This window comes from Lontra canadensis, unplaced genomic scaffold (assembly GCF_010015895.1).
Source record: "Lontra canadensis isolate GAN:19392208 unplaced genomic scaffold, GSC_riverotter_1.0 scaffold2, whole genome shotgun sequence".
Lineage (NCBI taxonomy): Eukaryota > Metazoa > Chordata > Mammalia > Carnivora > Mustelidae > Lontra > Lontra canadensis.
In genome coordinates this window covers 14963254-15029097 of record NW_022630996.1, presented here as the reverse complement: position 1 = coordinate 15029097, position 65844 = coordinate 14963254, and the positions used below count along the sequence as shown (strand labels likewise).

At 44.6% G+C, this 65844-nt stretch overlaps 2 protein-coding genes across 2 annotated transcripts; both read left to right on the top strand.

Annotated features, from left to right (window-relative positions):
• Nucleotides 1-17337: 17337 nt before the first annotated feature.
• CPA2 (carboxypeptidase A2) lies at nucleotides 17338-37624 on the top strand. The gene is made up of 12 exons (XM_032865355.1): nucleotides 17338-17366; nucleotides 17447-17586; nucleotides 19458-19539; nucleotides 20198-20332; nucleotides 20923-21018; nucleotides 22970-23071; nucleotides 25194-25292; nucleotides 26612-26722; nucleotides 28026-28116; nucleotides 29696-29895; nucleotides 31911-31995; nucleotides 37396-37624. Exons 2-12 carry the CDS (start codon nucleotides 17522-17524, stop codon nucleotides 37581-37583), a joined length of 1254 nt encoding a protein of 417 aa, XP_032721246.1. The 5' UTR covers nucleotides 17338-17366; nucleotides 17447-17521; the 3' UTR covers nucleotides 37584-37624.
• A 2926-nt stretch (nucleotides 37625-40550) lies between these two features.
• On the top strand, nucleotides 40551-60434 carry CPA4 (carboxypeptidase A4). The gene is made up of 11 exons (XM_032865341.1): nucleotides 40551-40657; nucleotides 45166-45247; nucleotides 45684-45818; nucleotides 46912-47010; nucleotides 49850-49951; nucleotides 51285-51392; nucleotides 52133-52243; nucleotides 53362-53452; nucleotides 54917-55116; nucleotides 56085-56169; nucleotides 60048-60434. Exons 1-11 carry the CDS (start codon nucleotides 40590-40592, stop codon nucleotides 60233-60235), a joined length of 1269 nt encoding a protein of 422 aa, XP_032721232.1. The 5' UTR covers nucleotides 40551-40589; the 3' UTR covers nucleotides 60236-60434.
• The last annotated feature ends 5410 nt before the right edge of the window (nucleotides 60435-65844 follow it).

The following is a 65844-nucleotide window of genomic DNA, read 5'->3' as shown; positions in this document are numbered from 1 at the left end:
ATTTCAAGGTAAGTCCATCACCACCTCTCACACAGCCATTAGGCATGTCCCAAGCAGATATAATCTCATCAGGAAATGGAGGATGAGGGCTATTTTCCATATAACAGAATAAGGACCCCTGCTCCAAATGTTTTGCTTATGTATCTAGAATATAAACCAATGACCTTATTATCTGAAGAGTCATGTCACAGACAGCTACTTTTCTTGTCCATGGGGCTAGAGCAGATTGAGAGGGTAGGAGATAGTGAGGGATAGAAGAAGGAATTAGGATTAAGTTAAAGCAGGGACTATTGATATGAGATAGGGTAATTTGTGAGTACATCAAAGCAAAACAGAGGCCAAACACAGGTGGGAGGACATCCAAAGCCAGAGAAATCATGGAATCAAAGGAATAAGGCAAGGACATGGTAGGGGAGCCACAAAAGTACAGCCAGGCACAATGGAACTGGATTACTGAGCGAGGAACAATACCCATGAGGTGGCAGACAGTTCATGAAACCAGGGCAGCAAGCACTAGTCATGGCTGGGTGTTGCTTGTACACAGAGCCTGGCATGAGCTGTCAGGATGGGGTCCCTGGGCTGCTATACAGTCCCTTCATCAGTCTCCCCTTGCTGCATAGGATAAAGTAGGCCACCTCTGATTTTCATGGTAGAAGGTTATAACCTGTTAGGGTAGCTTGCTTGAGGGGAGGCATGGAATTCTTGGGCTTTCCTCCTATCTGTAGTCCCTTCACGCAGCTAAATGATCAGCACTGTCCCCTGTCCACTTACTTCAAGCATCACAATTCTTGGCAAGAACTGAGATGCAGACAAATATGAGATGAAAACGAGGGTCTAACTGAGATGGATATGGGAAAGAATAAGAGTATCACCCAGGAGGTAATTTGGAGAGGGGGTGGTAAATGGGGGACGGGAACTGTGTCCACAGGGTATGCAGTCTCAAACTCTGAACCAGTATCTGCCTTCCAGGAGTGGTGTGGTTTTGGTGGGAGAAAAAATGAACCAGTAGGTTAAATCTGAGCCAACAGTAAGAGCAACAATAGTACTGAGAATAGGCAACATTTAGAGAATGGTTGTTATGTGCCAGGCACCGAAGTAAGCATTTTATAAGGATTATTACCCTTCACAAGCCTGCAAAACAGATATGTTCCCAATTTTATAGATGATGAAACTGAGGGACAGGGAAATTAAATGACCTATGCAAGGTCACACAGCTGGTGAGTATGGGGGAGCTGGGTCTTGGGTTTTGTCTGGCCACAAAGATATTGTTTTTACTGTGATGATAATAACGTTATCCATGTTCTTAATGGAGAGCAATTAGATAAGAACTTGGGAGATCCAAATACCAAACTCAGTCCAGAGACCAGAGGACTGTTAGTGGAAAATGGAGCCAAGAATCAGAGATGGGAGTCATTAAGCTGGGGAGGGTCCCCGCTGTTGAGTGGAGAGGCTCAGCTTGTCTGCAGTGGTCAGCTTGGCCAACTTATCCATAGTTCAGGCTGAAACTCGGGGTGGTCTTTTGAAGAAAAGGGGATGGGTGGGAACTGGGGGAACTGGGAACTTGGCTGGAAGGGCTGGTGAGGGTAGAAATGAGCTCCGCAGTGTCCAGGAACAAGAGACAGTAGTGACTCAAGCAGTGAGGTGGATGGCCAAGGATGTGAGTGGAGAGCTAGAGAGGACACTGCCAAGGAAACCAGAAGCAACCACAGCTCTTCCCCATCCCCACCCCTTTCTCTCAGGACGGAGAACTGTCTCCCCACAGATCCCAGTGTTTCCAAAACAGCAACCCCATTCATGGATTGTGGAATCAATTTAGAGGGTTGTGACTAGCATTTATTAAAAAATAAATAGAAAATAACAGTGCATGGCACATAATAAGGGTAAGCATTGTTTTTGTTTCAGTGTGTGAGGACTGAGTTGCAATGCAAAATGTGTTTCTTACCATGGTAAGATACAAAATAAAAGCCACGGCTCTGGAGTAGCTTTCTTTGTAGATTTTTCTGGATCAGCCAACTATTCCACTAAGTTAGAGAATCGCATTCCCGACTGCTGTATGCAAGTACTTAGTAAATCTTCACCCATACCGTAGGATGGGCCAAGTGTCTAGATTAGTGAAAAGCTTGAATTAAATTATACTACTTTAAAAGAACTTTAGGTTTATTATTTTCAAATAGAGTTAGTGGAAGCCAGCTAACCAACTGTTGCCTGGTACGCGGGGCTAGGTTTTGCCTTGATGAATAAACAAGTGTAATTTGTAATTGACATTTCAAAGAAGGCTTCCAAACAGGCCAGCCTTTGTTTAAATCATAATTACCCTGTTTGTATGTAAAGGGATACTTCTAAAGCTTTTCAAAACAACTGGCTCTTTTAAGTAGATAATTATTCCCCTTCCAATCTTGTTTACACTATTCAGAACTTCAGTGAACTTTTTTTTTTTCCATAGATAGTACAAAGGTTAACTTCAGCCAGCCCTTCCTCAAATTATCACAAATTCCCAATTAGTAAATTCTAAACAGCGTTTCCCTGTAACAATATACCAAAGACTTGTATGATGTATTCTTTATTGCTTTGAATAACGTCTGACAAGTTTCCAAGTACCAGGCCACCTGGACATTCTCTATCTGTCAGGAACATGTGGTCACAGAGGTGCAGGGCAGGGTAAGAGAAGCACAAATTATGCGCAAACATGCAGGGGTGGTGAAGGAGACAAAAGGGAGAAATGCCTTTTATTTAATTAATTAATTTACTTAGTCTCTATCACATATCCACTGAACTGCGCATTTATAGGCATTTTTAGTGTAAAGAAGAGCCACACTTCATATCTAAATTCACAAAGGCTACAGATAAAAACAGAAGACTGAGCTTTAAAAAATATGTAGACTGGAAGTTATTAGAGAGACCTCGAGGGGTTGGCAGAGGATAGATGTATTATGAAAAAAATTATACTTGTCCTGTTTTGAATAACTTATTCCTCATTGCAGATTCCAACTCAGTGCACCAAAGGACATGCATGACATTTTTTTTTAGAAAACAAAACTGTTAATAATCCCAGGCCATGCTCCTTTCTAGTTCTTACCTTTTATCTTGGGAGTTTGGCCTCTGCCATAGATGGTCCCTCAGGCTGCCTTATTACAGGGGCCTGTTGTCTATTATTGTGTTCGTTTATTAGGGCTTTCTGTCACCATGAAGTTTCGTGTGTTCGAAATCTTGATTTAGCAGTGAGAGTATCAGGTGGGGAGCCAACTCTGCTACTAATTAGTATAAATCAAGAGAGGGAGGCAGGGAGATAAAAACCAGGTCCCTCGGGGAGGAGTCTGCAGCCAGAGTTGGGAAGACTGACTAACAAACAAGTCAGAGAGTTGAGAGCCGGACGAAGAAACTGGAGAAATGCCACCTGGGGCCAGGGGCTTCTTGTCTCTTCTCTGATTGCCCCCCTTCAGGCCCAGAAAGCATCTGTGGGAGCCTTTATTCTTGCCCTTGTCCACAGGTGGTTCACTCAGGGGCACGGGAGCTAACCCTGGAAAGGGAAGTTTGCTGGTAGAAGCAATGGAAGAAAAGCTTCTTTGTCTTATAAAGACCTGCACAGGAAAGAAATGGTCCCTTTTCGTTTGGTGAACGATGTCTAGTCCACACATGATGGCTGCAATGGTGACAGCCCCCTGTGTCCCTAAGTGTATGGGTCTGAACCCATCTGAGCAAGAATATGGAATAGACGGAGGAGACTAGGTCGTGAGCTGCTGAATTAACAAATTCTGGAAACATCCTTCTTTTGGACTTCTTTTTGGGCAAGAAAATTACCCTATTAACCATTTGAAGTTGGTTTTTCTGTGACTCGCAGCTAATATGGTGTCTTAGCCATCTTCTTGTCCTTTATGGTTCTTAGAGCAGCTCTTTTTCTTTTTCTTTTTCTTTTTGAGAGAGAGAAAGTGCGTCTGGGAGGGGGAACAGAGGGAGAGGGAGAGGGAGAGAGAGGATCTCAAGCAGGCTCCATGCCCCAATGAGGAGGCTGACCTGGGGCTCCATCCCACAATCCTGAGATAATGATGTGAGCCAAAATCAGGAGTCAGATGCTTAACCGACTGAGCCACCCAGTGCCCCTTAAAGCAGCTCCTTTTACCCAGAAGAGAAATAACTGCAAATAAAGTGCATGTGCTCCTTTGATGGGGCCTGGGCTTGGCCTTTGACAATGGTGGTGAAAGCTATTAATTGCTGAGAAATTCTGGGAGTTTCTATTCCCCCTGATTCTCATGAGCGCTGTATGGAGTGATCGTGCCTGTTCCCATCTCACTTTCACCCCATCCAGGCACGGGTTCAGTAGGATGTCCTTCCTATCAGAGTCCCTTCCTGCGAATTTGGAACTGGGGCCAGGAAAGAGATCTCTAGGAACTGGACTTAAAGCAGATTTTTAGGGCTAACATTGCCCCTCATGTACCTAGGGACCCAGAAAAAGCAGGTTTTCACTGAAGGATAAGAATCAAACCAACAGGGGTACGTGGGTGGCTCAGTCGTTTAAGCCTCTGCCTTCAGCTCAGGTCATGATCCCAGGATTGTGGGATCAAGACCCGTGTAGGGCTCCTTGCTCTGCAGGGAGCCGGCTTCTCCCTCTCCCTCTACTTGCCTCTTCCCCTGCTTGTTCTCTCTCTCTGTCACATAAATAAATAAAATCTTAAAAAAAAAAAAAAAAAGAATCAAACCAACAGAGAAGGGCAGACAGATGTGACGGATGGTTTTCAAGTCTCTGGTTCCGGTTAATTCCTAAGGCCCATTTGTTTACACACTCAGGCATCATATACTTCACTAGCAGATTCTTATAATATTTTTCCTTTTTTGCTTAGTCTAGCTCAAGTGGGTTTCTATTACTGGAAACCAAAAGAATCATTTAAACAGTGGTGTGCTGGTAAATGCTTAACAATCGGCTCTGATTGTTAAAAGCCCTGATTTTGTAGCACTTGCTGATTTGCATGATATAAATACTCCCACTCTTGCTTATTTCAGCTACCAAAGTGGCATGAGTGAACGTGGAGTTGGAAAGAGATGAGTGCATTGACTGGGGAACCGGTCTGAGACACTCTGGCGCATCGCAGCCTAAAGGATAACACACATCACACACTTTGCAGAAAATCCCTGTTATACAGAAGGTTCAGGAGTATATACTGATGACTGCTAAATTGGGAATACTGGAATTAAGAGTTTTTAATCAATTTCCAATGTGCAGAGTCTTGGGGCTCAGGGAGTAGAGCAAGTAGGATTAAGTTTTTAAATAACATTGAAAAAAAATTTTTTTCAGTATAATCATGGTTTGGGTGCTTTGGGACTCTGGGAGGTAGGGGACTTGAACCAAGGAAGGGAAAAAGGCTGGGAGTGCATGTGGAAAGACGTGGAAGAAGGTGACCTTCATGAGGGCAGGATCCAGGCCTTGACAAAAAGGAGAAGGTCACTTTCTGCAGGTGAGCAGTGGCATTCTTGGCGTGAGAAGGCAAGGCCACCTGGTGTTCCAGGTCCCCACACCAACAAAAGACTCAATTAGGTCGTTCGGCTTCCTCCTCTAGAATCTCCTGATCTGCTTTGTTTTTGACTGAAAGCCTTTTATTACACAATTAAAGATAAGAAGGTATAAAACGTACTATGCTGGGGTGGAACAGTCCTTTTATTATGAGGGAGGTCAAATAATCAATCAGTAAGAGTAAGTCTGACATTAGATCCTTCCCTTCCTTGGTGAGGGGAGGTTGCGGGGTGTGGAGAAAGATGACCCCCAGCCTTTAAGAGGCCCCAACCTAACTACCTTCCCACACTTGCCTCCTCTCTCTGAAACGCCAGTCACCAAATCTTCATATGTTGGACTCTTCAAATATTGAACCCCTCCTCAATGTTAAGGCCCATCTTCTGTGGCTCTTCCGGGCAGGCTGGTTCCCACAGTTGAGACCCCTGTTGTAGCCCTGATCCTAGCCGACTATAATGAACCCCCAACCTCCTTTTTATGTTTTATGATCAAATAACTGGAGTTTTTGGACATTATGCACGGAGACTCCTAAACTCCCAGAGCTTGAATCTTTGTACTTGAGGTCATGAATGAACATTTCAAACAACTGCATTTGTTTACTTTCAAGGGTACCGATATCTCTGTGCATCGATGTTTATACATGTATTCAAATATTTAGTCCTTTACATTTATACATGGTAAAGTGAATGTGTTGATGTTAGTGATAAGAAGGGCAGATTTTGTAAGGTTAGTTCAGTTGAGACAAAGCTGGAAATCATTAGACATCCTGGAAGTGGTGGATTTTCATATCAATTACATATTTGGATGTAAGTCTGTTGACTCTGTTCATTTGTGGGAAAAAGAGAGATAAAAATTAAAGAACATGTATAAAATGCTGAAAAACATTCCTGGAGAATATATCTGAAAGGTGATGTGAACTAATTCCTTACATAAAAATTAATTCCAGATGGAACAAAATTAAAAGATAAAACAAGGAAACCACAAAAGTACTAGAAAAAAACACTAGTAAAAAATTTCCTAATCTCAAAGTTGGGAAGACTTTTCAAGCATAATATAAACAAAACCCAGAAGCCTTAAAAGAAAAGACTTTACTTGGACTGCACACAAGTATTTAAACTTCTGGAGAGAGAGAGGGAGAATGAGAGAGAGAGAAAAAAAAAAAAGTCAGTAAATAAAGTGAAAAGGCAAAGGCAAACAGGGAAAATTTTTGGAACACAAAATTAGGGCTAGCCCTAATATCCCCAAATTATAATGAGTTTTTAGAATAAGATAAAGCCGAAGGCGTTAGTACCAAAATGGTCAGCAGAATTGAATAGAAAGTTTACCAAAGAGGAACTCTAAATGATTCTAAGTGGTACATAAAAGGATGATCAACTTCACAAATAATTAAATACAAAGGAAAACAAAGTATTTTTCTTACTTTAGACTGACATAGGTCCAGTGCTTGATGATACCAGCATTGGAAAGAAGACCCTTTTGAAGCAATGTTGGTGGGAATGATAATTGGTATAATTTCTTTGGAAGGCAACCTGGGAATATAAAAAATGTTTGTGCTCTGAAACCTAGCACTCTACTGCTAAGAATTGGTCTGACACATGTGTGTGTGTAAACCCACACAAAATAGGTACATACTGATGGATAGTCATTGAAATATTGTATCTGCTTAGATTGCCAAGTTCCCAGAATCTGCTTTTTAGTTATTTATATTTTATTTTTATTTTTTTAAGTAAGCTCCATGCCCAGCATAGGGCTTGAACTCATAATCCTGAGATCAAGCGTTGCATGGTCTACTGACTAAGCCAGCCAGGCGTCATCCGGAATCTTCTTCTTAAAAATGACATCTTTATCATGTTGTTTTCTGATTAGAAGTACTTGGGTGCATTGTAAGAAACTCACAGAACACAGTTATGTTAAAAAAGAAAGTAAATCCCACTCCAAAGATGATAACTGCTAATAGGTCCGTGCACATTATTTCCAGACCATTTTTGTGCATAAACATGTATAATGAGCTTGAATCTTGCTTTTCAAACCTAACAACTGAATAGATTCAGACAAATATTTGAGATCTATTTCTCCTCATCCCAACTCTTACTATTTGCTACCTGAAACTCAGGAGCTGAATACATTCAGAAAACTTGGTATCCTTCACCATCTGAATTCACTACACATATTTGAACTCTCGCTCTCTGAATTTAGAAATAAATAAATTTGGATAGCCAGGGATCATCGTACAAATATTTTTTCTCTTACAAAAGAAGAATCGTAATATATGTTATTCAACAACTTGCACTTTTTTGTTTATACATATATTTTTTACACCATTCCATGTTAGTTCATAAAGATCGATCTTATTTTTTTAATGCTCACATAGTACTCCACTGTAGAGTTATATCATAATTTATTGAGTGAGTTTCTTTTTGATGAGCATTTACTAGTAACCTAAGTATATACAGTAACATAGAAAGGTGTCCCAATAATACATATATATTTTTTCTCTTCCCTTCCCGCTCTGAGAGTGTCTGACTATGGATCCACTTTTAATTTAGAACTACATGGTTTGGATCTTAATTATAAACTAGATTATAATTATACTTTTAATGTATGTGTGTTTATCTCATCTCCCCACATACTGTAAATTGTGAGCTCTTCGGAACAAGAATTTATCTTCACTTCTGTGTCTTCCAAAATGCTCATAAAAATATTGGGCACAGACTTTGGCAGGTTTTCAAAAAGTTATACATAGTTTTACCCTCTGACCCCGCAATCCATTCTTTTTAAACACAGTTTTTGAATCTGATTTAAAATTTGTTTTATATCAACTGCATTTTTTACTTTCTATCTTTTGACCTCCTTCGCCCAAATAAAATTTTTACCTTAAAAAGTAAGTTGGACAGTCTAAAATTCTGTGAAAGAAAGAAATAAGCTGGTTAATAGAGATAGAGAAAAAAATTTTGACTGGTAACAGTCATCAGAGGTAGAGATTGGGATAAGGGAGTGTGGGCAACAAGAGAGCTAGTACCTTTTTTGTTACGGTTTTTAATAATGTTTAAATGTTTTTACTATGCAAATATTATTTGAGAAGCAGAGAAAGTAAATATAACAAGTATACAAAGATACCATAAGCATGTTCCTTGTAATATGCTTTGAATAGTAAAAAATTGGATATCGTAAATAAGAATTGGTTGAATAAGTTCTAGTCCATCCATATAGTGGAATATAATTCAGCTCTCCCCAGAATACCGTTATCAAGTCACACTCACAAAAATAAGGGAATCTGGGTGGCTCAGTCAATTAAGCGTCTGCCTTCAGCTCAGGTCATGATCCCAGGATCCTGGGATGGAGTGCCACGTTGGAATCCTTGCTCAGTGGGGAGCCTCTTTCTCCCTCTTCTCTGCTCTCCCCCAACTTGCACATGAGTGTGCTCTCTCAAAAAAATAAATAATTTAAATCTTTAAAAAATAACCAATAATAATATGTTCTTATATAGCTAAAACTGTTAATTATTTCTAGGAGTAATTTAGCTTTCAGAGTTACTTCAATAATGTTTCAATTCTTAATAAGCAGCATGAATTACTTTTTCAATTCAGATAAAAGGCTCTTACTTAGTCCATGTTGAAATTAAGGATTTTATTATTTTTTTTTACCTCTTTATTCTATCCTGTTAAATCAGGTAAGTCTACTTTTAACTTTTATGCATTATACCTTTTTGTAAGTCTCAGGAAACTATAGTGTATTTTAGTAGGAGACTGTTTAGATGCCTTTCTTTTTTTTTTTTTTTTTGGTCTAGACAGTGTCACCCAGTAGAAATTTAAATCTAAGCTACATATGTTATCTAAAATTTTCTAGTAATTGGGGGTGCCTGACTGGGGGTTCAGTCAATGGAGTATGCGACTCTTGATCTTGGGGTTGTGAGTTCAAGCCCCATGTTGGATGTAGAGATTACTTAAATAAAACTTCAAAAAAAAAATGATAGAAGGAAACACGTGCAATTAATTCTAATAATGTTTTATTAACCCAATATAGCTATACTATCTAATCTATGCTAGCTCTACTATCTAAAAAATGCTATCATTTGACATGTAATGAATATAAAAATTATTAATGAGATATCTTATATTCTAACTTTCATACTAAGTCTTTGAAATCTCATGTGTGTTTTACCATCACAGCATATCTCAATTTGGGTGCTCAATTTTCAGCAGTTAAAATATCTTACCAAGAGGCGCCTGGGTGGCTCAGTAGGTTAAAGCCTCTGCCTTCGGCTCAGGTCGTGATCCCGGGGTCCTGGGATGGAGCCCCACATTGGGCTCTCTGCTCAGCAGGGAGTCTGCTTCCCCCTCTCTCTCTGCCTGCCTCTCTGCCTACTTGTGATCTCTGTCAAATAAATAAATAAAATATTAAAAAAAAAGGCTTACCAAAACATTGTAGTGTGTTTAAAGGAAACATATTTTACACTGCTTTAGGTCTTAAAATTAAGTTAAAATTAATTAAAATAAAATTTAAACATTCAGTTCCTCAGTCATACTAGTCACATCTCAAGTGGCCATAAGCTACACGTAGCTGGTGGCTGCATTATTGGACAGTGCAGATAAAGAACATTTCCATCATTATAGAAGGTCTATTGAACTGTGCTGCTCTAGACATTGAGCTCTTGGCTGATAAAATCTTATTCATCTTTGGAGCCCTATTACATAATGGTGCTGGTCATTCAGGAGATAGTCCATAAATAAGAGATTTATTCATGGGTCCTGAACTGAGGTGACCATAAATGGGAACCTAACGCAGAAAGAGAAGAGTGAGAAGACAAATCTTCAGAGCTTGGCCTTGGGTGGCTCTGTTGACTTCCGGCTGAGGAAGGACAAATAGTTATTATACTGGAGGTCTTTTGAGCTTGGTGTTGCAAACAGTTAATGACGTATAGTCTGTTTGTTCTCCCCAACTGACTTAATATAAAAAAGAATTTATGGGGGCACCTGGGTGGTTCAGTGGGTTAAGCCTCTACCTTTGGCTCAGGTCATTATCCCAGGGTCTTGGGATCGAGCCCCATGTCGGGCTCTCTGCTCAGCGGGGAGCCTGCTCCCCACCCCCGCCCGCCTGTCTCTCTGCCTTGTGACCTTTCTCTCTCTGTCAAATAAATAAATAAAATCTTAAAAAAAAAAAAGAATTTATGTAATGGACTTGCAGACCTAAGCAATAGTAAAGACTGTCTTTGGAAGATGGTGGGGCGCCCAGTGTAAACTGGATCCCACTGGATCCACATAATGGTCGTTTGCTGGTGGCAGGAGGGGGCAGCAGAGAGCTTCTAGGTCCGTGTGCTCTGGGGAGCCCTGAAGTACTCATAGGAGGGGAAATGGAGTATTAGGGTGAACTCAAATCAGGAACTCAAGACCAAAAGGAAAGCCAGCCTAGTAAGCTCTGTATCAAGAGGGACACCAAACCAAGTTGAGACCAAGGTCTAAGAAAAGAGGCTAGGGTCTGTAGTTTCCTACCCCACCTCAGAGGGAGATTTGGTCTTTTCTTTCTTTCTTCCTTTCATTTAAATTTTAAGCCAAATGAGGGAAATTAAAATTACTGTTAGCCACAGAGCACATTTGGGAATTTCTGCAACCAAATCACTAGGTTAACTTTTGGGGGTATTTCTTTCCTATATCATCCTTTTTCTTTTCCCTGCTATATAATTTGAACATGTGTTTTGTTTTGTAAGTGGTATGTAGGTATTTATTTATTTGTAAGTGGCTTTTATTTTTTTTAAATTTTTTAAAACTAAAAAAAAAAAGATTTTATTTATTTTTTTTGTGTGTGTATGAGAGAGAGAGATCATGAGCATGAGAGATGGGGAGGGGCAGAGGAAGAAGCAGACTCCCAGCTGAGCAGGGAGCCAGGTGCGGGACTTGATCCTAGGGCCCTGAGATCATGACCCGAGCCGAAGGCAGACGCTTAAACGACTGAGTCACCCAGGCACCCTGTAAATGTTTTTTTAAAAAAACTTAATATTCTCTGAATCTCTTTCTTTGTCTTTACATATTCTTAGTATTCTTGTACAACATCATTTTAAAATTATATTAAAATTTATTTTTAAATTTTTATTATTGAAGTATAGTTGATGTACGATGTTATATTAGGTTCAAGTGTACAACATAGTGCTTCGACAATTCTATACATTACTCTATGCTAACCATGATAAGTGTGGTCACCATCTATCACCAATACAATGTTACTAAAATATTATTGATCATATTCTCGGGGCCCCTGGCTGTCTCAGTCAGACTCTTGATCTCAGGGTCATAAGTTTGAGCCCCATATTTGGTGCAGAGATTACCTAAAATAAATACAATTTAAAGAAAACAGTATTATTAACTATAGTCTTTATGCTGTACTTTTCATCTCAGTAACGTATTTACTTTATAACTGGAAGTTTGTATCTCTTAATCTCCTTCACTTACAACATGATTTTTAATGGTCCCCTCATCTTTGTTTGGTGTAGATTTGCTCTGCCTGATTTAACCAATTGCCAGATAGAAGACATTAGGATTTTTCCAATTTTTTACTGTTCGAAATAATATAAATACTAGGTAAATCTTTGTGCTTCTCCATAATGCTTTTCTTAGAATAAATGTCTAAAAGTAGAATTGTTAGGAGTTAGTTGGATAGTTAGGGCAGGGCCAGAGTCCCCAGCAAGAAAATATGGAGTCAGGACAGCTAAAATAAAACAGCACAGACATCCTGTTTGCAGCTTAGACAGGACCTCACTACCATGCTGCTCTGCAGCCTTTGCAGAAATGACTTCTGCAAAACGTCCTAAAATAAGACAGTGTACCACAAAGCATTTGTCAATATCACTGGCAAGGGCAGTTAAGACATAAGTCCCCGGATGTCAGCAAAAAAAGACCGGCAGCACGTGGACACGAACCTAAGAGGTAGACAGATAACTGACCAAAGCCCTAACTGGCACGACTCAGCACACTCTGATTGCTTAAGATAGTTCTGCAAAAGAGCTCGTAAAACCCCCTAAACTTAGAAACTCGGGGGAGACCCTTTCGGGTCCCTTTCCCTCTCAGTGAGCTTTATACTTTTGCTCAATAAACTTTTCTTTGCTGCCTACCCCTTTTCATCTGGTCTACCTCTTCGCTCTTCTTTGAAGCAGCGTGACCAAGAACGGCGGGCACTAAAGGCAGAGAAATTCTGAAACAGAATGCTAGGTGCAGAGGCACATATCTGTATGTTTTTGGCTTTCAGTTGCCAAATCCCTTGGAAATCTCTTGGAAGTCTCTAACAGTGTACACTCTTCTACCAGTACCCATTTTCCCAAACCTTCTACCAATTTCGGGTAGTATTAAAAATAAGCGAGGAGACAACCATCTCCCACAACCAAAAAACCCAACAACTTTGCCAACCTGACAGGTGAAAAACCAAAAGAAAGCAAAAAAAAAAAAAAAAAAATGTCATGTCATTTTCAAAAATAGCATTTCTTTGGTTACTAGATATTGAATATTTTTTAAAAAATGGTCATATACTGTGTGTGTGTGCCTATTTTTGCTACTGTCCGTTTCTTTTCTTCTTTTTTTTAAAGATTTTATTTTATTATTTTATTTTTAAAGATTTTATTTATTTATTTATTTGACAGACAGAGATCACAAGTAGGCAGAGGGGCAGGCAGGCAGAGAGAGAGAGAGAGAGGTGGAAACAGGCTCCCTTTTGAGCTGAGAGCCTATGTGGGGCTCAATCCCAGGACCCTGGGATCATGACATGAGCTGAAGGCAGAGGCTTTAACCCACTGAGCCACCCAGGCGCCTCAAGATTTTATTTTTAAGTAACCTCCACACCCAACATGGGGCTCAAACTCACATCCCCGAGATCAAGAGTCACACCCTTGCCTGAGTGAGCTGGCCAGGTGCCCGGGTGTTACTGTCAATTTTCTACAAGATACTTTCCTGTAGAGTTTTCTAACTGACCTCTACCCAGTTAGGATATTAATCCTTGAAAATACATGCTGCAACAAACAAAGAAATACTTGCATATATTTCCCACTGTATATTGCCTTTCCATTATTTTTACACATGGCTTCCCAGAAGTTTTTTTGTTTTCCTTTTTAAATGAACTTATTTTTTTTTCTTTCTTTTTTTCTTTTTTATTTATTTATTTGACAGAGATCACAAGTAGGCAGAGAGGCAGGCAGAGAGAGAGGAAGGGAAGCAGGCTCCCCGCTGAGCAGAGAGCCCGATGCGGGGCTCGATCCCAGGACCCCGGGATCATGACCTGAGCTGAAGGCAGAGGCTTTAACCCACTGAGCCACCCAGGGGCCCCTAAATGAACTTATTTTTTAGTACAATTTTATGTTTACAGGAAAGTGGCTGAGACAGTATGGAGAGTTCCTACCTACCTTTCATCCCATCTGCCCTAGTGCTCCCTTCTATATAACTGTAGTGATTTGCCCAAACAAAACAATACCAAGCAGGGTTGAAAGTTGTCTGTTTATGGGTGCCAGAGAACCAAGCCAACTCACACCATCTTCATCTTCCTCTGATGGAAAATCTAGTTGAAAGTTTGGTTGATGGACATTTGGAGCACGTTCTTTTCAGACGCCGTGATTTTGTGGATTTTCCGGGCAGAGCACAGAAATCCCTGCCATTCAGAATGTTCTGAAATTTATCATTCACCGTTGACTAACAGAGCTGTGGGACTCTTTTTACTATGAACAATAACGTTTCTACATGCCAAGGGCATTCAGAGTTTTGATTTTGAAGGGCTCTGGAGCCTGGAAACTCCTTTGGAGGATTTAATCTCCTGTGGTTCCATTTAATCCCTCACTCTCCCCTCGATCAGGCTGCTCACTTCCTGGGGTTAAAGGGCAAACGTGGGAAGTGTGCCTAACATCATCCTTAATAGGAAGTAACATGCCATTAGAAGAGAGCTATCATCTTTCTCTTTCTAAATTACAGCTTCCCCACTGATAGCCTGATAAAGAAGCATTTGGTCTAAAATGGTCTTTTCCTAGAGCAGAGTGGAATTACCTGGGATGACAGGACAGGACAGTGTCAGAGCAGTGACCCATGGTCTGAGCATGGAGCTCCTCGTGCCTGCTCCACTTCTGATCAGCCCTGACCAGGGACTTTGTGTAAGTCCCCTCCTGTCTGGCGCCTCATTTCCTCATCTGCAAAGCAAGGGCACTCCAATGATCTCTTTCCGGTAGGAGATTTTTCTCAGTGATTTTCAAAAACCGGTTTTCTTGGAGTTGATGGATATGTTTATGATGTGGATTGTAGTCATGGTTTCCTGGGTGTATATATATGTCAAAACTTATCAAAGGGCATATTTTAAATACAGGCAGTTTATTGTTTGTCATGTATATCTCAACACAGCTATCTAAAAAGAGATTTTATCCAGCTTCTAGAATGATGAAACAAGAGAAAGGACAGTGGTCTGTTCTGATAAAAATCTGTTTCCATTGTCAGTAATAGAGAGAAATGAACAGTGCTTTCTGGAGTTTCCTTACAGCCTCCTACTAAGGTTTGTGCTTTCTCTTTCTCCGGTTTCTATTTGTTATTTAAAAGGACTATTTGCATCCATTCTAGGGAATGTTCATTCTGCTCATCCCAGGCATCATCCTTGAAGTAGACTGCCCAAGACTCAAGAGTGTGGTGTCCAAGCTTCTCTTGGATGCCCACTGCGGTTCTACATTCATTTCCAATATCCTTTTCAGGAAGAGAAGAGAATTGTCATGCCTCTAACAAAATGAATGCAATTCATTGGGTAGTTTGTTTGAAATCATGTTGTATAAGGGCGATAAAACAAATTCTCCCAGTGGAACTTCACAGCGTGACGTGTGGGAGAGGAGAGGAGCTGTGGGAGGCTGCGTGGAGGTGGTGGTCTGCCCTTCCTGTAACGCGCCCTGGAAAGCATCCTTTCCCTGACTTCTTCCACTCTCAGCTAGGCACTGGCCACAGCACAGACTCGAGATTCTCCCATGGAAATACTTTTGAGCCCCGCTCACGCATTCCCTCTGCTACCACCTGGTCCGGACGCACCACTTTAAATCAATCTGGATTTCTCCTGGAAGCTCTTTACCTGGCTCTTTGCTTCCAGGGTCCCTGCCCTGCAGCCCACCCTGCCAGATTGATCATTCTCAACACTGCCTTCCTCAATCACTTGCAAGCTCAGCAGCCTCCTGAGGCTATTTCCCCCTTTCATCAGGGGTAAACTCTACTTGGACCACGAGGACTTCATTAGCAGCCCTTCTCGTATCTTTTCCTGTTTCACCTTTCTCGCCATGCCCAGTGGCCAGAAAGGTGTTTCGCCATGTCTGCCCAAGTGGGGCAAGTTTCTGCCTGGACCCAATCACATGCCCCATGTTTCTCAGTTCCGGACCTTTCTCATCTCTTGCTACCACCAGCTTGTCCTGAGCAAATCCTACCTGCTTTAAGACTCACTCTGCTCAGACCCCATCTTTCCCCAGAAGCTTTTACTGATTCTTCAAGTACATTCCAATTTCTATGAGTACTGTTTACTTGCCGGGAGCAGGACACATGAGGATGAATTCCGGCCTCTGTCTCTTGGTTTCTGTCTTCTCCCTGACACCCAAGAGAATGAAAAGCCGAGTTGATCCAGGAGTTTCTTAAACCGGAAACACCATGCTGGATACCTTCCCCCTTCAAGTATGTACTTAAGAACTCTAACCCCTGGATTCAAAGTGTGTGTAGAGGAAGAATTTGACACACAGAGGACAGAAGAAAATTTCCTTGTGTCTGTTTGTGGTTGATTCTTGCTGAGCTGGACATAATGTGTGTGAATGATTAAGTGCAATAAGGTATGATTTCTAAAAATAGGTAGTTCGATCTTTCTCTTCTGCAATGGAGAACAAAGTCAGATTAATGTAGACTTATGTTTATAGACAAGGAAAGATCACCTTTGTTTAAAAAAACCCTTTGCTTAAAAATCAGAAGCTATGGTATCATCTTGTCTTCAAGAAAAAGCTCTAGGGGCGCCTGGGTGGCTCAGTGGTTTAAAGCCTCTGCCTTTGGCTCAGGTCATGATCCCAGGGTCCTGGAATTGAGCCCTGCATTGGGCTCTCTGCTCAGTGGGGAGCCTGCTTCTTCCTCCCTCTCTGCCTGCCCATCTGCCTGCTTGTGGTCTGTCTGTCAAATAAATAAATAAAATCTTTAAAAAAAGAAAAAGAAAAAGAAAAAGCTCTAAAACACGAAAGAAATTTGGAAAGATATATACCAAATGATTTTCTTTGGGTGGAGGAACTACTGGTGATAAAATGAAATACTTCCTTTTTATCCAAACTTTCTATAACAAGTAACTTCATTGTCGTAATCAGAAAGACATTTTCATTTTTGGGAAAAAGCACAGAAACAAGGACATCAATTTGGTACAAATGCAGATGGATCACTTTAGAAACAGTCCAAAATTGAATATTAAAAGGCCTTCTGTTTTGTTTTAATATAGAGTGAGGACAGGAATGGGCCACCTCTACAGGGAGATTCAGCAGATGTGGACTGAGTGATTGTAGTGTTTCAGGGTAAACATTATAAAAATAAACAAATGAGCAAACTAATGGAATGTGATAGGACGCTGGCGTAATTACTATAAATGCTGTGCCCTTTTTTATTTGTTTTTTTGTTTTGCTTTGTTTTGTTTTGTTTGTTTGTTTTTGGTTTTTTTTTTGGTCAGACACCCAAAAAAGACTTTAACCTTGGAAATATTAATTTGGCTTCTATCACCAGTCAGTTAGTGGCACTTTATGTTCTAAATCATAAACACATGATTTGCCCTTGGTATGCTCTAACAATTTTGTTTTCCTTCCATCAAAGTTTGTTATCTCATTGCAGGAATGGAAAATGTGCGGATTGGACATATCACACAGGTGGGTGTCTACAGCCTTGAGAATTGGACATGCAGGTGGGAATTTTACCATGTGGGCATTGAACTTGAGTTCTTACACAGATCAGCCTCAGCCATGGGCCCTATAAATAAAATTCGGGAGTCACTGAATTCTGGACTCTGGGAAGACCCTTCACCATGAAGTTGATCCTGGTTTTTTGTGCCCTTCTGGGGCATATCTACTGTCGAGAAACATTTGAGGGGTAAGTTATGCTTTCTGGTGCCTGTTTGAACTTTTTTTTCACCTGATTCAGAGGGTCTCATCGGATAGTTGTGGAATAATGGGTGTAAGTGTATGGCATTTTCAGATTTAGAGAGGGAATAGTGGGAATAAAAGAATGAGTGACCCAAGGAAGAGATGAATGACACCTAAAGGAAAAAACAGAGTGAAATCTGAACACATACACCTTTCTCTCTCCCCCGGTGATCATAATGAGGGATGATAGGCGTCAGTGAAAAAAAGCAGTCTGGCTGATTGTCTCAGTGCATCTCAGTAAGTGATGGTTTCTCTTCCACCACCTCCTCCTGGCCATTCTGGTCTTTGCCCTCCACGTCAGCCCTTGTCCTCCCCACCTGCAGATCTAGTGCCCAGGCCATGTAACCTCATGAGCTGGGAGGACCGGGGGTGTAGATTTCAGCCCAAACTCAACTCTCGTGGCGTCACAGGATTCACCTTTGCTCTAAAGTACTTTGATTTCAAGATTCTGTGAAAGGCTTTGGGCAGCATTTCTTAAAGAGTGTTCCATGGAATTAAGGAAGTGATCAAGTAAGTCTGGCCCAAAGAAGTTGGTGTCAAATAAACTTGCGAATCAGAGGGTTTAACAAACTGTAGGATTTCTAGTGACTTTTACTGAAATTGTGTGTATTATAAATCTATAAGAAGGGATATAGGTTGTTACATTTACCCATTTTTTTGGATCATCAAACTCCTTTCACTTTTTTTTTTTTTTAAACGTGCTGAATGACTCAAAGGGCTACTGTTCCTTAGAGCACACACCAGGAAATTTAGCCCAAAGCAGTACTTTTCTCAGTGCCTTCCCATTACAAAAGGGGGGGGGTGTCTCCTGGGTGTCTGCACTAACCAAAAGGAATGAGACTCAAATGGAAGAATTTTCAGATCACAGGGCTGGTGTCTCCTTGTAGGCAGAAGAGCCTTGAAGATCTCATACTCTATTACTTAGGTATTTTACTAGCATTCATTGGAAATGCATGGCACTTGGTTTCAGAAGACCTGGGTTCTGGTCCTCGTATATGGCTCTTTGTACCAATCCTTTCCCTGATGCACAAATGCTCAAGGCAGTGACTCAGGAAGTCAGCCTAGTTGGAGAAAGGACAGAGGAGAAGAAATCCCCAAGGAAGGGTTATACGAATCCAGATCTACTCCCCCACTTATTTCTAAGGATATGTGTTTGCTTGTTTTGCAACTTCTTTTTCTCGCCAAGGAGTCCTTGATATCCTTTATTCCTCATTATACATGTGTACGGGTGTGTGTGGAGAGCACAGCATGATTTTTCAGGGTCCCCGTTGTCTCTGGCATACCTCAAGCTTATGCCACATGAATGGGGTTTGGAGATGGAACTCTAATACATTTCAGTTAACAACAATAAAACATCGTAGGTCTATCCAGATGTGAATTCAATTTCTTCTTACAAGCACCAACTTAATGATTCCACTTTAAAAAAAAAAAAAGAAAAGCAAAAAAACCTCATTTCTGAAAAGCAGGAACAGACAAGTTTTAAAAGGTATTGCTTTATGACCAGCAGGTGTTATTTTATAAATAATCATTAGCTAAAGGAAAGGTAACTTTAATGGCAAGCTTCCTGCTAGGAGTAGGTACACCTCTCAATTATTATCTAGATCCCATTTCCTGGGGGGGGGGGGAGTAAAGCCATTCTACCAAGTCCTCATTGTGGGGATGTGGGTCAGTATACGATTTATTAGTTTCTCAATTGTCAAAGAGATTATTAACTGCTCCATTAACCTCATACATGTAGGGAGTAACGGGAGCAGAAAGCAGCAGGAAACAGTGTCCAGCTTTTGCTTTTAAGGTCATGTCTGTGGTTAATATTCTTAGGGACCAGGTTCTCGAGATCTCACCAAGGAATGAAGAACAAGTTAAACATCTGGTGGAATTGGAGGCTGAAGAACATCTTCAGGTATCCATTCTAAAGGGAGCTTCTGTTTCCCAAAGTGACTACTCCACAGTTAGACATGATGATTGGGATCTCTGACTTTGTACTGTATCTCATCTTTCCTGACATAGTGTGGAACACTAACTCATGGAGCTGAGATGCAGAAAGCTTGGGCTGTAGTTCCGACTCTGTGGCACTGGGGAAGTCACCTACCTTCCCTGTGTCTCTTTATCCCATTCAGTATAATGAGCATAAACATACCATTCTTCTATCTCACAGGTTTATTGTAAGAGTGAAAAGAGACCGAAAGTGAAAGTTACTTTGAAAAATTGTTGAACAGCTTTAATGCATTATTTCCATCCTACGATAATATACAGTATTAATGTTCTATTATGAAATGAATTAGATTGCTTGAATGTCAACTGTTTAAAAAAAACTGCCATAGTTTTAAATAATCTTTGCCTTCTGCCAGTTTTAATATCTAAACATGGTGGGGGGGGCAAACGATAGGACACAAAGGCCCCGGCTTGGATATTTAAAAACCCTTTTGCAATATCAGAGTGATTCTGCAGTGATTCTAGTCTTATGGGCTGGAGGTAAAATAGATAAAAACTGATTCCTGGAAACCTGTCCATTTCCCTGGAATAACCCTCTTATTGCCTCGGCCTTTTACCCCTTCCAGCTTGATTTTTGGAAATCACCCACAACCCCAGGGGAGACAGCCCATGTCCGAGTTCCTTTTGTGAATGTCCAGGCAGTCAAAGTTTTCTTGGAGTCCCAGGGAATTCCTTATTCCATCATGATTGAAGATGTTCAGGTAATTATCCCACCAACCATCCTTCCAGAGTCTCGCTGGTTTACATGAACTGAAGATCCATCCTTTTTTGTCCTTGGATACCCTCTGCCAGGGAAAAGGACCTGTGGGCATTGCTAGGGCCTTCTTGGAGTCTTGACTACCCCTGACACTGGCCCTCTCCCTTTTGCATTTGGCATAAGTGCGATATGGTAACTAAAATCTTAAGGGAGAGGGCAGAACAGAACCTTTGGCATGAAATGTAAAGTACAAACTGAAGAGTGTTCATTTAAGTGAAAGCAAAATGTTATTCGTTTAGTTTTTAATTGGGGGTTAACTTGGGTGCTGGTTTCCCAGAAGGGTAGGAGAGCCATAACACAACCACGGGACCAACTGTCTTCCTATATTTGCAGCATCTGGCTGGCCAGAAGTCCCGTTAGTGCCTAATCCCCTTTCAAGATGTTTCCAGAATAAGGGAAAGGCATGACCCCAGAGCCTGTATAACAGGAAGAGGATGCTTGGGACTGGGGACCTGAGTGTTAGCATTTCCCTCACAACTGTAGATGCAAATGGATTGCTGTAAACTAATCACAAGTGTGACTGGTTTACCTTAGGTTCTGTTGGACAAAGAGAATGAAGAAATGTTACTTAATCAGAGAAGACAACGGGATGGTAACTTCAACTTTGAGGCTTATCATACTTTGGAAGAGGTAGGTGTTTTAAAATGAACGCCAGAGAAATGGGCCGTTTTCTCCTCTGATGACAAGGCTTTTACTTCGACCTGGTGATTTAATGGGAAGTATTCTCATATGGTTTCCTAACTTCTTCAGTTTTCTCTAGGATTTCACAGCCAGTAGCAGTGTCACTGCTTCAAGGCAGCTCCCTGAGGCCCACTTGCCCATCCCAAGAGCCATTCCATTATTTGGATTGTCTGGGAGTGTCTTAAGTGGGCACACAACAGCCTCTTCTGCTGTTGAGCCTCTCCTGTCAAGGCCCCTCTGCTGATTTCTGACCCATGCTGCCCACAAAGCCATTTGAGAGCAGTGCTTCCTGGCTGCCATTGATGATTGAATCAGGGGCTTCCCCAACACCTCTGACTTTCAGCGGAGGGTTGGGTCTCCCAACCTGACCAGTGCTTTGAGACCTAATAGCAGCAAAGTCTTGTGAGGTCTCTGCTGTCTTTCCTTAGTTGTTGGTGTGAAGAATGCTTCCTTCCTCCAGCTGGGTGACACACTGCCACCTGGCCATCTGCTTGCCTCTTCTTGACATAGAGCTTTTCTTGGGTTCACGGGGGTCCACTTGCCTAAATGATTTGGAGTGGGGGAATGGAGGGGAGGAGAGAAGAGATGGGGGTTGGAGGATAACAGAGGGAGGTGAAGGAGTAGCACAGAGCCAGAAAGGAGGAATCTGGTGGGTACTCATCCCCTAAACCAGCAATTTTAAATGCAGAGAAGTCTGAAACTACCTCCCCCCACCCCGCCAATTTATTTGGTGGCAAAAGCTAACCTGACCTAAACTCATCTGGGGGCAAACTCTGACCTAAATGGACTTGCTATTCATTTGTTTTACTGCCAGAAATATTAATATCTCTGAATATGGAGCAATGCCACATGCATAATACGCAATATAGGCTTCCTCCGACTTTTTTTTTTTAAAGATTTTATTTATTTATTTGACGTAGAGAGAGAGAGAGAAAACAAGCAGGGGGAGCAGCAGAGGGAGAGGGAGAAGCAGGCTCCCCACTTGAACAGAGAGCCCAACGGGAGGCTCCATCCCACGGCCCCGAGATCATGACCTGAGCTGAAGGAGGATGCTTAACCCACTGAGTCACCCAGGCGCCCCCTTCCTCCGACCTTTCTTTAAAAATCAATCAATCAATTAATCAATCAATCTTAATTTGAAGTATGTATGGCTCCTAAGGGTTTCAGATAAGGGGTTGCGAACCAGTACAGAGAATGAGGGGTACAGGGCGTGAAGAAAGCAAGGGGCTTGCCCGCTCTCCTTGCCTGGCCTCGCAAATTGGCGTCTGTGTCCCGCAGGGAACAAGCGCTGGCAGCGCGGCTGGAGGGGTCCTTTCCATGCCAGCCACTCTCCAGACACGCCCAGGCACGTCCCAGCCTCAGCCAGGGCCACAGCTTGGGTGCCCCAGGCGCGCAGCATTTCAATCAGCCTCCCAAGTAGGAGCCCAAGGAGCTGGGGACAGAAGTGCCTCAGAGGCCACCTCCCCGTCGCCCCGGGCCTCAGTCAGCCCCGATGTCCGGCCTCCAAATCCACCTTTGGGGGTGCGGGGGGGGGGGCGCTGCCATTCGTGTCCCTCTGCTAATGAGGCGAGCAGCTCTATGGCTGGGGAAGCTGCCCGTCCGTGCTGGGCTGAGGAGAGTCACAGGCAAGCCAGAGAAGTGCCATTTTGTTGGAAGCACAAAACTGGAACGAGCCGGCTCCGCTGCCACAAAATGGCTTCCCCCTCCCCAGCCCCTGCGGACGCCCGGTGACTCATCATGTCTTCGCTTGGGGGTCCATCGTCCCCAATCCGGCAGCATCCGCCGCGCTGCCCTCTCCGTTCCCGGAGGGAATGAAAAGGGAGGCGAGGGGAAAAGTCACTGATGGTTGCATCACATCATCCATTTCCAAATGTCTACTTATTCGTCTTACACATTTCAGATTTCCCAAGAAATGGATAACATCGTGGCTCAGCACCCGGGTCTAGTGAGCAAAGTGAATATTGGCCATTCTTTTGAAAAGCGGCCCATGAACGTGCTCAAGGTACACAGGTGCAGCTGTGGGTTTTCCTCTCGAGGTTTCTAGAATCTCGCCGCTCCCAGGCGGGCCGTCAGTCCTGGCTCTGCCTGCAGAGCGGCTCCTCCTCCCACCCCCCTTTCCCTTTTCTCCTCCTAACCGGTCCTTGCTGGTTTTGAGTATCCACCTCCCCACTACCCCCACCCCCTCTTTCTTTTTCCTTTTCTCTATCCTGCGCAAGCTGACGCAGGTCTGCAGGAGTGAATTAATGCTCTCATCTTGATAGATTCGCTCGCAGGGAACCAGAGGCGAGCGCGCCAATAGGAACAGAGGAAGGGGGCGGCAGTGTGGGCCCCAGGGCGAGGGGGGCGGATGGAGGAGGTGACGGGGGTCCCAGGGCGAAGCGGGGCGGGGGTGGGGGGCAGATGGAGGAAATGACGAGGGCCCCAGGGCGGGGGGATGTATGGGGGCGGCGTTAGGGGCCTGGTCCTGAGGTGGAGGCTTTGGCTGGGGGTGGTGTGCGCCCCAGGGGTGAGGGGGGTGTTGGATGTAGGGGTGCTGGCCTTTGGGTGAGCAGGGGATGGGAGAGGTGTTCTGTAATTAATTAAGGTAGGAGTTCTGTACCTTGTTTTCTTTTTCTTTTTTCTCTCTTTTTTAAATCGAGAGATTAAGAAAAGGGGAAAAAAAAAAAAAAGCGCCAAATAACTTGCCTGAGCTGCATTTCCAAACAGAAGCACTCCTGCGGTGTGCGGGAGGAGGACAGGGCATCTAAATTGCACAGGCAAGTGCCCAGAAAACAAAGGCATTTGTTCGCTGGTTTGAAAAAGGTTAGGGTTTTACTCCAACCTGTAACCTTTGACAGTCTTACTGCTGGTAGTTTCAAGCTTTTTAACTTTGCCCAGAAAAAGAGTGAAATTTATTTACTGGGTTTCCTAGAAAGAGTTTGTGAAAGAGGGGGAAAAAAAAAAAAAGAAGAAGAGAGAGTGAGATAATGTCACAACTCCCTACTAATTTTGGAAATGTTATGGCTGAGAACCAACGGACTTTTTGGGACAGATGGATTTCTCCATAGTGTTTCTCCCAAAGCAGGCTTGAGAAAAGTGGTTTGCCTACTTCATGACACAGTGGTACATTTGCTAATACTTACTACCTTATTTAAAAAAAAATTTTTTTTTTCCCTACCGTTGGGCCAAGAATTCCCAGATTCTCCTCCCCCTTGGATTGTCTTGGCCTTCTCTTCTACAGGGTAATTCGTGGGTGAGAATGTTATGTGTTTTTGAAAGTTCCCTGCTTTCTACAATTGAGCTCTTTGGAGGAAAAGACACGAAACACTTATAACTAAAACTCTCGAAGCCCATGAAATGTAATTTTTAGCAAGGATTTGCATTTCTCATTTACCTTATCTCCTATGTTTAGAATGCAGCACAGAGATAGAAGTTGATGGTGCAAAAATAATCTTTTCCTCCCCATTTACTGATCCAATTGGCAAAGCCACTCTTCCAAATAAAACCGAGACACTTAGATCATAAAATTTAAACTCTGGAAAGCACCTCCAGAGCCTACCATCCTGTTTTTATGAAGGACTTGAAAGGTTATCACAAGCATTTTTATTACAAAAATAACACAATCATTGCAAAAATTGGAAAATAGAGAAACAAAAGAGGAAAAACATTCCCATATCCCTAATTCCACGACTATAGGGTGATAGCTGTTAATATTTTGTTGTATGTCTTGCTATTTCTTTCTTCCTCCCCCTCTTCCTTTTTCTCATGTATTTGTGTGCGTACATATGTATGTATACATGAATTAGCCTTTCAAGAGAATCAAAAAGGCGTCATACTATTTTGTAATCTATTTTGTAAAAATTACAATTGATTTCATGTCACTACATTATCTGTACCTAGTTTTTACAAACATCACAGGAGGAAAAGTCTATTGCCTCTTGTAAGCCTGCATTTAAACTTATATTAAAAGCGGGGGACCAGAAAAAGCACGTGAAATAAGAGTTAATCCATAGCATCTGTGTCTACACGCCCTTCTCTTGATCACATCAAGTACGGAAAGAGGGACAGACAAGGCCCTAGGGGAAAAAAGTGGGGACAGGAGCCCCTAGCCGTGGAGCTGTTCACATTTCCACACTGTTTTACAGTTCAGCACCGGAGGAGACAAGCCAGCCATCTGGCTAGATGCCGGGATCCATGCTCGAGAGTGGGTTACACAAGCTACTGCACTGTGGACAGCAAATAAGGTCATTTTCCCTAAAATTCCTCCATTTATTTTGGCTTTCTGGGGTTAGGCCTCACGTAACCACACGATGGTCCTAATGGCTGATGTTCTCGGCAAGCCTTTCTTTGCATAGGCCTATTTGACCTTTTTTTGGGATTGCCCTATTGCCCCAGCCAGCACGCTGGGACTGTCCCCGGGCCTGCCGGCCACCGTGTGCTCTGTTAACAGAGAGAGCCAGGAGAGATTGGGAGGATGGTAAGTACGGACCCCGGGAGTCAGATTTCAGCCTAAGAACAGACTAGAGAAAAATTGTTTTGCTGCCTCCGGCCCCGAAGGCTGAGAGACAATGTTCTAGGAAAGCTATACAATCGCCCACGGGGCTCAGAGGGAAAGTATAAACAGGTGCTGGGAGAGTTTACTTTGCCCTACAGATGCAACGTAAAATTAGTTAAGGGTTTCTGGGTTTTTCTGAAAATGTTCCAAATCTGATTTTGAAGTCGGGAGTGTCGCAATACCTTTCTTCCACATGTGCATTGGAATTTAGAGTCAGGACAGTGGGCTGGGTGTGACCTAGTCTGGTATTGCTTAAGTAATTCAAAAATGACACGCTCTAAATCAGAATGTTAATTCATGAGCAAAGGAAATCAATCTACATCAGATCATTCAAGCATGTGCAACCACGTGCACACCGACTGATACATTTTTCCCTTCAATTAAAATGCAGTTACCTTTAGGGTATTATGAAATGGATATTTAACAGTTGAATAATAATGCCTTAGGATGGCTGAGCACAGGAAATGAATAAATTTTAATCCAGCAGAAACTTCAGCTCCACTGCAATTGATCGCAAGGAGAAATTTAATTCCCCAAATGGAATTTAACCGGCCCTCTGTATCTTCAGAAAAAGTCTCTACACATTTAAGTAATCTGTTGTTCGTCGTGAGTACTTTTGGAAGGCTAGCCTCTGTGATGATGAAGGAAAGTTGAAAAAATGTCTTTGGTTCACAGATCCCTATAAGCCACATCCACCATTGCAAAATGCTTCCCCGGAATGAATAGAAAGAATTCTGCTTTTGAGAGAGAATGGATAAGTGATATCTGAGTTTTACTTAAGATAAGTGAGTTATTCTGACTGGAAATAAAAGTACAGACGCTGGCGTATTAAACACATGAGCACTGCAGGAGACTGGGTTGTAGTCCTGCCAAGTTCTCATTGACCAGCAGTGGTATCTAGTTCATACCTGGAAAAAAAACAAAACAAAACACATTGCCTTAATACTCCATCCCGTGTTCCCGGTGAAAGGGGAGTGTGAAATTGACATCTGTGTTGTCTCTACACAGATTGCCTCTGATTATGGAAATGATCCGTCCATCACTTCCATTTTGGACACGATGGATATCTTCCTGCTGCCCGTCACAAACCCCGATGGATATGTGTTCTCTCAAACCAAAGTAAGCCTAGGACCTTTTTCTTCTTCAACAAGAATACATGGAAGTGTTGGAACTTAAAAGACAAAAGTAACCTTTCTGGTCTTGATTTACCATAAGTGGAATGCGTAATTTCTCAGTAGTGGCCCGGAATTGAGGCATATAGTGGACTTTATAATCACCTGTTATTCTGACACACGAGGTCTTTACATATTGCCTCCGTCAGAGCCCATTTTAGCTGTTAGGCTGGGCTATTAGAGCTCAGTGTTCACTGTGAGTCACCTAGGAGATTTGTTCCAATTCTCTCTGTGTTTTTTTGTGGTGGGATTGATGGAAAAGAGGAGGCGTATGTTACCTGCTGACAATTAGATTGCAGTAGGATTTGGGTAGGCAGTACAATGCATTTAGCATTTTACTTACAATCTGTAGAAGAAATCCTCTGTAATATCACTAAAAGGAGTTACGTAGTTTTTTTTTCCCCTTTAAAATCTTATTACAGAACCCCATTGTGGTAACTGTGACCCCACATATATTCGAAGTGAATCAGAGCTTCAAGTTTATTTTTGGAGAGAGCGGAGTACGATAGTGTTTTTCAATGTGTTCAAAAAGAACTCATACAAATACTAGTACTCATCTCATGAGATATCCTATGAATAGAGGGTTCCACAGTCAAGTTTGGGAAGTACCACCCACCGTATCCCTTTCCTGGAGTGGCATGAAAAAAACACGAAAGCATTAAGAAACTCTTAGAAGTGCTGAAGTACGTTAGCGAATTTAGCTCTATGTTTTCCTGAAATATTCTCTCTCCCGACTTGTTGTTGTTTTCTTTTTAAAGATTTTATTTACTTATTTGACAGAGACAGTGAGAGAGGGAACACAAGCAGGGGGAGTGGTAGAGGGAGAAGCAGACATCCCGTTGAGCAGGGACCCCGATGTGGGGCTTGATCCAAGGCCCCTGGGATCATGACCTGAGCCAGAGGCGGACGCTTAACAACTGAGCCACTCAGGCGCCCCTATTTTTTCGTATTGTTAATACTGAATAGAATGGGTGTCCTATGGAAAATAGTTTGCCAGGTATTGATTTGAGAAGATGGGGGATTATTTACTTCTCATTTCTGTGAGACAACAAAGAAACTCCTCAAAGAACATGCAGAACCCCGTAGGACTGTTTGACACCTCTGTGGGCAAGGAAATTAGTGTCATTCCAAAGGGCCCTTCCCAGGAGGGAGCAGGGGAAACAAACAGGATTTTAAAGGGACCATCTCATCAAGGCCGAATGACCGTCTTTCTTTTTTTTTCCGTTTTCTCTTGCGGTTGGATTTAAAAGAATCGTATGTGGCGGAAGACCAGGTCCAAGGTATCAGGAAGCCCCTGTGTTGGTGTTGATCCTAACCGGAACTGGGATGCAGGTTTCGGAGGTGAGCGAAGGGACCTCGCCCCCAGGGATGGCCCGAAGCTGTCTGGCCAACTAGCTGTTTTGCAAGGGCTCTGCAGGGCTGTCAGCCTGCTAGGCCCATTCAGGATTGAAGCCATTTAAAAACCTATTGGAAAAACACTGAAGTAAATTCCCTTCCCAGGCACGCGGCGCTGTCACACATCTCTGAGCAGCATTTAATATATTTTGTCTCACATCTTAGTTTTCCCACAAGCTGTAGCCCAGCTCGGCTTCGCTTCTGAGTCTTCAGTACAAGACTTGGCGCCATGGCGGGAGGCCTCAGGAAGTCCTGAACCAACCACTAGAGGGGGTTAGGATCTATTCAGAGGAGAAGCATTACATCATCTCTGGATGTTTCGAGAAAGAAAACTAAAAAGAAGGACAAATAGGATTAAGACATTGATTTTCAAAACAGATTCAAAGAGAAAATACTGGCTTGCTGCTCGGGTTTTGTTGACTTGTGGCTCTAATTTTTGGGGTTTCATTGGCAGCCTGGTTGGGAGGCTCCTTTATGCTTTTCGGGACCAGTTAAAACTCCTGTGTTTCCCTAATCACAGAATTGAAATTCGCTTTTTCCTCACTAGGTCTGGTTGCAGTGAGGTTAGAAACTGTCTTTTTCACTGCACTGTCGCTAACACCTAATATGGTGTCTGGAACATAGAAGGCAATCACTAAATCTTTGTAAGACAAATGAATTAGTGAGAGTTATTCAACCAAGAAAAGACCCACTCGGGAATTGTGGCAGGATATGGATGAGTGGCAAGTTCATTCATCGCTTTTATAATAGTTTTTTTTTAAGCGTAGAAAAAAAAAATCGAAGCATCAGATCCAAAATACTGAACAATGCCCAGGAATTCAATGTCAGGCATTTTTTTTTTTCCTGAAATACTATGGTTCTTACTAAATAATCTTGCAACGAAGTCACAGGTTGTATTTGTACTTTGTCTGTATCATTTAGAGACCATGGGGAGTCCCAGCCCCTCCTGATCTCCTCGAAGTTTCTCTAGCATTCAGAGCCCTGGCCAGGCCACAGTGGACCACTTTGGTGGTCACGAGTAACTCCAGTTGCTGAGAAAATCAAGGCCAAAGGTGGCCTTGTTGTCAAATGCAGTTGTGATTTCCTCACTGCAGAAAGGGTATCAAAGGTTCCTTGCATTTGTGGCTTTGTGATTTAGAAGTACAGATGCATAGAATTTTCTGCTCTTGGATGCGAAAAATTGGAAGAAATCCCAGAAAAAGAGCTTGCTCAACTCCCACCCAATGCAGGAATTCCATCTATAATGTTAAATCTAGCTTTTCTTCCAACAACTCCCACAGAGAGGAGATGATCTAATTTGATAGCTCTTTCTGCCATATAGAGGGACCATCTTTCTAAAGAAGAGAGATGCCTCTAGAATCACTTCAGTTTGGCCTCCTGTGCCCTTAGAGAACACCTCCATCTAATGCAGGGACAGTCTTGCTGACTTCCAGAGGAGGAACTCCATGACGCATGGTACATATATCCATACAGCATCTCCCTGAAGCTTACTGTTCCTACTGGGCTTCTTCTGTTGTCCCATCAGGACCTGGAGCCAGCAGCAACCCTTGCTCTGATTCCTATCGTGGACCCCATGCCAACTCTGAAGTTGAAGTGAAATCCATAGTGGACTTCATCAAAGGTCACGGGAAAATCAAGGCCTTCATTACCCTCCACAGCTATTCCCAGCTGCTCATGTTCCCCTATGGGTATACATGTACCAAGTCAGATAACTTTGATGAACTGGTAAGTTTCCAAAATGTCATTTCCGCTCAGCCTTGAAGGTCCACTGTGTGGACAAGTAAGTTTCAGTCATAGAGCCTGGTCCCGTGATGGGGGCGGATTAGTGACAGGTTACAAAGATGAATAGGTCCAACCACCGAGAAGAGTGGGACACAGGCAGAGGTTTCAGAGACTGGTTATGGATTTTCCCAAATTAAGTTTCCTTGGGAAATAGAATTCACGAAATCACTGTTGTCTTGATCTAGATGAGCGAGAGCCTCAAAGGGACCGTAAATTCCCAGGACGTGCTTTCTGTTGCTTCGGTAATAACTACTTGAATTTGAATGTGAGTCTCACAGATCTGTAGTTAGATGCTGTCAGATGCTCAAAGCGAAAGAGTACTGTCTTCCAGCCTTACATCTTCCTGGTGCTTTCTGCTCTGTGACCTTCTGTCCTGCTGCACGAACGAACACTCCCTTCCCTCACTTGCTACCTTCCATCATCTTTCCTGTCTCAGGAATGACAGGGACCTCTCAGAGGGCTCCTTACAGGCTTGTATGAGCTATTCCCAGTTGAGGAGAATGTGCAGTACTCCCAATTTGGCTTTTAGGCTTGGTTTTTGAGACCCATATGTTAGAGATAAACCCTGAGATGGGACCTTTTGGTCAGTTTACTTTCAAATACGTTAACGATCAGCAGCTCCTGGCAGAAATGGAATAAATTATTGCCATTCAGGTGTATCTTTCATCTCATCCATTGGATGTTAGCCCTGTAGGGCAGTGCTCAGAGTTTTGATGGTGAGTAGTACCACTCAAGGCCAAATCAAGGGAAAAAGAACCTTAAGATTGAAAAGAACCTAGAAGGTGCTTTTAGTAGACCTAGATGACCTTAAATTCTCCAAGCCTGGTGCTCACATCTCTGCCACATAGTCATTCAGCCTGTGTTTGGACAGTTTCCTGCCTCCCAAGGGCTTCTGTTCTGTGTTGGGGGCAGGTGTGATTGAGTTCTTCCTTACAGAGAGCCCAAACCTGCTCCTTAATGGTTTTTACCTGCCAGCCCTGGTTATCATCTTGCTCCCTTTGAAAAGAAGCAAGTCCATTAATCATTTGAAGACCAGTAACCTGCTTCTTCTAGGTTTTTCTGTATCCCTACAGCTCCTTCAAACACTCATAATGTAGCGCCGAGTTCCCTCACCATGCTGTTTGCTGTTTTCCAAACATGCTTTGGTCAGTCTCTGTTCTTCAAGGGTAGCTCCCAGAAGTGAGCATAAAACCTGTGGGTCAGCCAGCCCAGAGGGGAACATGGCCATGGCTGCCCTCCTCCAGACCGTGTACTTCTGCTTAAACAGTTGAGGGTCACATTAGTTTTTTGGCAGTAGCCTCGTGCCGTTGACTCATGTTGGGCTCATTGACAACTGAAACCCCCAGGCTCTCTGAGGATTCTGCTGAGCCAGGTTTCCCCCATCTGGTAATTGTGCAGTTGTTTTCCTGGACCCAAGTTCAAGACCTTACATTTATCCCTAGCAAGGACAGTAAAGCCTCAATCAGTCAAAATTGGAACCCTCAAATAATGGAAAATATTTTGCTGAGCTCTACTTCTTGGAAAAAGAGACAATCATAGGGAGGTAAGCCAATGTAGGGATCTAGCAAAAAAAAAAAAAAAAAAAAAAAAAAATCAACTTCCCCAGTACATCCTGGGGTCAGTACGTATTCTCTTTGGCCCCTTACTTCCACCCTATTTCCCTCCACACCTTCAACAAGGAAGGATGGTAGCAAAATCATGACCCTGGTTTATTTATTGCAAACACCTGGATGATCAGACAAACAATGAAGGTCTTCGTGTTGTATTTTCGAAGCCAACAGAAGTGAACTAGTGTTGACTTCTCAGTGAAAATGACTGAAATGAAAGGGCATTGTGCTTAAGTCTACATTAGCCCGAGGGTCTAGGTAATCAGAGGGCCCCGTTCTACATTCTGCACTTGGGCATTCGATCTTCAAGAGGCAAGTGTTATCCATCTACCTTTCCTTGGTTCTTTCTAGAATGAAGTGGCCAAAAAGGCTGCCCAGGCTCTGACCAGCCTGCACGGCACCAAGTACAAAGTGGGACCTATCTGCTCAGTCATCTGTAAGTATCTAATGGGTTTTCACAAATGACCCACTAAGCAGGCACCATGGGATTTTTGGGCCAGAGCCTGTCAGTGCCCCGATATGAAATGTCTAGGTCTCTGGGCAGGCGCTCAGCCCTGCCCGGTTTTCTGCCACCAGGTACTATGTGGTATCTGGAGCAAAGAACTTCCTAAATACTTGAGCTGTGTGCGTTCCTCTCTGCTTCTCCTGATCCTTCCAGCTCTTTGTCATTACATGGAAACTTTTTGCCTAAAAACAAGCTTTTGTCAAGACTTAGTCCTGAGCCATCACTTTTATTAATTATTCCTTTCTGGGCTGAGGGGCTTCCACCCTGAATAACGCCATGGACTTATTGTGGGGGCAGAATGGGGGTGACTCTTTAAAAGGACCCAGATATTTTGGTGGGCAGGCTCTATTGCAACCATTTGTGCATGTAGAATTTGGGGAGACAAAGGGGAGGATCAGTCAGGAGTACTGCCAATGTCAGGAACAAAGCTGGGGAGCCTGCTGTCAGACTTTCTGAGACTCTCCTCTCCCATGGTGGATTGGGAGAACAACTACAGAAACAACTACAGTGCCGTGGGAAATCCTAATGCACCCATGCAGATTCTGAGTCCTCCAAAGGAGTCTCCCCACTTCCTTAGGGGCAAACCCAGAAACTCAAGAGCCCATGGTTGAATGCCCAGGAGTCTCCCTGTGCTCCCACGCCCATGCACCCTTTGGAAACAAATGCCTCTTACAGGCACACGCTCTATTCAGCACCCTTTTATTAAGCCTCTACTACGGGCTAATCATTATGCCAAGTACTACAGACATAGAGAATCCACAGAAAACTCACTGTTTAATGTGGGAGATGAACAGGAAGATGAATGTCGGTGTGCTGTGTGCTGTAGTAGGCTATACGTGGTACAAAAGTGTTAGAAAGTTGGGAGGATTTGACATTGGCAGAATCAGGAAAAGCTGCATACGGAAGCGGGCAGGATTTTGATGGCTGCTCACCAAACAGCGAGAGGAGGGGAAAAGAATGGGCCATTCCCACTCTTTAACAGTGCAGGCAAAGGCACAGAAGTAAGAAACTGCATGATGGACTCTGCAAACCACAAGAAGGTTTGGGAACTCTGGAAGAAAGTAGGAACAAGGGGAGTGAGGGTTCAGGTTTTTGGGTGCCATGTTAAGGAGTTTAAGTCTTGACCCACAGGACCCCGGAAGCCACTGGAGAGTTTTCAGCAGGGAGTGAGTGTGTTAAGGCTCCTAGCAAGAGTGTGGAGGCTGGATTGTGATGGGCTGGGAGTATGAAATTCCTGCAGGAAGAGGAGGACTTGTTCAGGGGAAAGTGGTGGTCCACACTAGAGCAGTGCTGTGGAGGATCTAGGGAGACATGAAGCAGGGAAAACCAAAAGGCTTTGGTTATTCATTGGGTGTGGTAGAGTTTCTCACCGAAGGTCATTGAACAGGGCCGTTAACAGAGGGAGACCTCCAGGAAGGTGAAAGGTGGTGGGTGGAGAGAGAGTTCAGCTCTGGGGAGGGTGAGGCTGAGAGGACTGTAGTGTTTTCAAGTGGGGACTGTGCACCACATGGCCCTGGGTTTCTGTGGAGAGAGAGAGACTTAAGAGTAATTGACATTAAAAAAAAAAAAAGTGGTTGACATAGAAAGGATGGTTGGAACGGGAGAACAAGGACACCACTTGGAGTAGGAAGGGCCCTGAATGGAGGAGGGGAGCAACCTTTCAGACAGCAGAGGGGGGTTGTGAGGGAGGGCCACCCAGTGGGGCTGGGCAGAGGGGCCAAGAAGCTTATGTTTCAGAAGCCAGGGGAGGAGCAGTTTTTGGAAAGGAAGCAGCGGTTAATGATGACGAAAGGCTATGAGAAGGTCAACTATGACAAGGACAGAGTATTTACCACTGGATTTTTATCACTGGCTTATTGGTGACTTTAAGTAGACCATTTCATAAGCATGGTGAGGGTCACGGGAGGAGCACATGGGATGGGGGAGAGCGGAGGTCTGGAGCCCACGTGGACCCCCTTTGGAGGAGCCCAGATGAGAAGGGAAGGAGAGAGAAATGGAGGGTTTCTTTTCTGAGATGAGAGACTTCTTTATTGACTGTGGGAAAAGGACCAATAGAGAGGGAGAGGTGGAAGACACAGGAGAGACAAGAAATGAGCAAGGCAGTGCTACTGTGGAGTGGGGGAGAAAGGGGACAAGAAGGAGTCAAGTAGGGGTGGGTAGATCAGGCTTGAATAGGAGGAGTGAGTCTGCAGATGGGCTAGAGGCACTGGGCGCAGCTACATGGGGGTGGAGCGTGGTGGGAATCCAAGGGAAGGCACACTTGTTAGTCATGGTTTTCTTAATGGTAGTCTTGGAGAGCGGAGGAGCAAGAGTTCACCTAGCACATCTAGGACAATCAATGGAAATCCCAGAACTACTGATCGTGATTATGGTTTTTCTTTTCTTTCATTTTCTTTTCTATTTTTTTTTTTTTTTGCCATTACGAGGCATTTAAAAGACTTTATAGAAAAAAGAAATCTAATGATCATCACATTTTATGTTTCAATTTCTTTAGTAATTTTGCTGATGAACTCAAATATATTTATCTAGTTGTTATCAATGTGTGTGTTCCATTTTGTGTCCAGCCTTTTTTAGTTGATATTATTTCCTGCACATGTCTATGCATTTCCACTCTAGGTATTTGTTATTCCAGTAGATTGCTATATCCTGGTTATTGTGCCTTTATATTGTTTGCTAAATGGTGCTACTACATGTTGGTGCAAACATGTTGGTATGGACTTCTTTTTCTTTTAGATAATCCTTTTGGTGTATATTCCAAAGGCAAGATTACCAGGTCAAATGGGATGAATAGGTTTGGAGCTCTTGTTACGTATTTTTTAACCTATTCTCTGGGAGGGCTGATATGCTTACAGTTGCCCTGACGTTTTAAACCACGTTCCACGTGGGATTGTCCTCCCTTTTGGCAGAGGAACCCCCAGGGAGGAGGGTGCTCTGACTAGTGGCACTGGGGAGGAAGGCCATGATGGCCACTTGAGGTCAAGAAATGCATGGTTTCTGAGTTGGGCAGCCTCTGAGTGGAGGCTGGTATTGAGAATGTCAGCAGAATGTCATCCTGTGCTCTCCACGAGGGGTCTCAATGATTTTATTACAAGGATTCTGGTTTTTCACCATTCTTATCTAAGGCATGTCCAAGTGAGGTATACCTTGGAAGGCTGAGGTTTAGTGTGCTTTACTTGGTAGGATTCCAGATATTCCTAATAAGCATGTATCAGACATGTGTAAGGTTTGCCATCTGATCTGTTGGGACCTGACCATTAATGGTCAAGCAAGTTCGGGCTCCATTTTTCCCAGAGCTGACTCTGTTATCCTTGATTCTGGCCTCACGCCAGCTTGGACAAGCACTGCCTCTAAGAACAGGTCCCAATTAAGTACTTTTTGCCTCCTGCCCTAGATTGGTATGTAGCTCTGGGCTGAACACCTGCTTTACTCCACCCAAGAGGTGGCTGGACTGTTGTGGTGGGTGAGACATTTCCTGGGTAGTTTCTCATCTGGAAAGGGCTCTGAGGAGCTGTGCTATGATGGATGAAGTTGTCACTTGAGTTCTTTCTCAGAGAGGTGGAGGGTGAAAAAGACCCAGACGTTGGGGATGGATGCCTGGTTTTGAGTTATAGTTCTGCCACTTTGGAACCAAGCGATTTCAGGCAGGTCACTCATCCTTCCTTGATTTTTTCATCTGTGAAATGGGTTGTCGAGGGTCTCAAAAGATAGGATGTAGAATAAAAGTGTTTTCAAACTGTAAGGCGCTGTATAAATGTTTCTCCTTAGTTTCCTGCTGGATTACTCCCCTTCAGGTACCTCTTACCTTCCACATGGTCTGACTTTTTTGATAGGATCCTAGTCATTTATTCATACTGGTGCTTATAGTCACAACTGAAATTTATTGAATGCGTATCCTACATACTTTATCCCAGCTCCTTCCCTTAATTTTTCGGAACCTCAGTTTCCTTATCTGTAAAATGGGAATAATACTAGCACCCACCTTACTATCCATGTGGGGATTAAATCAACTGATTTAACATGTATCTAACATATTTAGTAAGTGCTCAAACAAGTGTTGGAATCATACACACAGTGTTCTCCCACTTAACTTTCCCTATGAAATAAGTACTGTAGTATTATCCCTATTTGACAGATGAAGCCTTTGGGGTTGAGAGAGGTAAGTGCCTTAGGTGACCCAGCTAATGATTTGCAGAACCAGGATTCAATCTGAAGCCAGCGTTCTGTCTACCATGGACCTGTTAGTGGGATAGGCTGTAGGCAGGTAGCATAAATTAGGAAATTTGGTACCCAGGAAGATTCAGTTCAAGTCAGCAAACATTCAGGTGAAGGCAAAGACACAAATCACAGAACTTTATAGTGTTAATTTATAATATTAACCACTAATCCTACTTCTTCCTGGTACAACACCCTTGTCTCCCCCAGGTCTCCCGCTGGTCTCTCCCACTCTTCCATCTGACCTCTCCCTGCCTTCCCTGGGAGGGACCTAAGTGCCCGTCCATTGCTCAGCTCTTCTGAGTCATGATTGCCATAGGTCTTTGTACGTTAATGCCACCTTCCTTCATCATCTGTCATGTCAGTGGCCACACGTTACACAGGTGCACATTACTTTGTTGGTGTCACCCATCGTGTATAGGTGCCGGGCATATTATTTGATAGCAGAATAAAACCTACTCCACCCTTATGCTGAAAGTTCCCTGAGGGCGGAGGTCAAATCTCTTACTCTTGGTGGTTTTTTTTTTTTTTTTTTTTTTAAGATTTTATTTGTTGATTTGACAGAGAGAGACACAACGAGAGAGTAAGCACAAGCAGGGGGAGAGGGAGAGGGAGAAGCAGACTCCCCAGTGAGCAGGGAGCCTGATGCAGGGCTCGATCCTAGGACTCTGGGATCATGACCTGAGCCAAAGGCACACTTAACGACTGAACCACCCAGGCGCCCCTCTTACTCTGTTTGTAATCCCTCCTCTCCCACGAGAGAAAACGACGTCTGCATCTAGCACTCCTCTAAAGAAGGAAGTGGTGTGGCCTTCAGGTGTAGTAGATGCCAATTAGGAGAGCAGGCAGGATTCCAAATGGGTGGGTGAAGCCAGAGGCTCCTAAGAGTGCCAGAGGAAGGCTAAGTATAGCGTCCGTTTGAATAACACATTTTGCTTTTCAAATTAATCTTGTACTTTTTCATGAGCATGACCCCCTATGAAGCTATCCCTGCTCTCAAGGTCCACACAGAGGGGCCTGACTTATCTCTGGTAATGGTGAAACCTAACACAGAGGTTATGTGTCTGGAGATGCCAGCGGGAACAGCATAACCAGACTTTGTTCTCATTTGCCCTTCAGACCAAGCCAGTGGAGGAAGCATTGACTGGTCATATGACTATGGCATCAAATACTCATTTGCTTTTGAACTGAGAGACACCGGTCGATATGGCTTCCTCCTGCCGGCCAGTCAGATCTTGCCCACAGCCGAAGAGACCTGGCTTGGCTTGAAGACGATCATGGAGCATGTGCGGGACCATCCCTATTAGGGCTCTGGGGAGTAAACACCATTAAAAGCTCTTTGGTTTGAAGCAGAGTTGGGTTGTGATTATTCCATTTTCTAACCCTGATCTTGGAGGACTATTTCTCTGATTTATGTTGCCCTAAAACATAACAAGCCACTGAGCTGTACCCCTTCATCTTTAAAAACCACGAACAAAACCCATCCTGAGCAAAAAGGCTCCCAACATCATTTAAAAATTAAAAAAAAAATTGTGGTAAAATATGCATATCATAAGATTGAGCATTTTCACCATTTTTAAGTGCACAATTCAGTGGCATTTGTACATTCATAAGGTTGTGCAATGATGACCATCATCCATCTCTGGAAATTTCTCATTATCCCAAACTGAAACTCTGTACCCATTCAGCAGTAACTCCCCATTCTCCCTCCCCACAACCCCCAGAAACCCCCGTTCTACTTTGGGTCTCTGTGAATTTGTCTATTCCAGGTACCTTATATAGATGGAATCAGATAGTATCTTGTCCTTTTGTGACTGGCTTATTTTACTTAACAGAATGTCCTCAAGTTTCATCCATGTTGTGGCATGTGTTGGCCCCTTCACCTTTTTTTTTTTTTTTAAGATTTTATTTATTGGGGCACCTGGGTGGCTCAGTGGGTTAAAGCCTCTGCCTTCCACTCAGGTCATGATCTCAGGGTCCTGGGATTGAGCCCTGCATGGGGCTCTCTGCTCTGCGGGGAGCCTGCTTCTCCCTCTCTCTGCCTACTTCTCTGCCTACTTGTGATCTCTCTCTGTCAAATAAATATATAAATGAAATCTTAAAAAAAAAAAGATTTTATTTATTTATTTGACACAGAGAGATAGAGAGAGAGAGTACAAGCAAGGTGAGTGGCAGGGAGCGGGAGAAGCAGGCTCCCACAAAGTAGGAAGCCTGACGTGGGGCTCTATTCCAGGAACCTGGGATCATGACCTGAGCTGAAGGCATGTGCTTAACTGACTGAGCCATCCAGGCACCCCGCCCCTTCACCTTAACAGAGTAACATTTTAGAGCTAGCAAGTGACTTTCAAGTTTCTTTTTTCTTTTTTTTTTATGATTTTATTTATTCATTTGAGAGAGAGCATGAGAGAGAAAATGAGACCTGAGAAAGTCAGAGGGAGAAGCAGACTCCCCATGGAGCTGAGAGCCCGATGCGGGACTTGATCCCTGGACTCCAGCATCATGACCTGACCTGAAGGCAGTCGCCCAACCAACTGAGCCACCCAGGCACCCTCGAGTTTCTTTATTCAATAAATACTAATTAAACAACTACATCGTGCCATACATTATCCTAGGTACTTACGTATTCTCTGGTCCCATTGTTGCCTTTGGCTTTTTCCCATTTCCAGTATGCTGCGTTATAAAAACTAGTTGGGACCCAAACCAATGACACTCGTTCCTCTTGGTTGCCCCATCAAACCTGGGTCTCAGATTCTACATAACTTCTTTTTAGACATTTACTTCCATTAGGGATTGACATTTTCTTCCTCTTGATGGTTTTCTATGGGAAAAGAAGGTGGGAAGTGAATGCCAGCTTGCCTAGAATTCTGGGTACTTGATTCTTTAGTTCGCATTTCTTGCAGATTCGGCTCCCATCTTTTCTTGTTACTAATTTCAAAGCTGAAATCGATCTTGGATATCCATTGTTAGGGACCAGGGCGTGCGTAGGAGTTCAGTTTCAGTGCTGCAAGGATGAAAAAGTCCTGATAAAGCCCCCAGCTCTATGATTCCTTACAAAGACTCTCCTTGACTCAAACTTACTTGGACTTCTCTGAGCCCTTTTTTGGACTAGGCCTTGTCCTTGGGCCCTGTCTAAGTCAGTCTTAGCAAAGAATCCTAAGTCATCCCCCAGTCCTTGATATCAAATTGAATTCCTCATCTTCCACCTTTGATGACTAAGTTCTTGGTCTGCCTTTGGTAAGAACCCTGTGAGTCCAGTTAAACAAGAAGCCCCCTACCCTTGATGTTTTCCCTTAGCAGTATTCCATCCACTGACCCCTCACTCTGCTGTCTTCACTAAACTTGGAATTGAACACAATTACTCTCCTGTTGCATGAACCCTATTGTAATAATAAATGAATAAAGTCTTCCTTACAGTTTTAATAAGTATCAGAAAAATTTTTCTTTAGCACCGCTGACAATGACCTTTGGTTGTATCCACTCTGCCTTGAGCAAGAGCAGAAAGAATGATGTAGACCATGGGGACAATGGGATGGGGGAGGCTTTCATTTTGGGGCTCTGAATTTGAGGATTTGGAGCTCTCAGAACAGATTCGAAGGGCTTAGAATCCCTGAAGAAGTTGTGGAGATTATGAGTACCTTTCATTTATTCTCATGTGATTTGGTGGAAAGGATACCAGATTCAGAGTCTAGCAAATGTAAGAAAGTCTCATTATTAATAATACCATTAAGCCTTACCTTTACTCAGACTGCAAGGAAAACTGATATTTTATCCAGACTAAGCTTCTTCCTATCCCACTGACCTCATGTATTTCTACTTTTTTAGTGGGGTCTTAAGAGTTAGATGTCAGATTCCTAACAGAGGTCACAAACCCTCATCATCATGGTGAAATTCTCTGACAGGTCTTATCAAGTCTTCACTTTATTTATTTTTTTAACTCTAGAGGTAACCTCATTTAGGGTTTAGAATTTGGCCTCTCCTATCAGTATAAATTCTTTCCAGCACTGTTGGGACTTCCCTATTTACTGAAAAAACACTATTTAAATACCAAATGATGAGCAATATGGTGCCCTTGACACAGACTTTTCCAGCCTGAGGATCAAGTTCCTGGCCTTGTAAATCAAGAGGCCTTTATCACTCAAAAGGAATGGAAGAGGCATTGGTAGGGGCCCGCCTGATGTACCATCACGGTTGCAAGGGTGCTTGGGAATCACATTAGCATTTTTGGGGACATGAGTCTGCCTCAGACTTCTTATAAATACAGCTTGACTCAGCCACTCTATGACTGACAGCCTTGGGACTGACACCCTTGGGACATGAAGTGGATATTGTTCTTTGGGGCCCTTATTGGGCTCAGCGTCTGTGGCCGAGAAAAGTTTTCTGGGTAAGTTCCTTTTGGATTTATTATTAGTTGGTTGGTTCAGTGCTATGGGAACCAAATGGATTTGAAAATGATGGGCTGGTTATATCTCCAGTGGAGTTGCCATTGGAAAAGAAGACATGAGCTCGTGGCCCAGTTCTGCCCTGTGTCATCCCGGGCAAGTTCCTTCTTTGTCAGGTTCAGTCATGCCTATGAAATCGGGACCAGGTGGCCTCCGCAGTCCCTCCCTGGCTCCCCTAATCTCCTGCCAATTCTTTTCCTTCCCAGTTCTTATTTCTAAGGTCAGTTCCAGGCCTCTTTTACTTTTTCACTTCTCTATTATGAAGTACCAAGAACTACCAGCAATTGTTCAATTTCTGCCGTGCTTAGGGGAAAACCTGGGTCTTTGACTTTTTGGTGTCACCTCTCCGTTAGCGGGTAAGGCTTTGTAGACCTGGGGCTTTCTCGTCAGCATCTGGGACACGGAGATTTGCTAGCTCTCGCCTAGCCACAGTGGTGAGAATTGGGATGAAAGGTTACAGCCGGATTGTGTGTGCGTGCATGTGCGTGTGTGTGCGTGCGTGTGTGTGGGTGTGCGTGCATATGTACATACATGCTCAACACGGTCCGTGCGGAATGCTTTGTGGTCTGCAGAGGAGAGGACATTTGGGCGGTAGGATAGATGAAAGGATGCTGTGGTCCCCTGCTGGAAGACTGAATTCGAATAACTCATTACTGCCTAATGCTTTGCCATTTGCAAAGAGCTTTCATGTGCATTATCTTTTGGGTCTCGCAACAACTCCGCCAGGCGGGGGTGTTATTTTCCTCAATTTAAACATGAAGAAAACTCAGCCTCAGAAAGGTTAAGGAACCTGCTCAAGCCCACTTAACTGGTAAGCAGGGGAGAATCGTCTATCTCACAGAGATATCTCTATCTGTTCGTCTACTCTTTCATATGCTAGCTGGCTAAAGGGACTTGGGGTTTGTTTATTGAGGTAATTACTTATATGAGATTGAGTAATTTTTATGGTGATGACTTCTTTTCACACCTGGTGTCTACTGTCGAATAGCTCAGAGGGCTTAGGCATAGCAGGTGGCCAGAGAAGCTTTTTCCACCGTGTAATGACTATGCTCGCTGCCGTGTGGGCTGAAGCATGGAGCTGTCAGGCTCTCGCTGCAGCTATTCACATGGCCGGAAAAATCTTTATTTCTCAGGATACAGACTTTACTTACCATGTGGTGGACGCCCCAGTTGAGACAGCAGGGCCTGGTGCTGGAGTGCCCACCGTGGGAGTGGAGCTTACACAGAAAGGGCTGTGTGCACGAGCTAATTGCAGACAGTGTCGTCCTCATCCCAAAATCTGTTCTCACCTTGTCGTGGGGACCCAGGAAGGGTGGTGGGATCCTTCCAAGCGCTCAGAGACATGGCCCTCACACCCAGCTCAGTGACCGTTTTCTAGCAAGGGGAAGCTGGCCTCTATGAGAATTCAAGTGGTGGGAAGCCAGAACACTGGTTGGCTAGGAGGAGGGACAGTACCGGTGGTGATGAAGATGATGGGGTTTCTCCCCTACCCTCACCACCCCCCTCCCCAGCTTTTGTTCCTTCCGTTTAATGCCCCACTGCCCCCAGTGTCTCATTCTGCTGGTATCTTCTGTCCTGCCCTTTGGTCATCTTGAGGATGGGACGGCGGCCAGGATGCCTAGAGGTGCAGGACAGACAGCGTACAGGAATGTAGTTGCCGAACCAGTTGGAGCATTGGCAGTAGCTGGCAGGCAGCTACGGGTTCCGTGAAATCAACTTTTGTGGTGGCTGGGGGTATGGGTGAGAAAGGCACAAAGGACAGGCGCTTGGCTTGTGTGCGTGGAACTGACGCAGGCATAGAAGCTCGGCACCAGCGGGGCTGTTGGCTGTCAGAATGTGGGATGAGTGGGAGGGTGAGCGAGAGGAAAGCATCCGTCACTCCGCTGGTAGCAGCTGGATGGCGGCAGGTGTGGGAGAGGCTGGAATGAACACATCATAAGAGCACCTGTGTGGAGTCACAGGGGTCAACACGGCAACTTGCGAATTCCAACATATCCCCTCTCCCAGACCCATCTTCCATTTTCAGGGAGTTTGAGCTCTTTGAATGGATTTCCAGACCACAGAGATAGGTTGTGTTCAGCTATCGGAACTCTCAGGACCGGGAAAGAGCATTTTTCAGATAGAGACAAGGACGATTAGAAAATAGCTGGCCTTCACTGGACACCTCCTTACGTTCTTTCTACTTCTAGGTTTGGATGGACTTAGGCTCACGAGAACGGTGTTAGATCCACCCCATCCTCCCCGCTTTTTTAGCACCATCTGAAGACTCTCCTTCTAGGTTAGGGAGAACCTCATGGGTGCTGACAGTTGGTTCTAGAGCCTGGGTGTGAGATTGCCAGGCAGATAAGGAAAAGGGCTTGGCATCCGGGCAGAGGGAACAGCATGTGCAAAGGCATGGAAGGGCAAAGGACATGGGGAATTTGGGATTTCAATGAGGCTGGAGCTGAGAGGATGGAGGAGGGAGAGGCGGAGGAGAGACAGTTGGGGAAAGGCTCCACTCTGCACCCATCCTTCCACTCGGCCTCTCTGCACTCGGGTTGCATCTTTGTCCTCTGTAGCTTGGCTGATAGGGCCTGATGGAGTGTGCTGTGGATTTTTTCACGCTCAGGGCCAGTTAGATCCACCGTGTTCTACTGTCGTGGACTGTGCCCAGGAGTGTGGAAGCTCTGTTGTGAGGTCTCCAATCCGGGAAAAGTAAAATGTGTGCTCTGGATGCTTGTGTAATGTGATCTTCGTGTTCTGGAGAGCCCCTTTTTCTTACGTTCCTCTCTTTTTTTCTTGCTCCTTCTCCTTCCCCTCCTTCCTTGTCATTGTTCTGGTTAATGCTGTATTTTACGATGCCTCATTTTGCCGATAGAGATGTCAGTGCACAGGTGCTTTCTAGAACACTCATTTTAAAGACTCCTCTTTTTCTGGAGTGTTGGGGGTGGGTTGTGACAGAGCATAAGTTCGGCAGATGGGCCCTGGTACTTAGCCAGGAGTAAGGATTTCCCTTCTGTTTTAAACCTGTTCCTTTTTTTGGGAGGCTGTTTGCCTGTGTCGGGGAAATGGTGGTTTGACTCCCCACCTTTTCAGGGCTGCAGTTCAACCCCTAGCAGGCCTGTTGGGCTCTGACTGAGACCTGCCCGGCCAGTGGCTTCTCCTCCGTGGCCTCAGTAGCTCCCAGGGCTTGTGCTTGGCAGCCCACTTCCAAGGCCTGGGTGGGCTGGGGAGAAAGCTGGCATTTCCTCCAGACCCACCGCCTGCAGGGGAAGCCACTCTGTGGTGGACCTGGCGTCTCTAGGGCTGAACGAGACCCCCTGGAGAGTCTCCAGAACCTCCCAGAACAAAGCGAGACCCTGAGAGTCCCATCTGGATCGAGCCGGTTTTCTGACGAGAAGATGCGGTTCTGCCACGTGAGGCTGCACATTTAGCTCCCTGTGACAGAACCATTTTCCCTGTCAACAGGTCCTTCAGCTCACAGCCCTCTCCAGCAGCTTTTCCCGCATTCATTCGGGTAAAGGGATGACGCATGTGACAGCGTCGAGTGCGGATTCATTCGGGCGGTCACCTAGCAACGGCCTAATGGCTCCCCCTGGCTCCCTGAGCCGGCTGAGAGCACAAAGGCAGCTTTTCAGGCTCGGCCTTCTCCCGCCCACACACAGGACTTCGGGGGCCTCGGCCCCTGCCGCTGCTGCGGAAGCTAAATGGTGTAGATGAAGCAAGTTCGGGACAAACAACAAAGGGGGGCTCGGGACTGGCCGGCTCCCTTCTGGGCCTTCTCAGGGCCCCCCTGGGGAGGACTGAATCCCAAGTCAGCCCCAGCACCCAGCCCATGTTGTACTTCACATCTGTATAGCGTTCTGGAGCCGGACGGGATTGGGAGACCACCCAGCAAATAGCTAACCCTCCAAGGATGGAAGGTCTGCTCCCTTTTCCAGCTCTTTCCAGCGTGGACCTTCAGCCAGAGTCTCAGTCCTGGCCCCTGACAGTGAAGAAGTGCTTCTTTATGTCTTGAGTTAGCTTTGCGTGTAACTCAGGAACATTCCTCTCTGCAAAATATATATGTTTTTCATTATAAAGTAATATGACCACATTACAGAAAACAGATACAAGGGGAAAAAAAGTCAGTCATCCATAATCCCACGACCCGGACATAAGCACTGTCAGCATTTGCTATATTTCCGTTGTCTGTTTTTCTTCCAATGCATCTGCTTTTTCCATACTTGTAATCATGGCATACATACAATTTTGTGTCCTGCTCTTTCACTTAATATTTCCCTTCAAGTTATACTATAAGCACTTTTTCATATTTGCCACGTAGTCTTATTTTTAATGGCTATACATTATAACCAAAGACTAGACCATTTCCTCTCATTTGGCCCAGTTATGTCTGGGACATAGGCTTGGGGTTTATTTGCCAGCTGAAAGCTCACCATTATCTTTTGCTTTTTTTTTTTTTCCCCTCCAGGGACCAAGTTTTTAGGATTAACGTCAGAAATGGAGACGAGATCAGCAAACTAAGTCAGCTAGTGAATTCAGACAACCTGAAGGTACGTGGCTCTTCTGAGTCCTCTTGAGTATCTCTGACTTCAGTGACAGAAGACTCTTGCACCACCGGCATTGTTACTCCTGGAGAGTTTTTGTGTATAGTCCTGTATTAGTCAGTGGGCCCTCACACGATTGTGAGGGCCGGTGGGGAGAAGTGCTATAGATCACGGCACTGCTGTCCTGGAAACTGGGCACCCTCAACGGTGGGCTCCCTCTTTCTGTCTATCATTGACTTACTACTTCTTGGAGTTGGCCAGGTCTTGCCTTCTGGGTAGGCCTGACCAGACACAGCTGTGAAATGGGCAGAGTTTTCCCTTGGTCAGAACCCAGCTCCTCAGGGATCATCCTGGCTTTTGGCAGTTGTTTGAGAAGAATGAGCTCATTGTGCCTTTTACCTGAACTGTCCTTTAACCTGGTTTTATTTTCCGTTCTCTTCAGCTCAACGTCTGGAAATCTCCCTCCACCTTCAGTCGTCCTGTGGATGTCTTGGTCCCATCTGTCAGTCTGCAGCCAGTCAAATCCTTCTTGAAGTCCCAGGGCTTAGAGTACTCAGTGACAATTAAAGACCTGCAGGTGGGTAGGCCATGGTCCTTAACTGGTTTTGTATAGGACAAAGCACCCAGAGTGGACCTGAGACATGTGCAAGTCTTCATCTTATCCTTCTCCATTTTATAAATGAACTCATTGAGGTCCATGGAAGTAAAGTGCAGTGACTTCTTAGTGGGAACATGTTGTTGTAGGAAGGGCATACCCAGGTTAGGGAACTGGACAGACCTGGATCCGAATCCTGATTTTGCTATCAGCTGTGTGGCTCTGGACAAGCTATTAACATCTTGAGCCTCTATTTCTTCATCCGTAAAATGGTAGTAGCAGCGATGCCAACTTCATACAACTGATCGAGAAAATAAAATATATTAAGTGTATGTGAAATGCCCAACAGTACTTGGTCTGTCAAAGATGCCCCACAAATACAAACCCTCTCTCCCTTGTTGTATTTGAAGTCAAGAGGGAAGAAAAGTGTGTGTGCGGGGGTGGGGGAGTATGTTGGAGACTCGTCATGAAAAGCATCTTTTGACAACGAGGGAATGTCACCTGTAGTTCTCAGCAGCAGGAACATCACCACCCAAGCCAGACACCAGCCTCACGACCTGTATCAGAACAGCAGGACAGTGTCTGGCTCATGTTCTCTCCTTCACCGAGGTGGGTTATGGACTAATTGGCAATTTGGCCCGGGAGTTTCCTGATGGCGTGAGCAGCTGTGAGCTTATTAATCATCCTCACATGTCACAGACATCTGCCAGGAGCCTTCAAAGTATGAGTGGTTATAAGAATTTCTTTGTTTCTGAATGGTTTCCCAAGCTGTGTATTTCAGAGGCACTGGATACCAGATGCGGGCCGATGTCTAGAGAATTCATAGTGCAGAATAACCAAATAGCACATATGCTGCTTTTGGGGAGTAAGTGGGTTTTGAATGGGGTGATGTACTTTGGATGCCAAGAAATAAGCTTTTGTAGATATGTGGAAGAAATCTGACCCCCTTTTACACCTTGACGTTTGTGTGCCGAGGGTGCCGCCATCTTGGCCAGCTCATGCCAAAATGTGGCAGAAACAACTTGAACCTCCATCTCCAGTGAGTCACTTCACAGCATTGCCGTGTCTGTTTTAGGCCCTTTTAGATAACGAAGATGAAGAAATGCAACACAATGAAGGGCAAGAGCGGAGCAGTAAAAAATTCAACTATGGGGCCTACCATTCCCTGGAAGCTGTAAGTGTCTCGGAGCAGGTTAAGATCAAGGTCATTGGCATCTTGGGTTTTGTAACCCCTTTTCTTACTTGGAGGAAGCCCTGGTCCATAGCGCAATACCCCTTTACTAAGGGGCTAAAATGTGAACACTTCAATTTTTGTTTTGTTTTGTTTTTTGGTAATTCTTGGGTTGTTTATCTCCCACCAGCACCTAAGAGCATAGTGAAACACAACTGAACATTTTCTCCCACATGCATCCTTCCTTCCTGAGGCAACCCCTGAAAGAAAACCATGAAATAATTACAATCATTTCCATCCTTGTAATTCAACCTTCTTATACCCCACCATAATCCCTGTATTTTACTCACCCAGATTAAAATGTTACTTATTCCAGGCAAGTAGACAAGTGGTTATTTCCAAGGTTAACCAAATATTTCCACTCATTTATCATGATTACTTATAATGTATATTTGTACTCTAATGTGTTTTGGTGCTGTGTTTAGTTAAAAACCACTTTATATAGATGACTGACTTTCAAGGTAATCCAGCAAACACTTCCAATAAAAAATTTGGAGCAGAACCACTTAATATGATATTAGAACTTGAGGAATCAAGAGGGGCTATAGAATGGGGCTGCATCAGATAGCCTACAGTTTCCTTACGACCCTCAATGTCTTCTACATTAGTCTAGAAACTCTCTACTAGCTCAGAACAACATCTCAAAAGGAAATTGTTATTCTCCTTCCCATACCTGCATACGCATTATTCTTTATAACCAAAGATGGGGTTCCTGGCATGCTTTTTGTGAGACATAGGCTTTGAGCTGTTTTTCTTCTAGATGAGGGATTATTTTCAAGGTTGACCAACTGTTTTCACTTCTTTCCCATGATTGTCAGTAGCTTTGTTTATTGTATACACTTCCAACTGCACTGCCCCTTGATCCCTTTTGTGACCAATGACATACATCTGCAAAGCAGCTGGATAAAGTTAGGAGTTCAGTCCAGGGCCACGGACAAAAGCAGAGCTCAGGGCTCACACAGGCATCAGACCCGTGACGTGAGCCTCGTTAGCGTGGCACACTCCCTAGCTGAGCTAAGTGGTTGCAAATGTCACCCAAGACCCCGGGAATGCCATCCCCTCACCTGCCCGCTATGGGAGCTGCACTTTCTCATGGGCTTGGTTTTGCTCTACGGCTTTAGGGGTCACTGCCGTCTGATTGCAGCTTCCCCCACATCCCCCGTCCCCTGTGAGGCCTTCTGCTGTGCCTCGGTGTACGGTCTCCCTCTTGGCTTGATCACATGCAGTTCTCTCTAAAAACAGCTTTGAAGAGCTCTCGTCCTGTAACTGCTTAGGCCTGCTTAGGGTCTCTGGTGGGAGTCTCATGTCTGTCTCAGCCAGGGTTTCCAGTTTCCGTTTTCCTGTGTGTTTGTTGCTGTTGCGTTGTTTCTGTTGTTTGCCAGCTGAGTTTCCTCCTCATGCTGGCAGTGTGAATTTGGACCCTTCCCTCCCAATATAGCTTGGTGTTTTAACTTCTCCTGGGGGACTCTCTTGCCTCTCACGGTTCAGGGTGGGTATCCGGCTTTTGCTTCACTCTCTAGGGTCAGTAGGTAGAGTTTCCAAGCCCTTTTCATGGCTGGAGTGGCCGGTTCTCAGCTCTCAAGTTCCAGCTCCTTGGCCCACCCCGGTTCCTGTGCCCTCGATCACTACTCCTGACTTGCTGTAAACCCTCAGTGCCTACAGCGGATAACTGGTCCCGAGGCTCCATTTTCTGCCTTCCACTCAGCTGGTTAGGTCCCTTTTCATTTCTCGCCCCTGCAATGTCTCCTTTCTTGATTTTTAAGCTTGGCTGGGAATTATTTTCATTGTAGTTTCTCTGTCTTGAGTATGTATTTGGGGAGCGGTTTCTTGCTTCTGCTCAGTCTGCCATACTGACTGCTGCTCTGGCAGACCACTGAAGCTGGAATTTTAGTCAATATCAATCGTGTATTTTTCTTCTCTGTACGGCTCCCTCTTCCACTTTTAAGGTCTAAACATACATTTCTTTATTTCCTTCTTTTGCCCTCAGTAGTTTTGAGCAACTAAGATGGATGAACCCTATTTAAATCAAGTTTTTTTAGAAATTGAAACCAAATGGAAGCATTTGCCGCCGTGATTTACAGCTCTTCACTCATTCTCTTAAGGCCGTTAGAGGAATCTCCAAAGAGGGGCTCAGACTACAGGGTATAAGCAAGACGCTTCACTGGGTTGGAGGAAGAAACTATTACAACTTCTATTTACGTTCTACATATGTTTATACTTATTATTAATGCTACCATTTTGTTTCTTTTTTAATAATGCACTTATTGGTACATTATTCTGGTGGTATACATAATGTATTGTATATATGTTATATACATAACAAATATTTATTATAAAACAAATACATAAATGTATATATATAGTGTATGCTAATTAAAAAAACTGGTAGAGAAAGTGATCAAAAGGTTTGAAGAGGACCGTTTTCAAGAACCTTGGCCGAATGGGGCAATTGCTGATTCTCCCTTCTGGTGTGGCATGAAGGACCACACCGCTAGAGGAGTCTGTGTGCAAGTCTCTCTAGTTTAGTGGCCTATAATTTTATGGACAGATAAAATGTGTTATTCTCTAGAATGTTGTAGAAAAGGGCTCTTAAGGCAGTTCTTCAAGAATAAGTATTCCATGGTGATAATATTGTCAACCCTGAGATCACAGGGCTGGATCTAATCATTGATCAAATCAATGAAGAAGTCATTGGGGTAAGTAAGATGAAGTTCACAGATACCTACCCAGAGCTGAAAACAAAATTTTCAAATGCCCCTGAGTCCACCTTTCCATGCTTTAGATTTACCATGAGATGGACAGCATTGCCGGAGATTTTCCCAAGTTGGCGACCAGGGTGAAGATTGGGCATTCGTTTGAAAACCGGCCCATGTATGTACTGAAGGTGAGGCCCGAGGCTCTTCAAGAGGCCTGGCTGGACTCAGGCTCCTGGTCCCTTGTGTCCAGGACCCAGCCCTCAGACCTCTGAAGGAGGGAGGTTTTTAGGCTCTTCTTGACTTCAGAGGCATGGGTAGACATCTTCTGGGGCTCAATTTTGGTGTGACTGAGAGTTCCCTGTTTTTGCCTAATGTGGAAGGAGTTAGAACATAGAAGGAGACCATCCCGTTGCAAGTTTTGACTGAAAGACAGGATCAGCTGGGGGGAAGGGTCATGGGTGGGAGAGGATGGAGTGGGTGAGGGGGATGGGGATGGGGGTGGGGTGGGTCTGTTAGCATTCCAGAAAGTGCTCAGATGGGCCACAATCTTTTGCCTTCATTCGTACCTCCAAAAAGCAAGTCAAATTGGGATTGCTCTACAAATTCTATTCTACTTTTAGGGGTACTTATTGGAAAAGCAATCTAGGAAGCTAATTTTAGGGTTGATGTAATTTTAAGCCCAGCCTATGATCCTTGGCTGCACAAAGCCTAACTTCTAGATATTTCTAACAGATTCAGGTCTATATTGGCAAAAGAGGTAGAGAATTTATGGCAGGGACATAAATTACATAAATAACCCAGCCAAATGAATAAAAAGGAATTTGGAGATATGAAGCATGGAACAAGTGAGGGTGCTAAGAATTTGTCAGATCCTTAGTGTCCTATAAGCCCCGAAGAACCCAGGCTCCTGGCTTGAATTACCAGCCAGAGGAGATTTGCCACCGAGCCGGTCGCTCTGAAATAATCCACATAAATTTAGACGATTTGCCAACCTGTTGGAGACTCTGGCTTCATTAGCACCATGCTTTGACCCAAGGTGGCCGGACCCCACACTAAAAGGTAGGAGCCAGAACTCATTTAATGCCATTTGCAAAGAGCTGTAGTGAACCTCTGTCTTCCTCCTTGTAAAATCAAATTCATTTATTGCATCAGCTGGAACAGGCCGGTTCATGCACTCTCGGGCCTCTCTCTGTTGGGGTACCATTTGAGGTCTTTCAAGAGACATAATATTATCTCTAATCACACTGGCATTATCATTCACAATAGCAATTGTTTCCCCTTGCCATTTGCTTCCCACCCTGGAGCGGCTCAAGTGGCCCGGAGCCACGGCCGTGCCTCGCCAGCCAACCAATTAAGCTCCCTGGTCACAGATAAACCTGATAAATAGATGGTACCCTCAGGAACAGTTGGTCTCTGAATTATCTTAAATTGATTAAATGAATAGGGGTGAGCTGGGGAGAGGAGAAGTGAGTGGAGACACGGGCAGGAGGGTCATTTTCAGGCCTCTTTGTCCTTCCACAGTTCAGCACCGCAGAAGGCAGGCGGCGGCGGCCAGCCGTTTGGCTGAACGCAGGCATCCATTCCCGGGAGTGGATCTCGCAGGCCACGGCGATCTGGACTGCGAGGAAGGTCATGTCGTGTGGTATTAGCTGACAATTCTGGGGGGCCAGGGTGCCCCTGCAGGGTCCCAGGAGGCTGGGCCTGGGGGGATGAGGTGGGAAGGTACTCAGCCCAGAAACAGTTGGAGGGAGGGCTTTTTGGGTTGGAAAAGCAAAAGGTCAGAGTCCTTTGGTCAAGCCACTGTGGCTAAATGACAAAGTCCATTCATGGCAGCGAGCAAGCTAATGAGCTGTAGAAATAGACCCGAAATCCTGAGCCCATAGTCAGTCCTACAGAAAGGGAGCAGAGCCTTCTCTGCAGCGAAACTCAGACCAACTTTGCTATCAGCCCATCCTAGCCCTCTAGACCCTCAAGGATCTCAGGCTGTCTGCATGTGCCCCCCCCCCCCAGAGTCTGCTTTGAGGCAGCACTAGCCAGAGGAGGGGTGTTGCGTGTGGAGGATGTACTTTCCCTACCGGTTAGCGTGGGGGCCCAGGTTCCCCAAAACTATGATGATGTGTGGCTCTTCCCTCCCTTATTCCCACCCCCTGGAAGGAAGGAATCAACCAGGCAGCCCCAGACTCTGCAGTTGATGTCATCAGGAGGCCATGCTCCCCGAGGGTTTGAAGTGCCCCAAGAGCTTTGCAGAGAGCTCTGTCTATGAGGGGGACAGAGAGGCTGCAGGGGGCACCTGGGGAAGATACACGGGCTTCGACCGGGCACCCCAGCTGGTCACCCAAGAAGCTGACAAGCTTCTTGTCTCTGCTTAGATCGCATCTGATTACGGGAAGGACCCAGCCATCACCACCATCTTGGAGAAAATGGATATTTTCTTGTTGCCTGTGGCCAATCCTGATGGATATGTGTACACACAAACTCGAGTGAGTAACACCGAGTGAGCTGGGCTTGAAGGTGAGAAGAGTCTGGTGAATTCCTTGCTGTGCCACCCGAACAGTTGTAGGAACGGGGAGAGAACTCCCACCCACGTGCACGTTACAAGCTTCCTCGGGCTCCATTTCTCACTCATCCCCTGAGCTGAGAGTCACCAGGGAATATTTTTTCTTGGAGAGAATCGTCTAATGAACTCCCTCTCATGGATCTTGAACAATTATCAACACTTAACCAATCTTCTTTTCATTTTTTTCCCTCCCACACATTTTTTTTTCCTTTTGTTTAAAAGCACATCCCTGACATCAGGTTATTGGACCCCAAATTTTTTAATATGCATCTCTGGTTGATGGTTATTAAAACAAAACAAGAAAAAAACCCAAACAATACACCACTGTCACTTAAAAAAATTAATGGAATTTCTTTAACATCATCTAATTCCCCCAATTATCTTTTAGATGTCTTTTGAGTCAGTTTGTTGAAATCAGTCCCCAATAAGGTTTTGCACCTGTATTTGGTTGTTGCCGCTCTGTAGGCTTTTTAAATCTACGGCGGTTACCCACTCCCACACACATCTCTTTTAAAAATGTCATTCATTTGTTGGAGAAACCAGGTAAATTGTGCTGTAGAATGTCTCACGTTCTGAATTTGGCTGATGACTTCTTTGTTGTGTGTCATTCGTTCCCGTAAGCTCTTCACTTGTAGTCAGAGCTTGAAGTTCGATTGGGTTCAGTTGAGTTTTTCAGGCAAGTTAATAAAATAGTTGCCGTGCACTTCCTGTCAGACCAGTGGTGGTTCGGGCAGACGATGTCTGCCGAAGCCAAAAATCAATTTGGAGGGTTCAGGCGACATCAGGCTTGTTCTTGCGTTACAAAGTTCTCATCATGGCATTTTGGGGGAGTCCTTCTCTCTGAGCCCGAAGGGCCGAGCCTCCTTTCTCTGGGAGATGAGAGGAGAATGCTCAGTCTGTGAGCACCGGGGCCCCAGTGATCCTCCAGGCAGAGCTAAGAACCTTGCTCCATCATGGACCCCCACCCCAGAGAACACCTTCGCTTTTCCTGTACCCTGACCCACCCCTGAATGCTTATCCCCTCCTTGGTGGTCTTTCCAGAACCGACTATGGAGGAAGACACGGTCCATCAATCCTAGAAGCCCTTGCATTGGTGCTGATCCAAACAGAAATTGGAATGCTAGTTTTGCAGGTAGGCTGGGAGTGGGGGGTGGTGGCTTTCCCTCCCTGCTGCCCCGGGGAGCCTGGTCCACGGGGTGCTGAGTGGGCAGTGAGGGAACCAGTTTCCAGGCTGGCTCCATTCCTGCTTCACAGAGAGACGTGGGCCAATTCCTTACACTCTGTCTAGGGTTTTTGTTTTTTGTTTTCTGGTTTTTCTGTTTTTGTTTTTAACATTTTTGGGGGGTAGTTTTGAAAGGGACTGACTCAGCAATTCTTGTTCTCCTGAAAGTACACTAATATTTTAAAAATGGTTCTAGTCTTAGACGTTCAGATCCACGCTCTGTGCCCTGGGCGTCCCTGCTTCTCCCGGGCGAGCGACTGGGTAGGTGGAAGGGCTCCTGGTGGTAACTGGGAAGAGAGCAGTTAGCACAGTCACCCTGCCAGACCAGATCGTGGGACGTGGGACGTCAATCCCAGCAGTTGACCCTTAGATGTGTCAGTGTGACATGCAGCCCTTTGGTGTCACAGAAAGGGCACGAGGATTAGGAGACCCGCGTTCTGAGTTCCAGCTGTTTAAAAACCATCCGTACAGTCATGTCCACTGGCTGCCAGGTAAAGTGTTCCTGTGTGTTCCCTTACTTATTCGTCTGACCGAGTGAGTGAGTTTTATTATCTGAAGTGAGACAATTGGACTCGGAGACAGTCTCAGGAGCAGGTGGCCAAGAGTTAGGGTCGGAGCTCACCTTGCAGCTCCAGAAGTCTGTAGTGCTCTCTCGCGCCCTTCCACAGCTGGGCTGTTGTCCTGTCTTCAACCTACTTCTTGTACCTGCACACTCGCCTGCCCCACACCCTGTGGCAGGGAGAATCATGCATCTGTGGGAAAGGAGCTGAGAGAAATGGGGGAACTGAGGGCGTGGAAGTTAAGTCAGCTCTTCCCACAAGCAGGGTGGTTTTACGCACAGGCCACGTACCTCAGGGAGCTGTGTTGTGAACCAGTACAGAAGGCAGTATCTAAATACCGGCCAACTGGGAGGCTTTAGCCACAACAATAGATTATTTTTGGCAGCCCTTGGCCATTAAGATCTGAACCAAGAGAATGAGTTGACACCAGAATAAATGGAGTCATTTTCATTATTAATTGGTATTTGTATTAATTATCCAAAATACTTATTAATTACAACTCATTGTCGGGTATGATATTAATTATTTATGGCAGCTGTTAGTGATGCCATACAAGGTCGACTCTATCCATTTAAAGGAATCCTTCCAGTTTTCCCTCCTCAGCTGTGGCAGATTCGGTGCCCTCCCTCTTCTGCGCCACCCCCCACACCACCCACCATGTACACATATTGTGGACTAGGCTCCTGGGGTAGGGGGGCTCCTTCCATCGACCTGTCCATGGCCAGCCCCTCCTGCTCTTCCTCTGGGTTCAGTGTCCTACATTTCTGTTTTCTTGCCGATGGGTTCATGTTTCTGTTTGGGCCACTCCCCACAGGACAGGGGGCCAGTGACAACCCTTGCTCTGAGATATACCATGGACCCCATGCCAACTCGGAAGTGGAGGTGAAGTCGGTGGTAGATTTCATCCAAGAACACGGGAATTTCAAATGCTTCATCGACTTGCACAGCTACTCACAGCTGCTGATGTATCCATATGGGTACACCGTCAAGAAGGCCCCGGATGCTGATGAGCTGGTGAGTGACGGGCCGCCTTCCCTAGGGCCCACCTAGCCCTGGGCCTGCTTGACCCCAGGGTGCTGCCACAGTTGTCCTTCCACAACTTATAGAGACAGTCCAGGAGCCTGGACTTATTTCATTAAGGGCCTGGTCTTCTCTCCTTTTGTCCTTTGGATTGTGCCATCAGACCCCCTGGGGACAAGAAGACAGTTCTCCTTATTTCTGTGTTTGCTGTGACTTTCAAGAACCATGCCTGACCCCTGCCTTTCCTTCTCAGTTGTTTTTCTGACCAAAATGTGTGACAGACCCATTGCTTGCCAAAAACTGTGGGTGGCATTGTGGTGAGTGAGGGAGAGGTGCTCCTCATTCCAGTCAAGGTAGAGTTGAAGTAGGGTGCCAGCTATAGCCTAGGGGTGCTCCGCGTCACATGTAATGACTCGCCCTAGGATGTGAAGAGACACTTAGGGTGGACTGACTGGAGTAGGGCTGGCATCTGTAGGGTGAAGGCAGGCTTCTCCCTCTGTACTGGTAGATTCCAGAGCGCCCCCCTGCCCGGGGCCACAGCTAGTCTCTAAACCTCCCAGTAGATGCAGGGCTCATGCTAAGTGTGAGCCACATTCTGGTCTCAAACAGGTGTTGGCATATGCATATAGGACGGCCCTGTCTCCACCTCCACTCTGGGAACACCCAGCTCTTAGAAAGTTTTCTCTGGAACGTATTTGGCCTTCCCGCACATTCATGAACATGACACTCCCATCCCTCAAGGGAGGTGAAGATGGTGGTGTATTCACTAGGTTGGGTTGGTGAGCAGCCCTCCATGTCTCTGTGTATCAGGCTTTGGCTCTGGTTGGATGGAAAAGGAGGAGACCAGAAGGGAAACTTGAAGGAAGTGCCAAGAACCTTTCACACCATCGCAATGCAGAGCAGCTGAGGGATGTCAGGTTGTGGGATCCATTCTTTCTCACTCTGCTGGTTCCCCCTCCTAGGACAAGGTGGCAAGGCGTGCGGCCAAAGCTCTGGCTTCCCTTTCGGGCACGACGTACCAAGTGGGTCCTACCTGCACCACTGTCTGTAAGTACTTGCTCTATTAGTTATTTAGAAAATGCTTGGAGAGGAAACTTGAAGTGGAAGGAGAGCCTCAAATTAGGCTTACTATGTTGCAGTCTGATGGTTTTGGCTGTTAGCGATAGACCGAATGTGTCAGGCCTGTGGAATGATAGCTGCTGTAGGCGGTTGTCTCCATCAGTACCGTCACTACAGTCATGCTACGTGTCACCTGCCCGTGGTGAGTTTAGTCCTGCTAGTATGCTGGAGTCTGTGTCCCTTCTATTCCATGAAAGATCCCGACATCGTTTATCAAAAGTTCCTCAAGCCCAGCGTTTCATTTTCAAAGGAAACCCACCTTTGGAGATGCAGATCGAGGTGGCTGTAGTGGGCATAGAGGAGACTCCGTCCTCTTCCCATAGGAGACGAGCCCAAGTTGGAGCAGAGCATGCTGGGAGCGGGGGTCCTCTTGGCAATGGTTAGCATCAAGCCAAAAGAAACACCCTAAACAAACCCTACCAAGGCTCCAAACCTGAAGAGCGTCTTCAGGCTCATTACTTACAGCTTCAACCTCATTTTGAGGAAATAGCTTTGTTTTGGTTTCTCACTGAAGTGTTTCATGTGAGTATTTCACTCTGTTCCTGCTGAGATCCTTCCAGTTCCCTCATTCCATGAGTCTGAGCTTTAAACTTAAAGATCAAATTGAAGAATACTATCGTTCTCCAGGACTCTAGCTATCAAGGGGAAATAAAAGCACGAGCACGAGGAGCATGGTTCTGACACCTTTGAAGCCAGTGCCCATCTTTTCCCCTCTAGTGTCTCTCCTCTGTAAGTAATTTTCCAACAGTGGGTCCCCCCTCAGACCCCCTGTAGGCTTGCCGTATTTCTGTCCTATTCCACACCGTAACTCTCCATCCAAGCGCTCCACCTCAGCTAGCTGTTCCCTTCAGCCTTCCTGTTCTGGGAAGTTTCTCCATCCCCCTCCTGGGTCCTCCTCTGTATCTGACCTCAGCACTCTTGTGTGTGTTTCATATGCTGCCTTGCTGCATAAAGCAATTAGTGTGATGTAGGTGTTTGTGTGGCTAATTGCGGGAACCATCCATTAATTATTCAAGATTGATTATTATTAGTGTTGTTAAATGGGAACTCCTAGGAGAAGAAACACCTCAGGAGAGTTTCTCCATCCTCTGCTCCATTAGTGAGAACTGAGTTTAGGACTGCAGAGGGGTGAAGAGACTTGGTGGGAGTCCTTTGGTGAGGCCCTCTCGAAAGAGCTTTGTGGGTCACCACAGTCCTGGCTTTTAGGTCAAACACCAGTTTAAAGGATGGCCTTGTCAACCCACATCAAACACATTCTTCCCAGCCTAAGCTCTGCCAAAACCAAGAGATACTCATCGGATTCCTCCAGAACCAGAGGTGGAAGGCGCTCCCTGAGTGTTGTCCGGGAGACATAATATTTCCTAAGTCTTTCAAGAGCCCATCTTCTGTATTGTTTAAAGGCTTTGCCTACCCTCCTTGCTTCCCAAAAATGTAATCAATTTTTGTATAATAACACTCTGATCCCATAGGTTATTACATGAGCTACACGCATGGTCGACGTCTGTCCCTTCAAGTGCCAGACCTTTTCTTAGATTAACCATTTTAGCTGAAAATAATCTCAAATTTCACACTTTCTTGCCTTTTTAAACAGAGCATGTACAAGGGATTTAAGCTCCTTTCTTCATGACGTAGTGGCCTTCTGAACATTAGTAATAATGTCCTGGAGGCTTTCCGTGCCACATTGCACTTTCAGTCCCTGTGCTGGGCAGCCCCAAGCCCATTTTGCTGCTTTAATTTGTGCATTTGCTTTTTTAGAGTTTTCCCGTTCCTTCCCCTGGTCAGACTGTACTGCTTTCAGACTACCTGCCTCTAGCAACCTTCTCCCCTCTCTTTACTACTAAGGGCTGGGACACAAGTTCTTTAGGCTCATTTGACTCGTGGATAGATCCTGAGTAAGAAGGATATTCATGACAACATTGTTTATACTCACAGAAGCCTACTGAGTACCTCAATGTCCGTCAGTACAGTACCGAATAAAAACACATTTGGTGCAGGCACACAATGAAACAGTGTGCCCCCTGCTTAAATGAATGAGGTGCATCTGTAGATGCGAATAGGGAATAATCTTTAAATGTCAATTGGGAAATACAGTGTGATTTTTATTTCTTTTAATTTTAAAATTTATCTTATCATTTTTAAAAGATTTTATTTATTTATTTAACAGCAAGATAGCGAGAGAGAGAGCACAAGTAGGTAGAATTATATGAGACCACACAAGAATTTCAGAGACTATAGGAGAGCCTGTTTCATAACCTCATGGGGCATGGCATCACAGCATCTCTAGAAAAGTCACAAGCGGAGGGGTGCCTGGGGGGCTCAGTCGTTAAGTGTCTGTCTTCAGCTCAGGTTTGCTCCCAGAGTCCTGGGATCGAGCCCTGCCTTGGGCTCCCTGCTCCACGGGGAGTCTGCTTCTCCCTTTCCCCCTTGCTTATGTTTCGTCTCTCTCAGTATCTCTGTCAAATAAATAAATAAAATCTTTTTTTAAAAAATCACAAGTGATACCATGAGAAATAACCCTCAAGAATAATGGAAAACAAAAGGACCCATCTTTTCATTTAACAGACATGTACCATAAATACTAAATGGACTGGGAGGAGGTTGAGGAAAGCATGGGCTTTTTTTTAGCAGACGGCCTTGGGTTTCAATTCCAGTCCTGCCATTTTTCATCTATATTTCCTTAGATAAATTACTCATTCTGAGCCTGGATTTCCTCCTCTGAAAAACAAGGACGGTAATACCCACCTCACTGGGTTTTTAAAGATTAATGAGGTCATAGATGTGAACTTTTCAATATAAATGACCAGCTTATGGGAGATGTTCAATAAATGATAGCTGCTATTGACATCATTATTTTATTATTCAGTGACATCCACACTTTGCACTTTTAGCCAGTTTCTGCTCTAGTTGAGTTTGGCTGGGAAGAAGCAGGAAAACAGGACTCTTTCAACAGCCTTTTGGCAAAGGGAAGTCTCAAGGGTTGTGCTTCGTTCTCTCTGTGTTTATCAGTTATCTCTTGCTATGTAAAAAGTTATCCTAAAACCTAGCAGCTTAAAATAATAAATGTTTATTTTCTTCCACTCTTTCCCTGGGGTAGGAATTCAAGAATGGCTTAGCTGGGTGGCTCTGGCTCAGGGCCTCTCCCAAGGTTGCAGTCAAGGGCTAGAGTCCTTTAAATCCTTGACCCGGCTGGAAGGGTCTGCTTCTCGGGTGGCTCACTCAGCTGCTGAGTACTGGCAGGAGGCCTCCATTCTTCACCACACAGACCTGGTGATGGGACACTCTCTGACCATCCACACACCCTGATGCCTGGCTTTCCCCAGAGCAAATGCTCTAAGAGAGAGCAAGGCAGAAGCCACAGTCTTTATGATCAGCCTTGAAGGTCACACGCCATCATTCCTGCAATTTCCTGTTAGTTACCCAGGTCAGGGCAACCCCACTCAGTGTCGGAGGGGACCACCCAGGGAGGTGAAAACCAGGAGACAGGGATCATTGGGGCTGGCTTGGAGGCTCCTGTCTCACTCTGTGAAGATTGGTTTTGAGTGACTGGAAAGAGTCTAAACAGTGAGTTAGAGAAAAGGTGGGCTTGAAGATTTAAAATCTCTTGGTTTGAGATGAATGAAGATGACCATCATACAGGACAGACTGAGACATACAGGTCAGGCCGGTGTTCATATGTTGGTGGCCTGATGACCTTCAGCAAGAATTCTAGGTCCCTAAGGAACCATGGGCAGGCAGAATTCCTGAGGCCTGCCCATCTAACCCTGAAAGGAACTGGGGTTCAAAGGTGTTTTCTTTCTGACTTACAGATCCAGCTAGTGGGAGCAGCGTTGACTGGGCGTATGATCATGGCATCAAGTATGCGTTCACGTTTGAGTTGAGAGATACTGGGCACTATGGCTTCCTCCTGCCAGCCAACCAGATCATCCCCACTGCAGAGGAGACCTGGTTGGGGCTGAAGACCATCATGGAGCATGTGCGGAACAATCTCTACTAGATGAGGCACTCTGCTCTGTCTCTGGTTATTTCTCCTCATGTACGCGTGCTCACTGAAGCCACGATTAAAGGGAGCTTGTTCTTTCACGTGTGACTCAGAGCCCTCTGGCTTTGTGGGGAGCACAGGTCAGCCCCTCCTCAGCCCTCATCCTCAAAGTTCATGCATTCTGGTGGTGCACCTCAGAGGGGCGTTCTTGCCACCCTGCTGTGTTTCAGTCCTGCTGGTCCACTGAGCCCTTTGTGTGGCCTTCCTCTCACATAACTGGTTGGGCAGACCACACTTAACATCACTCCGTACTGGGTGGCACGTCTCTACCTCATTTTGAGAACCAAAAAACATCTAAGATAGTTCCCTAGCCTTGTCCCATCCGGCCAGGCTGGTGACCTTGCGCTGCTGGGGCCCCGAGGGAGATGCTGTGGGCGACAGTGCCTGTCTTTGAGATCAGTCTCAAAGGTGACATAGAACTTCCTCTAATTTATCTCACTCCTTCTTGAACATATTTGTCTTTGAAAAATAAATCCTGTAAGGTTATCAGTAGAGGCCATCTTTTTTTTTTTTTTTTTTTGGTTTTTGTTTGTTTGGGGTCTGAATACAAAGTAGTGGATCACTTTTCCTCACTGGGCCCCAAATGCCCAGACACAACAGTTCTGATCACATTCTTCCGTTAGTTACACAGTGTAACTGGGATCCCAGAAGGGGATCTGTGCCACCATAGGTACTGTTCACCCAGGAACCCTTAATGAAGTGGTGATCTAATAGCAGGATTGCTAAATTATCCCCGTCTGTCCTCATGGGCTCACCTCTACTTTGCCTTTTGAACTCACTTCAAAGATCTTGCCCTCACCCTACGGGTCCTAAATTACTCCTCTGGCCTGGATAATGTCACTGCACATTCCTGTGGCACATTCCTGCCTCTGCTGTGGTGTACCTCGTGTTTCTTCCTCCTGGCTTTGCTTTTGGTCTTTAAAGATGACTTCTACTTTGCATCCCTGACCATGAGCGTCAAGGTGGAGCAAGGATTCCTCAGTCAGCCTTCTCTTGTTCCATTCCTTCTCAGCGCCTACCATCTGCCCTTCTTCCTCTTTTTCCTTTTCTCAGACATGTCTGTAAATCTTATCCTCCTGCCTAGGATTCTTGCAGCATCTGGTATGTGCTCATAAGCCAATAAATATTCAATATGAGTCTCATGATCCTCTCCGGTTCTTCGCCTTCACCTGAATGGAACCAAGCCATGGTTTTGAATATGCAGCTCTTTCTAATGTCAAAAGTCAATTTTTAATCCCTTTCTGTATCGCGTGACTTGTAGGAAGGCCTTCTCTCCCTCGGGCCGAGGGGCCTCCAGGGCTGTGTTACCTTGGTGATTGCATTCTGGTCCTGGGTCTAGTTCTTAGTTTTTTAGTTCAGGCGCTTGATATTCTTGGTGTCCACGTTGATTAGACTCGGGGATGCTGACTCACGCCCACAGAGCTCAGATGAGGCATGTGATAAAATCAGAATACGGATTTATTAATTTACATCATGGCATGTAACTGGTTAGTGGATCGGATCCTCACGTTTGTCCGCACAGGACATTCTCTCCCTGTCGGCAAGATACATGGGAACCAAATTATAATCAGAAGGTTGTTTAGTGAGCGGGGCGTCAGAGCAAGGAAAGTTAATTACAGCCCATGATTAGAATTTTTAATGGTATCCAGCTCTAATGTCATGACATATCCAATTCTAGAACCAGAACACACCTGCCAGCCAGCCAGCTGATCACTTGCGCCGGCTAGTCAGGGTTGCCTTGGACCAGACAATACCCCAGGAGGCATGACAGTGTTTGCCGCTGGGACTTGCCTCTAACCTCCTCACCCCCAAGACTGAGATGGTCCTTTACATTCCTTGAGGGAAAGAGTTCCTAAACAATACATAAAAAGCCATGAAGAGGATACCTGTGACTATAATAAGATTAAGAGCTTCTATTCAGTAATATACACATAAAGAAAGTGAGAAGTTATAAACTAGACGATGTTCACTACATTCATATACACACAACAAAGGGCATATGAAGAAATCCCACAGATCAGTAAGAAAAGCACAAAGAACCAAGAGAAAATGGACAAAAGTTGTAAGAAAACATTTCACAGAAGAGGAAACGTGTGTCTGATAAACATATGAGGAGAGGGTTACTGATCGAGGACCTACGAGTCAAGACTGCAATGAGATGCCATTTTATACTCTTTCAATTTACAGAAATCAAAACGGAGAGGAGGAGGGTGATAGGATCTCTTGTCTATTACTGGTGGGCATGTGATTCTGTAAAGCCACTTTGGAAAATAATTTGTCATTACCTTCTAATGTTCACACCTATGGTCCAGCTGTTCCACTCCAGGCATAAACCCAAGAAATTCTTGCACATAAACAACAGGAGACATAGAGGAGAATGTTTACAGCAACGCTGTTCATAATAGCAAAAACCGAAAAATAATCCAAAAGTCCACCAGTGGGAGAATGGGTAAATAAAGCATGGTATTTTCACATACTGAAATATTATACAAGAGTCAGAACAAAATTTAGTATGATCTCCTTTCTAGAAAGTTCCAAATAACTGAGCAAAATGCAAGTAATAATTCCCTTTCAGGAAGCCATACAAAATTTGAAAAAATTGTAGGGAAAGGGAAGAAAGGATATATGCTCGGACCCCTTTTCCTGTTCAGTGTACCGATTCCCAGCTGCTGGGAGTGTTAGCTGGCAGCAGCTCAAGGCTCCCTCCCTCTCTGGAGAATTGCAGTTAGCCAAATAGGGGCTGACTCACACAGGAAGCTATGCACTTGTTTTCCCTATATCACCTCCCCAAATGTCAGCCAATGCCTGACTAACTTGAGGGCACAAACAGCTAATCTTTTGCCTCAATGTAGGGTCACACTGTGGTGCAATGTGGGCTCCAGAGCTCTGAATACCTTTTCCAGCTGATTCCACATCCTTCCTTAGCTTCCCCACCCCCCCATCCTGTCCTGCTTCTCAAACTCCCCCTTTCCTGAGAACTCCCTCAAAAAAAAAAAAAAAAATCACCTAAACAAAATCCTTTCTCAGGCTCTACTTCTAGGAAAACAGACTTAAGACAACAGGAAATGAAGAGCCTGGCATTCTGAGTGATGATTCCCTTGGATGGGGAGAGGCGGGGGATGAGATAGGGACCAGGGCCCTATGGTTAGCTTCAGGTTCTGTTTTTTCCAGGAATTTATGACTTAATTTGGGGGGGGGGGACTAATTCAGTAGCTAAATAAATCATAAAAGAGGGCCATGCATGGGTCAACGATGAGCACAACACTAGCCAAGGATTATGATTAATCTAGTTGTCTGTACCTGAAATCCAGTTTTAAAGATGTTTATAAGGTATGGATTTGAACACAGAAATGTTTTCCTATTCAGTATGCATTTACTGAACGTCTAGTTGTGCCAGCAACAGTTTTAGATGCTGGCAAGGCATTGGCAAACAAGAAGGCAAAATTCCTTCTTGCATGGAATTTCATTGTCGTTGGAGAGACAGAAAGTACTCAAGAAAACAAATTAAAAATTTTAATTTGGTTAATGAGAGCTGCCATAAATAACAGAAAACGGGCTGCTGGAAGGACAGAGATGTATGGTGGAGGGGCCTCTCGATTGGGAAAATTCGAGAAGATGGTGTTTGGGCTTGTGGTATAAAATTTTTCTTAACTCTCTTTTTTGCATTCTTTTTGGACTCCCCAAGCCATATGAAAAAATGTAAGCTAGATGTTATAATGCACATTTTATAGGCAGAAGATCTCTCAAGAGTGGTGTGTCTCTTGCCCAAGACAAGTAATTACTATTTTCTGTTCTCTAAGTGAAGACCCCACCGAGAAAGAGAAAACTTGAGCCATGAACATTCATGGACACAACTTAAATTTTTGAGACACATTTAAGCTTGGAAGGCTTTTGTACCTCATCAAATAAGTCTTTACAGAATTTTCCACTATTAAGGACACCAATGAGGATGGAAAAGGGACAATCTGTTGATGGGGAAAGTATTTTGAGTTCTCTCTCTCTCTCTCTCTCTCTTTTTTTTTTTTTTACAACACTGGGGGTATGGTGGGGTTTGCTGAGTCATCCCCAAATCTTACACCCAGTCTTGTTGGGGTCCAAAAACAGACCTCGGTGACATGACTGACAGGATGAGGGATACAGTCCATGGCTATCAATGGGACTAGCTGTCATCTCTGTGCTGTCAGCTTGAATCCAGAGCCACCAATGGAACTGCAGTCACTTGGGAGCTGACACACAGACCACATCCACTTCTGTCTTCTGGTTTGTAAATGGCGAGGAGTGGGAGGACAACCCAACTCCTTCGCTTGGCCATGTGTCCTTGATTCCTTGATGGAATCTCTGGGAGCTCCAGTTTCCTCATATTTAAAACGAGAACAATGGGAGTATTTACAATAGTGTCTTGAGAGTATTCAGGAAGCTGATGTGTTAAAGTATGGAGCACCTAACCTGGCAGGAGCAGTTCTCATTGTGTGTTAGCCTGAATCATTTCTCTCACCAAGTGGTGGACATTCCTTCATGAATCAAATGATTGGCGTTTCCCCTAACGTCCTTTAGATTTTTCATACGACTTAATGACAAAAATCTCAACAGTTCACAGAAAAGCCCTTGTTGGATGCAAAGTCATTTTTAGTATTATTTGGGTTTTGAAATATTGGGGTTCTGTCTCTGGGAGCTTTCCCATGTTAAGTAGATATTGATGCCCCTTTACTGGGTTAATACAAAGAATTATTGCCTGAAGCCTTCACAGGTCCAGCTTTCAAGCACAACCATGCCAAGTCTATGAGGTCACCTTAGATTTTTACGGGGCCCGGGAAGACCCCACTGTAAACTTCTTGCAAATGAAATTGAGGGTATGTTCCAGCTCTGGGATGTCCTATGGAGGTTGCCCTTGTTTTATGTCACTATACTAGGATCAACTATGAAGAATCATTTGTATTATCATCGTCATCCTTATCTTTCTGTTTGATGAGTTCTGGACTTTTGCCAAATCAGACAGCTTGCAAAATAAATTCATTCTACTATTTGTATTGCGCCTTAAATCATGAACACCAGCTGTTTCTTGTATTTGAAGTAAAGCTCCAGGTGTCCTGGGGGCATCCAGAGAGCACAGTTTCTTCCTCCTCCATGATGTATAGGTACTGCGGGGGAGCTGGGCAACTTGTTCCTTTAATGCAAAAAGTGAATCTCATGGTTTTGTATGTGTGGTTTCCCTCCTTCCTTCCTTCCTTCCTTCCTTCCTTCCTTCCTTTTGTTATCTCCTACAAGGTCAAGCTCAACAGCTGATAAATATTTCTTGATTTGATTTGCTGCAGGGGCAGTGAGTTAACAATTGCATAAGCCATACTCTCAACAAGTTAGGGCAGCAGGAAAAGAGTACTTTTTCGAACCAATTGGTGGAATTCTGGAAAACAGTTTGGAATGCATGTCCCTAAGTTCTAAGACAGAGCATAAATTAAACCTTCAGAGATAAGAAAGACTTGATATTGGTTTCATTGCTTGCATTTTTGTAATGATTTATAGTTTCAAAATACCTTTATAGATATTGGATAATTAAATTATCACAA

Excerpts from the sequence above, each read along its gene's own strand:
- CPA2 (XM_032865355.1), top strand. The coding sequence starts at position 17,522 with ATGAAGTTGATCCTGGTTTTTTGTGCCCTTCTGGGGCATATCTACTGT. Across the intron at positions 23,072-25,193 it reads GGCCCATGAACGTGCTCAAG|TTCAGCACCGGAGGAGACAA; the intron begins GTACACAGGTGC and ends ACTGTTTTACAG. Across the intron at positions 26,723-28,025 it reads ATGTGTTCTCTCAAACCAAA|AATCGTATGTGGCGGAAGAC; the intron begins GTAAGCCTAGGA and ends TGGATTTAAAAG.
- CPA4 (XM_032865341.1), top strand. The coding sequence starts at position 40,590 with ATGAAGTGGATATTGTTCTTTGGGGCCCTTATTGGGCTCAGCGTCTGT. Across the intron at positions 40,658-45,165 it reads GGCCGAGAAAAGTTTTCTGG|GGACCAAGTTTTTAGGATTA; the intron begins GTAAGTTCCTTT and ends TTTCCCCTCCAG. Across the intron at positions 55,117-56,084 it reads CCCCGGATGCTGATGAGCTG|GACAAGGTGGCAAGGCGTGC; the intron begins GTGAGTGACGGG and ends TCCCCCTCCTAG.